The 72,089-nt window shown below is 43.1% G+C and overlaps 3 protein-coding genes across 14 annotated transcripts in view; 1 reads left to right on the top strand and 2 right to left on the bottom strand.

Moving 5' to 3' along the window:
• Positions 1–21,059: 21,059 nt before the first annotated feature.
• ctu1 (cytosolic thiouridylase subunit 1 homolog (S. pombe)) lies at positions 21,060–45,301 on the bottom strand. 8 transcript variants are annotated; one of them, XM_041202456.1, is made up of 5 exons: positions 45,230–45,301; positions 38,167–38,345; positions 35,284–35,685; positions 28,595–29,102; positions 21,060–23,188 (listed from the first exon to the last, which is right to left on the bottom strand). In XM_041202456.1, the coding sequence occupies exons 4-5, from the start codon at positions 29,088–29,090 to the stop codon at positions 22,659–22,661; spliced, it is 1,026 nt and encodes a 341-aa protein (XP_041058390.1). In that variant the 5' UTR covers positions 29,091–29,102; positions 35,284–35,685; positions 38,167–38,345; positions 45,230–45,301; the 3' UTR covers positions 21,060–22,658. The 8 variants fall into 8 exon arrangements, with proteins under 8 accessions (XP_041058390.1, XP_041058391.1, XP_041058389.1 ...); XM_041202457.1 differs by having other exon boundaries at positions 45,218–45,234; XM_041202455.1 differs by lacking the exon at positions 45,230–45,301 and adding an exon at positions 39,094–39,112.
• A 1,863-nt stretch (positions 45,302–47,164) lies between these two features.
• Positions 47,165–58,055, top strand: sirt4 (sirtuin 4). 5 transcript variants are annotated; one of them, XM_041202450.1, is made up of 5 exons: positions 47,923–48,330; positions 48,622–48,822; positions 48,951–49,745; positions 54,986–55,111; positions 57,240–58,055. In XM_041202450.1, exons 2-5 carry the CDS (start codon positions 48,748–48,750, stop codon positions 57,438–57,440), a joined length of 1,197 nt encoding a protein of 398 aa, XP_041058384.1. In that variant the 5' UTR covers positions 47,923–48,330; positions 48,622–48,747; the 3' UTR covers positions 57,441–58,055. The 5 variants fall into 5 exon arrangements, with proteins under 5 accessions (XP_041058387.1, XP_041058384.1, XP_041058386.1 ...); XM_041202454.1 differs by having other exon boundaries at positions 48,010–48,330; positions 54,986–55,181; positions 57,240–57,374; XM_041202451.1 differs by lacking the exon at positions 47,923–48,330 and adding an exon at positions 48,380–48,527.
• Positions 58,056–66,651: 8,596 nt separating this feature from the next.
• The window catches only part of LOC121286238 (mitochondrial fission regulator 1-like), a 20,698-nt gene continuing 15,260 nt past the window's right edge, over positions 66,652–72,089 (bottom strand). Inside the window, exons 5-7 of the mRNA XM_041203264.1 lie at positions 71,964–72,040; positions 69,582–69,698; positions 66,652–68,390 (exon numbers count right to left, since the gene is read on the bottom strand). Of these exons, the coding sequence (XP_041059198.1) occupies positions 68,171–68,390; positions 69,582–69,698; positions 71,964–72,040 (414 nt within the window). The 3' untranslated portion in view covers positions 66,652–68,170. The remainder of the gene's footprint in view (positions 68,391–69,581; positions 69,699–71,963; positions 72,041–72,089) is intronic.

Below are 72,089 nucleotides of genomic sequence, written 5' to 3'. Positions count from 1 at the left end.
GGGTGAAAGAGGAGAGGAGGGAGTGAGATGGGGGCAGGACGGAGGCGAGGGAGCAGGCTTGGGCAATGGAGGGTGGGAGGGAAGGGGAGGTAGGGCAGGAGGAGTGGGAGGAGGATGTGGAAGGGGATCAGGGATTGGGGATCAGAGGTGCTTGGGGAGGGGGATCAGTGGGCAATAGGAAGGGGCGCAGGGGTAAGGTGAGGGGGATCAGATGCAGAGGTGGGTCAGAGGGGGTTGAGGATTGGGATGGGAGCGCTGGAGGGACAAAGGTCACGGGAAAGGAGGGGTCAGCAGGTTGGAGAGCAGGGGGTGGGAGGTGGGGGTAGGGTGCAGGGGAGTGGAGGCAGAGGGCAGTGGGGGCAGGAGGAGAGGGAATGGGGGCACAGCAGGTAAGCAAGGGAGGGCATGCAGGAGGGGATGGTGTCCAGGACGGCGGGGTGGGGGGAGAGGTAGTGGGGAAGGAGGGGAGGGGTAAGGGGCACAGGAGGGGAGGGTTCAGGAGGGCATAAGATGGAAGGAGTGGGGGCAGGAGAGAAGGGGGTATGAATGGTAGGAGGGAGGGAGCGATGGGAGGGGCAAGGGGTGGGAGGGGACAACAGGAGGGAGAGAGGAAGGGGCAGGAGGGGAGGGGAGGGAGGGAGGGGGTGGGAGAATGGAGAGCGAGGTGTGCGGGAGGGCATTGGAGGGGAGAGAGCGATGAGTGGCAGGAGGGGAGAGAGTGAGGGCCAGGAGGGGAGAGAGCAATTGGGGTGGGAGGGGTGAGAGCAATGGGGGTGGGAGGGGAGAGAGCAAGGGAGGGCAGGAGGGGTGGGAACAAGGAGGCAGGATGGGAGGGAGCAAAGGGGGGCTGAGAGGTAAGGGGAGGGTACAGTGCAAGTGGGGTGTGGATGCGGGAGGGAAAAGCACGAGCGGGCGGGATGGGTGGAAGCGCGGGGGGTGGTGGGAGGGGCAGGGGTGAGGGGGCGGGAGAGCTGGGGCAGGAGGGGAGGAGAGGGCGCAAGGCAGGTGGGAGGGAAGGGAGGGGACAGTGTGAGGACGGTGCGCAGCAGGGGGAGGAGGAAGGGGCAGGAGGAGAAATGGGGCAGGAGGGAACAGGTGGCTTGGGAGAGAGGGCCGGGGACCTGGGACGGGAGTGGGGAGGAGCGTGGGAGGGAGAGAGGGAAGGGGCTGGGGTGGGCATGGGGAGGGTTTGGAGTTGGGGGGTGGGGGGCCAGGAAGGGCAGGGCGGGATGGGGCAAGGCGGGGGCCAGAGGGGAGAGGGTGAGGTGGGGCTGGAGGGGAAGGAGCAATGTGGACCAAGAAGGAAGGGAGCGAGGGGGGTGGGAATGGGGGAGGCATGAGGGAAGTGGAGTGATGGGTGGGAGGTGGGAGCAAGGGGGTGTGGGGGGGAGGGAACGATGGGCAAGGCGGAACAGAGAGCAAGGGGGGAGCAGGAGGGGAGGGAGCTAGGGGGGCAGGAGGGGAGGGAGCAAGGGAGGGGAGGGAGCAAGGGTGGGCAGGAAGGGAGGGAGAGAAGAGGAGGGGAAGGGGGTGGGGAGGGGTTGGGAGGGGAGGGGGAGATGGGACAGGATGAGAGTGTGGTGAGGGGGAGGAGGAAAGGGGGTGTGGGATAGGAGGAGGGGGATGTGGGGCAGGAAGGAGACAGGAGGAGGGGGTGAGGGATAGGAGGCAAGGGGAGGAGGTTGGGTAGGATGTTAGGGGAGGGAAAAGAAAGGAAGAGGAGGGGGAAGAGAAAGGAGGGGAGGGGGAAGGAGGCAAGTGGGGAGGGGAGGGGGAAAAGTGGAGAGGAGAAGGGGAAATGGTGGGGAGATGAGGGGGAGGGAAAGGAGGGCAGGAAAAGGAAGGGAGGGGGAGGGAAAACAGGAAAGGAGGGTAGGGAAATGAGAGGAAGGGGAGGATAAGGAAAGGAGGAGAGGGGAGGGAAAGGAGGCGAGGGAGAGGGGAGAAGGATGGGTCAGGATGCTACCAATATTTTCCCTCCATGTTATCAATCTTCTGTGGCGCCATGGACACCCTCCTGTACTTTGGCCCCTCTCCTCTTCCAGCAAAAAACATCAGTATCTGATCACACGGGGTGCAAAGAAATTGGGATTAGTCTGGCATATCCACATGGAGAAAATCACTTGATGGGTTGAATAATCAGTTTCTGTTGGCAACATTTTATGATTCTTTGAATAGGAGCAGAGGAAGAGAAGAACACATTAGAAGTGCCTGTGGTTGGATAGTGAATAGTGATGAGAAGAAAGGAGCTGGCTAAGATTTCCTCTCTTGCCACGAGGTCCCGCAACATTGATAAGGAATCAGATCTTCTAGTTTTCATGATTCAGTTTCATTTTGAGCTGCTGATTTATCAACTAAGCCACACAGCGAGTGTGATCATGCACTGACAATTTGGAACCATCCAGCACTCATACCACAGGGGAGAAAGTACTCTTGGGAACATTTAATACTTCAAGAGATGCAGTGGAAGGCAATACCATGGGAGCACACACCTGAGTAGAAAGATGTGGGAACTCCTAGCAACACACAAGGGAATGTGTACTTTAGGTGCCAGAATGCTCCTTGGACTGGTGTAGGAGGAAACACTTGCAATATTTGCTGATACACACAGCCTAGCAAACTGCAGCAAATGGTATGCTCATTGGGTATCATCTGTATGAGGGAATTGATTCTCAGCAACACACACACACATTCACAGTAATTACATGCAACTCAAGGTACAAGATCCCATGTTAGTGTGTCACTTTGTCATAACCAGGATTAATTTTGTAACCACAAGCCCTCAGCAACAGTTTTTTCCCCTCTATTAGCTTTCCCAGCTACTCTAACTCTTCAGTTCAGGTCTTCCCATAGACATCTCCATGATTTCCATTTTGGGCTTTCATGTACTTTTTTCTGATTTGGACCTGATTCCACCATTTTCTGAAGGCATCAATGTTTATTCATATGGCACATAATGTCTTGTTAACAGCTGATCAAAACTTGGCGGTTGTGTCTCGATGTATAAGAAGTGTCTGGCACCTAAGTTTGATGAAGATTCCATCCGGAGGTATTTCCAGTTAAGTAATCTTAAAGTTAGCTTGGATTGTGATTGTCGGACAATTCTTACGGGTCCTTCCTAAGAAGATGCTGGCATGACCCAGTTATGTCATAAACTATCAGTGAATCTATCTCTCTTGGTGTTTAACATAATTGGGCATGGAGCCGCGGTAGAATGAGTGATGCCTACATAAACAACGAAAGCACCTAGAAGGAGTCAATAGCATAATGGTTCATGGCTGGAGAGACATGGATTGCTCCTGGCAAAACTGTGTGATGACAGAATTTATTTCCAGATTGCAAACAAATCACACTGTAGACCAGTCAACGATTGTCTCCTGCAACTAATACACTTGAGGCATTCACTTCCAGTTAGAGACAGGTAATTATGCATGCCTGCTTGCCACATAAATCCTCAGCTTTCTTCCCACTAGCAGTTCTCTTGTTTATCAACTACAGCCTCTGCTACCCAAACTGGTCACCTGTGAATATTTTTATAGCATTTTTGATATTATTTACACCAACATTATTGCTATGAAAACCTAATTTTAATCATGAAAATTGTACAAGTTGTAGTTGTGTTGCTGGTGTGGTGCTCAGTTATACCACAGGTTGGAATTAATGTTTAACACACAAAGCAAAAAGTGGAAATGACGCTAGCATAATTACCTCGATTTGTAGAGAAAACTAGCACATTACGACCAGCAGTGTAACACTACCAAAAGTGAGAATCCATCCAATGATTTTGATTAAGATTAAACTCGGATGAGACAGGATTCTGTAAGTGGAACCAATCTAATGACAGCAGTAAATCCATTTTTATTGATAAATTGAAGTGTGATGTTTTTATTTTCCATGAACATGGATTAGCTACACATACAAATGTCTTTGGGTAAGGTAATGCCTGTTTACTGAGACCCACTTTATCTAACAATTAAAGAATGAGGGAGAGATTAGCCACAAAAATTAGTGCAAATGCTGCTTCCATTTCTGCTGCTGAACAACCAGCAGATACAGCAACACAGTAGCAAGCACAGCTTAGCCCTTGCATTCAATACACCTCAGAGGGTGACGGGCCTGTCAAAACAAGAACCAAGACTTTTCTGACTGAGGTCTCCAAACTTTCATAACTAAAGCATGGTTTAACTAATTTGATAAAATCCAATGTTAAATGTAAGCATTGTTTAACATAAGGTTGAAGTTGGATACAATGGGCTAAATTTTAACCTAAAAAAGGGACACATTTGGGTCTGGTGTGTTGTTTAAAGACTGAAAAATTTGTTTCCCAGCCCAAACCCAAACCCACCTCCATTCCATGTATTTCCAGCTTTAACTAAGGTTGGAAGTTGGCTAGGCAGCCAAAGGGCGGATTAGAGCACTTAATATGATAATGAGGCTGCAAGCCACATTGCAGTTCAGGTTTTTGACTTTAACTCTTGTCAACCAGGAGAGTCAGGAAAATCAGCAGTTTCATAGAGGTGAGGACCTGATGGATTCAGGAAGTAACTGCCTCCCCACCCACCTCCTGGATCCAAGGCCTGCCTGAGAATCCTCTGCTCTAGTTGGCCATCAGGAGATGCTCAACAGGGCCTCTGACTTTCACTTCCATTTGTGCTTCTTCTTGGTGACCCCTTTCTCCAGCAATATAGCTGAAACTTAAAATTTACCATTTTAAGGAATAACCCACCTTTCTTCTAATCTACAAGGCAGGACACCAAATTTTCAACATGGAGAGATGTTGCCGTTGTGGTAATGTCACTTGTTATGATCCTGGATGTTTGGTAAGATCCAGTTAGGGATCAGTAACTTGTTTTTTAAAGTAGACAAAATTTGATATTCAAGACACTTGCTAACAGAATAAAGCCACAAGATTCCATGGGTTTTGAACAAATAAAAATAAGCTTTACTGTACAAGGTCAAAAAGATAATACATTTTACAATATGTATCTTATTACTCTAACATTCAGGGTTAATATGAGATACAAGTGAATTAACAGACAAACAGTGGTCGAACACCCAACACTGCACAATAAATGGTAAATGTGACCAAGACAGAGTCCAAGGATTTCTCACCAACCTATCCAGGCGCCAGTAACACCGTGAGTCAACCAATCTCAGTGAAACTCTGTCTCTCTCAAGAGGGATTCCAGTCTTCACCTTCAAAGATATTGCCTTGGAATTCTCTCCAAAAGTCACTCCAACTCTGATGGCATCAATGACTATACACCACCCAGAATTTCAATCTTGTGTCCTGAGATCCCCCCTTGCCCTTTGGGACCTCTCCCTGCTCCCTCTCCCATCAGGACTTCTCCTTGCCCCCTCTCTCTGTGCTTTTCCTGGGACCCTTCTCGATTATGGTGTTCTGCTCCTGATCACATGATCGAGGTTCTTGTGCCTGGCCCCGGTCCGCACATGCACAGAAATTCCCAAGGCATGCTGGGGCTTGTAGTTCCCCACCTTCCGATGATGAGCTAAATCTGGATCTCATAACACACTAGATTAGTAATTCAGAGGCCAGGGCTAATGCCCCGGAGACTCATTCAAATCCTACCACAGTAGCTGGTGGAGTTTAAATTCAGTTAATTAATAAATTCAATTAAAAAATATGTAATTGAAAATAAGTCTCAGTAATGGTGTCAAAACCCATCTGGCTCACTAATGCCCTTCAGAGAAGAGATGGACTAGTCAAGCAAAAGCCTGACATAGTCATACTCACAGAGTCATACCTTACAGCCAACACCATCCCTGGACAAAAATAAAAATAAAAATACCTGAAAAAACTCAGCAGATCTGACAGCATTTGCGGAGAGGAACACAGTTAACGTTTCGAGTCCGTATGACTCTTCAACAGAACTAAGGAAATATAGACAAGAGGTGAAATATAAGCTGGTTTAAGGACAGGTGGAACAGGTACAGCTGGATAGAGGGCCAGTGATAGGTGGAGATAGCCAAAAAGATGTTATAGACAAAAGGGCAAAGAGGTGTTGAAGGTGGTGATATTATCTAAGGAATGTGCTAATAGGTGACATTAAGGGTAGAAAGCAGGACGAGCAAGGTACAGATAGCCCTGGTGGGGGTGGGGTGGGGGGAAGGGATCGAAATAGGCTAAAAGATGGAGATAAAACATTTAAAAATAATGGAAATAGATGGGAAAAGAAAAATCTATATAAATTATTGGATATCCCTGGATATGTCCTGTCCATACTGGCAGGACAGATCAACCAGAGGTGGTGTCATAGTGGTATATTGTGGACAGAGAGTTGCCCTGGCAGTCCTCAACATTGAGTCTCATGGCATTAGCTCAAACATGGGCAAGGGAACCTCCCAGTGATTACCACCCACAGCCCCCCTCCGCTTACGAATCAGTAGTCCTCCATGTTGGACACAACATGGAAGAAGCACTAAGGGTGGCAAGGGTGCAGAATGTACTCTGAGTGCGGGACTTCAATGTCCATCACCAAGAGTGGTTGGGTGGTGCTGCAGCTGACTAAGCTGGCCAAGTCCTGAAGGACATATAAGCCAGACTGGGCCTGCAGTAGATGATGATGGAACCAACAAGAGGGAAAACCTATTCGACCTTGTCCTCACCAATCTGCCTGTTACAGATGCATCCATCCATGACGGTATAGGTAGGAATGACAACTGTACAGTCCTTGTGAAGGCAAAGGCCCATCTTCACACAGAGTATACCCATCATTGTGCTGTGTGGCACTACCCATGCTAAATGGGACAGATTCAGAACAGATCCAGCAGTTCAAAATTGGGCATCTATGAGGTGCTGTGTGCCATTAGCAGCAGCAGCAGATTGTATTCAACCATAATCTGTAACCTCAAGGCCTGGCATATCCCTCGTTCTACTATTACCATCAAGCCAAGATATCAACCCTGGTTCAATGAAGAGTGCAAGAGGGCATGCCAGGAGCAGCAACAGGCATACCTAAAAATGAGGTGTCAACCTAGTGAAGCTACAATACAGGATTAGTTGCATGCCAAACAGCATGCGATTGACAGAGCTAAGTGATCCCACATCAAAGCTTTGCAATCCAGTCACATCCAGTAATAAATTGTGGTGGACAACTAAACAAATGGGAGTAGGCAACTCCACAAATATCCCTATCCTCAATGATACAGCAAAACTTGGAGAACATTCAGGTTTGGGCTGATAAGTGACAACTAAATAATATTCATGTCACACAGGTGCTAAGCAATGACCGTCCCCATCAAAAGAAAATCTAACCATCTCCTCTTGACATTCAATGGCATTAACATTTCTGAATCCCCCACTATAAACATCCTGGGGGTTACCATTGACCAGAAACTGAACTGGACAAGCCAAATAAATACTGTGGCCACAAGAATAGGTTTGAGGCTAGGAATTCTGCGGTGAATAACTCACCTTATGACACCCCAAGGCCTGTCCATCACCTACAAAACACAAGTCAGGAGTGTGATGGAATACTCTTCACTTGCCTGGATGAGTGCCGCACCAGCAGCACTCAAGAAGCTCGACACCATTCAGGGCAAAACACCCCGTCCACCAATTTAAAGTGCTAGATTTTACAGGGAACTGTGCTTCTCGTACACCCCCACCCAACAAAAAAGCTGGTTGGGACTTCCCCACAAAAATGCTGGCTGTCACTCAGCCATTTTATGCTTGGAGGAATGGCTCAAGTCAAGACTTCTGTCTCCATCTGGGGAGGACATCCCACCTCACAGAGCTGCCAGGCAATTCGATTGGCTGGCTGCTCTTCAGTCCCTGCAGCACCAGGTTCAAACAATGACTACTGCTGACACTACAGCAATGGGGACCATGGTATTGGCAAGGGCTGGCTTGCAGGCTCCGGTGAAGAGGTGAGGGAAGTGGTTGGACGTGGGGGGTCATGTTTGAGAGGCCATGGGGGAGGATCATAGGGGGCTGTGACCTTGTGGGGAGATATATCTGATGGGCACGGGAGCCCTCCAAAGTAGGTTCCCCACTTTCCTGCCTTGCAAGGACACTTATATCACTGAATCACCCACTATGAACATCCTGGGGGATTACCATTGACCAGAAACTGAACTGGCACACCGATATAAATACTGTGGCTAGAAGAACAGGTAAGAGGCTGGGAATTATGCAGCGATTAACTCCCAAAAGAAAGCCTGTCCACCATCTACAAGACACAAGTCAGGAGTGTGATGGAATACTCTCCACTTGCCCAGTGAAACCTGCCACACTACTCACTTGGCCTGGGTCTCCCCTTGCCATGGGTAAAGTGGAGGTAGGGGGGGAGCGCAGGATGAGACCGGTAAATGGCTACTAATTGGCCACTTAAGGCCCTCAATAGGTTCAAGGGTGATCAGGCTGCCTGATGCCTCCACTGTCCCCTGTAAAATGAGAGACTGGTCGGGGGTGGGTGGGAAGGTAGTGGGAAGTCCATGGAAATGGTGGGCAACTCGATTAGCATATTTGTGGATCCAACCATGAAGATCTGATGGCCAATGGCTTAGTTTCTATTGCAGCATAAGCAGAAATCAGCCAATGTCTGGTGTTGCAACAGAAACTCAGATTTCTGTCATGCAAGGTCAGCTTGCTGTGTACAGGCTCACACTATTATCAACCAAGCGCAGCCTGCTTCCATCATGACAGTGGAAACTAATGTTAAAAGACGCTTGTAGGTTGTCACAACAGTTTGGCAGTCTGTCCCCCAACACATTAGTGGGATTGCTAAGGTGCTGCCCTGAGGGGATGCAACAGTGGTCCTGTGGAGCATGTCCTCCCTCAATGAGACAGCATTTGTCCCTCCACCACTTCCACTCTGCTAGGGTCCTTGGTATTGCCTGTTAGTCAGCCAGCCCACACAGCTGCTGGCAATGCCAAGATGACCCAGAGTTGTCCAAGGTTGTCCACCAATGCCTTTGCCACTTAAGGCATGGCCACCAATGGTGGAGTGATTAAAATCAGGGATTCTCCAGAGGCTAGAGTTGCTGGAGGCAGATATTTTGCAGGATTTTTGGGTCTGGAAGAAATTATGGAGATAAGGAGGAATGAGGCCATGGAAGGATTTGAAAACAAGGATGAGAATTTTAAAACTGAGTTGTTGATTAACTTGGAGCCGCTGATCAACAGTGAGCTCTGGATTGATGGATAAACTGGACTTGGTGCAAGTTAGGATGCTGGTTTAACATTCTGGAGTGATCTCAAGTTTATAGAAGGTAAAATGTGGGAGGCCAGCCAGGACCGCATTGGAATAGTCAAGTCTAGAGGTAAAAAAGGCACAAATGAGGTTGGTACAATGCGCCATAAGTGTTTCAATTCTTGCCCTGTTGTTTAAATTAGCCACTCCCTTTTAAGAACATCATTCTCTCTGCACTTCTCTCAGGTTGTAATAGTGCAATTCATGAATATGACAATAATCCTAGAAGTACTCTCTGGAAGTAGGTCACTCTACACATCAGCAATTACCTTCACATACCTTCTGCTCCTGATTATATTCTTTCATGTTATGGCACAGCCAATGGTAAATGCTGAGTTGTTCAAATCCCAGAGGGAAGCTTAAAACAACTGCCACAACTTGGTTTGAAATTTGTATAAATATAGAAGTGTGTCTTAAATTCAGTAGTAATAAGACCACCAAGTCTTATAGGTTCCTTACCAAATTAAACTTTTATTAATAGAAGAAATGATTTTAAATACATACATAAATCTACAAATTACTGCTATGATAACTTCTAAATCCTCTAATTAATCTAACTCCCAGTTACACTTTTGTTAAGGTAACAGTAAGACACATAGGTTTTAAAAGTCCCAGGCAAAGAAACATGATACCCTGAACAAACCAATTCAAAGTGAGTTTCCTTAACTTCAGTTCTTTGTAGACAGCAACTTGAGGTGTAGATGCTGAAGGCTTTTCACACTTGTTAGATCTTAAAATGCCTGCCTTTACACATAGCCTTCTCTCCTTTATAATATTTTCCCCTTTGAATGAAAATTCCCATTGTTTCATCATGTCTTTGAACTTTCCCTCCCGATCATAAAAATTTATCTTGGAACCAATTTAACCAGTAATCTTTGGGAAAAATAAACACACAGTTTCTGAACTTCACCTGGCTGGGTGACACATTTCACCTCTCCTTTGAAAACAATCTAGTCTGGTTTATTTAAAAATGCAAATATCCTTTTACACTTTATATTCTAAACTTCCCCTATGTTTACCTACTTAACATTTCAAACCTAGCTCATCTTCTAATACATAAAAGCCTTCAGGCCAGCTGCCTTTAATCCAATATAAATATATAATATATATATGACACAGATACCACTATTTTACAATAAATTCCAATGGCATTATATCTTCCTGACATTCAATAAATTTGAATCCAGTCATGTGAGCCAGATAAAAGTTTCCTTTGTCGCATTACCTCCCTGAGCTTAATGAATCATAAGCTAAACTGTCTCAAGACTAGAGATTGGATGTAAAGATGACTAAAGAGCATGCTGTGTCACAGCTCAAATCATTAAGTGATTGCAGAGCACTTGGACTTGATGCACTATTGAATTCTTGTTTGACATGTGCCAGGAAAGAGGTGAAATTTGAAACTTGATTTCATGTTTGGAGAAGCTGCACCAAGAAGAGGTTGTACCTGGCATTACTTAGGCAAGCTGTATGTAAAAAAAAAAAGAGGCATCATTCAATGGATTACAAGATTGGTGAAAATGTGATCTTTATCAAAGACTACCAATACTCATCTATGGAGAGCAGACTAAGACTAAGAAAATCAGCATAGTTTTAAAAGGAATATGTCACCCTCTATAACTCAATGGGAATTCTTTTGAGGGAGTAACTGTATTCATGGTTTAAAAAAAACAAGTAATGGTTATAGTGTGCTTGGCTTCCTGGAAGCCATTGCCCAATGTTTTTCATCAGAGACTTTTAAAGATGATAAAGACATTTAGAATTCATAGAAAATCAAGTGTATTATATTAAAAATTGGTATGCAAAATAGGGAGAAGGTGCAAACATATAGACAAAACTCTGTTGATATGAGTGGTTGGTCCCATTCTCCAGGGGTCTCTTATAGATCACGTTATTCATACCATTCATAATGTAGAGAGTACTTCTAGGATTATTGTCAAATTCATGAATTGCACTGTTAGAGTCTGAGAGAAGTGCAGGGAGAATGAAGTACTTAAAAGGGAATGGCTAATTTAAACAGAAGGGCAAGAATTGAAACACTTATAAGATCAGGTGCATTATACCAGAAACATATTTACATGATAGATGGGAGTCCATTAAAATAGTTGAGAAAGAATCAAGATTTGGGTGCTATTTTCAAACATTCAATAAACATTTCCAGTCAATGCAAAGTCATTGATAGCAAGACTCATCTAGTTCTGGAATGTAACTTCAGGGCATTTAATTACATGTTGAAACGGGCTATTTTAAGCATTTATAACTCCCTGGTGAAGTCGCATTTGGCGTGTTGTGTGCAATTATGGATAAGTTGCCTTCAAACTATATTAATGGATAGGAGATGGTTCAAAGGTCAACAAGACTGATTCTGGGACTGAAAGTAAAGTTACAAAATGAGCTAACAAAATTGAATTTGTTCTCCCTGCAGAAAAAAAATGGAAGTGGGACATGGATCAAATGCTAAAAATTGTCTGTTATGTACAGAGGAACAGGTTACTTAAATTGTGTTTGTAGGACTGCAATATAAGTCCAAAACTGGGAAATCTAAACTGAGACTGGAGACTAGAACTATTCCTCTCCCACAGTGCAGTGTTTGCCTAAATCAGAGCTCAATAATGGTAAATGCTGCTTGTAAAAAAAATAGAATTAGAGATCTCAGCAGAACTGTCGGTGCCAATGTGCCTGTATCGCCTAGAAACTGATATGAGATTGGCCAAAGGCCTTTCATGCAAGACTCCTATAACTAGCAAAGAGAATGTCTTTTGTTTTCAGTTTTCCTTCCATTCCTCTCTCATCCTGAAGATGAGGACATGCAGTGGTTTGATTCACTGGTTGCTGGTGATCTTCTGGTAGCTTGTCAAAATCAATCATTTTTAAATGCGTTATCCTGAAGCAGGCTATTTGACTGATAGTTTTTAACAAGAGCACATGAACAGGAGTAGACCATTTAGCCCCTCAAACCTCTTTCATTATTCAATTAGGTCATTGCTGATTTGCGTTCTAACTCCTGCCTTTGACCCTTTGGCTAACTAAAATTTATCAATCTCAGATTTAAAATTTACATTTGATCTAACATCAACTGTCATTTTCAGAAGAAAACTCTAAACTCCTACTATCGTGTGTGTGTGGAAGTGTTTCCTAATTTCACTCCTGAAAGGTCTGGCTCAAATTTTTAAATAGACTATGCCCCCAGTCCTAGACTCCCCAACCAGTGCAAATAGTTTATCTTTATTTACCCTTACTGATCTTCTTAATGTCTTGAAAACTTCAATCCAATCACTCCTTAACCTTCTAAATTCCATGGAATAGAAGCTAGTTTGTATATCTTTCCTTATAATTTAAACCTTGGAGTCCAAGTATCATTCTGATAAACCTATTCTCCACATCCTCCAAGGCTAATATATCCTTCCTAAGGCGTGGCCCCAGAATGGCACATGGTATTCCAGGTGTGATCTAACCAATGCTTTTTGTAACTGAAGCATGACTTGCACCCCCTTGTATTTTAGTCCTCGAAACATAAAGGTTAGCATTCCGTTAGCCGTTTTGATCATTTTCTGTACATGTTCATTGCATTTTAATGATCCATGTACCTGGAACCCCCAAGTCTCTTTGGACCTCCACTGTTGCAAGATTTTCACCATGTAGAAAATATCCTGTTCTATCCTTTATGGTTTCAAAGCAGATGACTTCACGTTTGCATACATTGAAATCCATTTGCCAGTTTTGCCCATTCACTTAATCAGTCAATATCACGTCATAATTTTATGCTTCCATTTACACTGCTTACAATGTTGCCTACTATGCTGCGTCATCAGCAAATTTAGAATGTGGTTTTCTATTGCAACATTCTAAGTCATTGTGAATAGTTCAGGCGACAACACAGATTATTGCAGACACCACTCATCGCATCCTGCTAATTAGAGTACCAGCCCATTGTCTCTGAGCCAATTTCCTAACTAGGTCAATTCCACAAGCTTCAACTTTAGCCAACAGCCCCTTCTGAGAGATCTTATCAAATGGCTTCTGGAATTCCATTCAAATAACATCCATAGACATTCCCTCTCCACTACTCTAGTCACCTTTTCAAAAAGGTTCAATCAGGTTCATCAGGCATGACCTATCATTGACAATCCATGCTTAACCAAAATTAATTAACAGAAACATATAGGCCTTATTTGGTAAAATTCAGAAATAGAAACCCAGTCTAACCTTCCCCGTCCCGAGTCCAGAGACACTGTTGTCAATTATAGACCTCTCACTGCTGCATTGGCTAACTAACAGCTCTGACCAAGGGTTGAACTAGGGACCATCCTTATGGCTCAATGGGGCACTTACCCATTCAAGTGATTGGGGAACCATGGAAACGCCATTTAAAAAAAACAATGAATGTAGCATGAACACTTATAACCGACAGCTATTGTAATGTGAACTGATATGACTGAAGAGGGGCTTTGTACATTGCCAGTGATGAATAGTCAGAATGTCGAGGATTTGATATACTGATATAATCTGACACTGAACCCCTGAGGGCATCTAGGATAATTTCTGAAAGTCATCATCAGCCACTACAAGTGCAACTCACCATGAATTGAGGTTGCTGTCTGTTTTTGCGCCAGCCTCGGCCCTCTCCATTAAGCAATCATGAATATAAGTTTCTACACTGGAAAAGTGGCTGCACTGAGCCGACTTTGCCTTGAACAATTATTCTATTGGCTGTCAACAGCGAGTGATTTTGTGGCTTTTGCAGTAACTTTACAGTCCATGAAAGTTTTGCTATGCAAATCTCAAATCGCTTAACAATAAATTATGTGCAATTCTTGATGTCCTTCATTTACTGAGGGTGCTTTTACACTTGCGCTATGGGTCTAAGATTTCAGGTTCTGGTTGGGTTCACATTATGTAGCTGCTATCTGGCTTTACCTATAACAATTAAGTCTAAGACAGTGTTGTGCACCTGGTTGGATACTGGGGTAGGCTTCGCTCTCCGCCGCGAGCTTAACACACAAAGGTTTAGAAAATTTTAAAGATTCATTAAGTGCCAAGGGAGCCAAATGTATTTGCTGTCACACTGGATAAATAAAGCATGTGAAGTAATGTGAGATTACCTGCTCCAGAGTTGCCATGATCTTTATTCCAAAGTCAGCTCAGGCCCTGTTTACTAATATCAGTGAGAATCTGAAATTGCATTGTCATATTGTAAATAACCCTTTAAACATTGTCCTGAGGCAGTTTATTTCCTCATCAAAAAGCTGGGATGATATTGGTGCATCGAATGCTATCTCCTGTCCCAGGGCTCCCAGACTTTGATCCAATTATTAGCCAAAATGTTCCCTCTTGGCCTCTGTGTTGTCTGCAACTTAAAAGACAATGAGATATTGAGAGAGTGGAATGGCAACTTTTTGGGAGAGGTATAATTAACAAATATAAATGCTGCCTTTTTCATAGCTACTCATTATTCAGTTTATTAGCACTCAAGAACTTTGTGACCATGCACAGCCAACTGAGGGAGGATTAATCCAGGTGGCAGGTGAGAAGGTTGTCCTTGAGCAATATCTAGCATGTATCAAAAATGCAGAGTGCGTTACAACATTCCATTTCAAAATGGAGTCAGTGCTGAACATTAGAGATATACACAGGCAGTCAAACTGCTCTTTGGGACAAAAGAAATTCTCAAAACTATGTTACAAACCTCACCAATTGGTTTTCAGATTTGTTGAGCACTACATTGCCATCTGGTAACATAGGTAACACAACAGAAGGATGCAGGATGACCATTCAGTTATAACCTGATCCCACCTCTGTATGGAGGGCAGCTAACTGCAAGTCAATTGTTTTGATGGTTAAATGTATTCTCTTAGGCTTCTCCTTCCTAGACTACCTCAGAGGGGAGTATAAACATTCAGCTGCTCTGTAGATAGAAGCAAAGGGGAAAATACATTGGCCAGGTCAGGCACAGCAATGAGGCTGAACGAGCCAGCAGCTTTCTGCCCTTATGGCAGGGGAATAAAATTGAGTCCACCACAAATTAACATATATAAAACAAGTCTGATGAAGAGTCATTCGGACTCAAAACATTGGCTGTGTCCCTCTCTGCAGGTGCTGTCAGACCTGCTGAGTTTTTCCAGGTATTTTTGTTCTTGTTCTAGATTTCCAGCATCCACAATATTTTGCTTTTAACATATGTAAAGACTGACTGAGGCCAGCACTGATCTGAAGACTGCCACCAACAGCAAGCAGTGACGTTGCACAAAGAGCAGAGGCACCTTCTTCCTTCACTCTGATAACTCGAATGTGGTGGTTGTGGTATCTGAATACAACAGCAGTACCAAAGATCAGACAGAAATCTGGCATCTACTCTGATTGCCCTGAAACTGTTAATAATTAGTATAGAACAACAGACATGAACACAGTGTGACTATCACACTGCCTGAAGTGCTAATTGCAGTGACAGTATGAGTTTGCAAACATCAGTGGTTATTTTTGTACATTTTCCAGTAGGCTCATTGAAAGTGACTTTACAAAGACTAGACCACACAAAAGAATCAAGTACATCTGCATGCACTAAATGCATTGCGCCAGTTTAATTGTTTTAAGAAGCTTAGTATATGTCTACAAAACATGTATCTAATTATATATTAACTATTAACATTGAAACATCAGTGACACTTATCTCTGGCAAGTTTAATGGTATCCGTTGAGGTATGGACTAAGTGCACTGATAAAGGAAGCGGAGGAGATGTTAAAGTATCACATAAGAGGCTTGTTGGTAAAATTAAGGCAGATCGAAGATGAAATTAATTTGCAGTGGGGATGGAGATTGGGTGGTAACTGATCGGCCACCCATTGTACACCTTGCCTGATCTTCTTTCTCAATGCAGTCAAATGGAAATAAAAATCAGGTGGAACTTATAAAACACAACTAATCTGCTACGGCCCATTTTGTGCCCTGAGAAAACATAACTATTTCTCCCATAATATTACAGATGGTGTGGTAGTATAAGTAGACCAAGCCTTTTACATGATGGTAAAATTCCAGTTCCTTAGTCATAAGGTGAAGGGTTTGAGACCCACTCCAGACAGCTCAGGTGAATGAAGACTAGATTATGGATTCTAAATACTAGGTTCATATCCTGCAGCTGGACAGAGACCATAGGCACAGGGGCAGTGTTGCTGCATCTGAGTTAGAAGAGTTGGGTTCAGGTCCCACTACAAACAGCCCCAGTGGGCTCTGATACTGACTACTGGATTGATTGCCCACCAGTTCCTTTCTATCTGATGATTCTGGGTGACCTTCCTTTCATCCCAGAGGGTAGGTCAGTGCTCTTTAGACTCAGGATATAAACCACAATGAAGGCAATGGGAAGCCACTTCAACTATTCTTCCCTACTATTTAGTTCAACAATCTCATGTGCACCTTGAGTTAGAATCTGGCCTAGGACAATGGATGGTAGCATGAATACTAAAGAATGGGGATCAAATGTAGGAGCTTCTTGATCATATACATTAGCCCATAGGGGAGATAGTGGAATAGTGGTAATGAATCCAGAGGCCCAGGCTAATGCTCTGGGGACATGGCTTCAAATCCCACCTCAACAGTTGGTGGAATTTGAATTCAATTAATAAATCTGGAATTGAAAGCTAGTCTCAGTAATGGTGACTATAAAACTATCATCGATTGTTGTAAAAACCCATCTGGCTCACTAATGCCCTTTAGGGAAGGAGATCTGCTTTCCTTACCTGGTCTGACCTACACATGACTCCAGATCCACAGTGGTTAACTCTTAACTACCCTCTGAAATGGCCTAGCAAGCCACTCAGTTCAAGGAAATTTAGGGATGGGGAACAAATGCTGGCCTTGCTGGTGACACCCACATCCCAAGAATAAATCAAGAAAATAAAATGCCACTCTGGACAATGCAATTATCAACAGAGCCATCAGGAGAGCTGGAAATGTCACTTGGAATATTGTTCATAACGAAGACTATTAAATAGCTCAATAGGGGATAAATTAGCAAATGATTACTGAAATAACCTTTGGAAGCTACAGCAGTGTTTACCTCCTGCTGCGGAGCTATGAGTCAGACAATGTAATCAGCCAAGGTCCTGTGTCCTGCTTTGCATATGTCGACTTAAAATTCAAGGGCAATCTTTACTGCATCATTTCCTTACTAAAGTGCAAAGCATCAATGAAATATATTAAACACACCAAAGGAATAGCTGTGGCTTCAATACAATCCTAACTTTATTGCATTAACAAACCATTTATGATGAATTGTCCTATTCCTTTTAGCACAGTAATATGTATTGGGTTCTTACATTGAAGCTGCTGGGCGTTACTCAGCACATTGTGATTGGAAGTAGAATCCTTGAGCTCCCCAATTATTCCCTTAGCCTTAAAAGCCCCTCCCATCTCCACAGCTGTCATATGATTTGCTGAACAATCATACAAACACTGGTCTATTTCTCTACTTTGCAATTAGGCAATTCACAAAGTAAAGGCAGGAATTCGGCTGGGTTTTCCTGTGGGAGATAATGGGAGTCCTCTGTGCAAAGGGAGTTTGGTCAGGATCTACTTTGCAACCCCAGTTGCCCAGCCCTCCAGGGGAACTGTACCGTCGGGAAGCCTCCAAAAGTTATCAGCTGGTCAAGAACAGCTTGCAAAATGTGGAGGAAGCAGGTGGGTGAATGGAAAATGAGAATGCACTTTCATTGCAAGCTGCTTGGAGAATATATTGTGCTACTTGCAGACAGGAAAAAGTTGTTGAAAATAAATTTTGGGTACATTTGTGATTGAAAATATTTTGGTAATTAATAAATGTTATTTTAATGGCATATAACAAGGTGAGTGAGGAACTATCATGCAGCCGAGGCCTGTTGCTTGGAATTCCTGCACCATGTGGTAACTTCAGTTCACTTCATGTGTCTTGGATGACCACATGTATAGGGTCTCCAGATGCTTTAGCTGAAGTTGAGGATTCCCGAGCTGGAGGGGCAGCGGGTGTCACTGTACAGAATCGGGGAGGCTGGGGGTTTCTTGGATGGCATGTTCCAGGGAGTGGGCACTCCACAGGCAGAGAGAGTTCAGTATAGTAGATGGGTAGCCATCTGGAAGAGCAAGAAGAGGCAGGAAGTGTTGGGGACTTCAGGGTGTGTGCCACACTCAAACTAATATTCAGCACTGGAGACTGCTGGGAGTGTCAACACTTTGAAGGAATGCAGTTGACATGATGGCAGTACGCAGGGTATGATCAGCAAAGAGAATTGCAGCGATTCTAAAAGATTTCACTTTTAAGGGGACAGACAGGCATTTCTGCAACTGTCATCATGAGCCCCGCAAGTTGTTTTGTCTCCCTGGTGTCAGGCTAAAGGTAATCAGGGAGAGGGTACAGAATATTCTGTAGAGGGAAGGGAGCAAACCAGAAGCTGTGGTACACATCAGCGTCAATGAAATAGAGGGGACAATATTGAGGTCCTACACTCAGACTTTAGGGAGCTAGGGAAGAAATTGAAAAGATCTCAAAGATAGTAATCCTTGGATTACTCCCAGTACCACATGCCAACAAAAGTAGAAATAGGAAGATCAATGTGTGGCTTGAGGCATGAAGCAACAGGGAGGGCTTCAGGTTGTTGGGGCATTAAAACCAGTTCTGTGGCAGGAAGCACCTATTCAAATGGGACATGGGACGGCTTTCACCTCAGCAGGAGTGGAATCAATGCCCTCGTGGTTGGGCGGGGGGGGGGGGTAGGAGAGCATGGTTGCAGAGCATTTAAACTAAATTAGCAAAGGGTGTGCTCCCTTAGCCCTGCAAGCTTATTTCGATCATCCTTTTGAAACCATTGATTGTCTCAGTTTTCACCACCCTCCACTTTTTTTTTTCTCATCTCCCTGCATCCCTTGCCCAAAGCCACCATCAGCTTTTCTCTCTCTATCATGCTTAAGCCTGTCATAATCTGTACACCTCTCTCAGATCCCCTCTCATCTTCGTTTGCTGCAAGGAGAACAACCCCAGCTTCTCCAACCTAACCTTGTAGCTAAATTCCCTCATCTCTGGAAACATTCTGGTAAATCTCCTCTGCATTCTCTCAAGAATCTTCACATCTTTCCTGAGTGTTTTTTTTTGTTCATGGGATGTGGGTCAACATTTATTGCCCAAAGAGTCACATGGCAGATTTCCTTCCCTAAAGGACATTAGTGAACCAGATGATCTTTCACAGTCTTCATGATTGAATTCAAATTTTACCATCTGCCTTGGTCGGATTTGAACCCAGGTCCCTAGAGCAATACCGTGGGTTTCTGGATTACTAGTCTAGTGACAATATCACTATGCCACCACCTCCACATGGCTATTCTCCATATCCAGGAAAATGGGAGCCGAGGGAAATGTTAACTGAGGCAGGTCTTACGGGGATGTAATTGCACTCATCTGCAAACCTTTATGCTACCTTTACAGGATTACCACCAATTTTCTTCTCTAAGACATATGATAATCCCTGCAGTTATGGTTGCCACTTTCCACTAGTTGAAGTGCACTTATATTGGGTTCCCCCTTAATCTGAGGAGGAGGTCAGATAATGACCATGTCTAACTTGCTAACATGCACAAGGCTACAAATTGAACACTGATGCGGATGGAGTTATCAAAATTATTCAACATCAAGAACATTAGCACAATAATATCTAGTTCTGCCTAGGTAAACATCAATTTCAAATGTTGGCTAGGAGCTGTGCTTTCTTTTATACATTTGTTTTCTGACACACATACCCAAATTTTGCAGTGCTACATCAGGAGCTTTCAACTTTGATGTTGAACTGTAACTTGAGCTCATTGCTCCAGATGACGCTATCTCCTCAGTTTTGTCAAGGGAACTGAATGCATTTTACAGGACTTGTGTGCTTCACCCATCTGCTGTCTTTCCACTCCAGTTAACATAACCATATAGCTGAACAATATGAGTGGGCCTCTGAAGCCAAATTTCCTTTGTCTTTCCTTGGATACAAAACTATTCATCAACAGGAGGCACAAAGTACTTTACACAAATATAGTTTAAATAGAAATGGCTTTCTATATCATATGATGATTCTAAAGGCAGAAAGTATCTAAATGTTACAAGCGAATATTTCTCAAGTCTTCAGAAAACATTTCTAAATTTTTCAGAATCATGTGAGCATTTTTGGTGCTTTTTCTCTTCTGCTGCAGTAAAAACCACAAACCAAAAGGAATGAAAGAACTGAAGCTGTTGCAAGGATGACTCTGATATTATCCATAAAAAATGATGGGAGATTCTTGAGGTTGCTCACTAAGGATAGTAAGATGTAAGGTTTCAATACAAACTTCTATTTTAAAGGCAAACACTAACATATCAGGCCCAGAAAACAAGTTTTCAAAGAAGGGTTGACTTTGGCAAGGTTTTCCCTCCCTTGTAACACAGAAGCTGCTACAATTGAGTAGAGGTTTATTTTATTTTTTTACCTGAGTTTTGAAGGCAACGAATGTCAGTACTGAGGAATAGAACATAAATGACCAGATGACCAGCGCCAGCATTCCCAGGTTAGTACAGCCTAGGCAGGTGAAGAGAAGACATCCCTCTTGACTGCCCCAAGCTCAGAAGAGGAGCCAATTGACTGACATTTTTCTATTTCCTACCAAATCAAGCATTTGGCCTCAGTTAAATTACCAATTTTATGCCAAAGCAGTGAAAAACAAGGCGAAAACTCTGAGATGGTTGATCTTTACCTACCAGGAACAGCATTCGTTTTGCTGAAACTTTCAATAGGAGGTTATAATAAGTTGGTTACTGGCTAGGTTTGGTTCAATGCTCTTATTACAGATAGGATCTATACAAAATAAATGATTAAACAATCATAATTGTTTTATTTTTAAAAAATCCAGAAATTGATGACAATAATATAAAACTAAATGGATAGATTTTGTACCATCTGCAGCCTAGTTAACACAGGCATTTCATTTACAGTCACGTGGGCTGTATAATCAGGACAGTGTTTAGTGCAGGCATCATTGCAAATTATTCCTCCAAAGATCACTGAAATCCCCTCCACATACTCTTCTGGAACTCAGAGCTAAACCATTAAAATCAGTTATTTCTAAACAGATAGAGAAAAAAAAACTGTAAAATTGGTAAAAGATCTGTTCATAAACAGCTAAATGGGGTCCATGGTCATGAATCCAATTTGTCATAGTTTCAGCCAGAGTCGCTACCTCTGTGGTAGCAACTCTGAATTTTGCAGTGGTCTGGTGTGGTATCCAGTGAAAAGGCTGTGAATAAGTGGTGGGGGGAGTCCAGAATGAACACAGTATCTGCAAAAGCAAAAACACTCAGTTCTTACTGCTTCTTTGGAATCATATTTCCTAAGTTCCACCCACTGTGTAACAGGGATGACAGCCAGTCAAGCTGGCCCCAGACAACTACTAGGCCAAGTGTCAAATTGACCTGGGCTGTCTCACTTTGATTTATCCTCCTTCACACCCATTCCCCGATTCAGCTCAATTCATGATTTGGATCTAGTGAGTAGAGGATGTCCCACACAGAACTCATTCTATCAAGTGGAACCCATTTGCCAAATTTTTAAAATCAGTAATTATTTGCATCAAACTCTCCCAGATTGCACGAGGGACAGCACAGCTAGCACAGGATGACACTCCCTTACTCTGCCTAAAACGTACACCCTAATCCTTCCTTCCTCTTCTCCTCCAACACCTCCAATGCATTACTACAACATTTGCCACTTCCTAGTGAATTTGACAAATGTTATGCTACTTCAGATTCAAAACAATGGAGATTAGTGCTCTGGGCTTACATAAAATAGGGACTGAGTTAAGATTAACTCAATTTCTTTCAGACAGTGGACCCTTCTAAGTAGAAGAAAGGGGAGATTTTCATCTCATCAATCTATATGCAAGTTATTTTTTATTCAATGATCAAAAAGCTGGTATACCAATCTTCCTTAAATATAGATTCCCATTACCTGGGGGTGCAAATTCTAAATCACATTTTACTGATCAGCTATTGCATGTGGATTTTATCAAATATGTCATAAGAATTTCTATGATTTCTAAGAGAATTAGAAATTAGTTTTAGCTGAATTTGCAGAAAGCGTGTAGAATGATGTTGTCTTTTTATCATTAGGTTCCATATTCCCCCAAATATTAATCTATATGCTACAGTGCTGGCAGCCAAAGTGTTTAAAAATTAAAATTTCACTTTAGAGTATTCACAAAGTGGCACATATTAAGTGGCACATGATTGAGGTGTGAAATATTTGCTGGTTAAAGGTAGTCAATAACAGTAGTTCTATCCAGTGCACGTTATGATAGAGATTAGATACAGTTTCCACCTTGATCGTAAACACATTAGTCACTGACTAGTTAACATTTGAAGACTGACCTCAGCCAGATAATTGGCAGAGTTTAAAAATGAACTCATGCATTCAGAAATTAATTGCTCCCAGTTTCTTCTTTTCTTCCTCAGTGAGCGGCTCCTTGTTCAGCAGTCGATTGTGCAATTTGTGGTGCTTGCCAATACCAAGTTTAGGCAGCCCTCGGTTCAGCCCCTCCAGCAGAGCACACGCCTTACAGAGCTTCTGGCTGGAAATGTAACCACAGCGGGTGCAGGTACCCTGTGTGGGCATCTTCACGTCCTCCTTTATAGACAGATTCTCACCGGAGTGAATTACATCCATGATAGCACTGGCCCGGATAGACTCCAGATCTTTCAGAAAAGCACGAGCATAGCCCCTGTATGCATTAGGGGAATACACACATTCTGTAGAGAAGTAGTCCAGTTTCTTGAAGTAAGCATACAGCACAATCTCCTTCTCATAAGCGTATTTGAGTGGCTTGCAGCGAGGAATGGCTCCCTCGCTGCCTGTGATGATTGAGGTGCAGCGGCGGAGTCTAGCAATGTCTCCACGTAAGAAATTCATCAGGACAGTTTCAGCAACGTCATCAGCATTGTGACCTGGTAGAAGAGGGAGAAAGGAGGATCTCATTAACCTTTAGACCAACAGATGCACTCACTTGTTACTGGTCAGTAACTGTACATCAGCATGACAGGAGCCGACATCACCAGCTGGGCTCCAAATCGAGGCCATCCAGATAACTCAACAACTATTATTGCACTTTCAAACTGAATTTGAGGTGTTTTGCTAATGTGTTATATAAAGGAGGGATCATGTAACAAGCAGGGCAAGTTCAACTAACCAAGTATTGTGTACTCACATTGCTTTCTGAAAGTTAAGTAACCATCCTTGACCAGCTCCAAAGCCCCAGTGAATTAATTTCAACATCTACACAGATGGATTTGAAAAGAAGGGTGGCCTTATTCTTCCTATTTTGGAACTTTTTTTACTAGCCACTCATCCCAGTCCAAAGCCCTCCATTGCTCTGACTCCAGATTACTGCTTTTCCTTGTCCTTCCACACCACCCTCAGAGCTGAACTTTCAGCCATTCCAGAAATTGCTTCCATTGGCAGGAAAAGCCAGGGGCAGATGAGGAGAAATATGTTTATGCTCAAGAATACACTGCTGAGAAGGATGGCAGAAGCAGATGGCATGAAGATATAATAATATTCATAATGTTACTGTAATTTATTGTAAAAGTGGGTAATAGTGGAGTTTGGATTAGTTTCTCTGTGTGTATATGGGACTTAATTGAATTGGAGACAGCTGGTCTGGAGGCTTTGAGTTATCAACAAGAAACTAGGTTTGAAATGCTAAATACGTAAACATGGCTGAAGTTTTAGAATGTGAGGTGTTAAGGGACATTTGCATTTTTAGATAAATTAGGTTAGTTTGAATTTCAAAGATATGGCAAGATGTTACACCTAGCCATAAGAAGCTAAGCAAAACAGTGTATTTATTTTTCCCAAAGGTTACTGATAAAATTAGTACAATGAAAGATTTATATTATGAGAAAAGTAAAGTTGCAAAAACATATGGGAACAATGGAATTCGCATTAAAAGGAAGAAACATGTATAAAGGAGATGAGGCCATGTCTAAGAAGAAAAGGCATTCTAAGATCTAACACAAATGTGAAAAGCCTCCAGTCTCTGTGCATCAAATTACTGTCTACAGGAACCAAAGGTGAGAAAACTCATGGTTCAGGTTATCAAGTTGCTTTGCCTGGGACTGTTTAAATCTATATGTTTTTACTGTTGCCTTAACAGAGGTGTAACTGGAAGTTAGATTAATTAGGGGTTTTAGGAGTTATTTTAGTAGTAATTTGTAGACCTTTGCATCTGCATGGAATCTTTTCTTCTGTTAATAAATGTTTAATTTAGTTTTCTAAAAACCTCCAAGTCGTGATAGTCTTGTTACTTCTGAATTCAGGGCATGCATCTTAAAATAAATATAAATCGCAAAACAGTTGTGGCTGCGTGATCAAGTTTCCCTCATGGATTTGATCCGCCTGGCACACATCATTTGCCGCATCATAAGGATTAAATTGTAATTTTCGAAAGGGAATTGGATAAATGCTTCAAAAGGAAAGACTTTCAGAGTTATGGGGAAAAAGCAGAGGAATGGGGCTAATTTAATAGTTCTTTTAAAGAGACAACACAGACTAAATGGCCCCCTTCTGTGCTGCCTCATCCTATAACAATAGGTCTAGTAGATATGCTTGTTCTTGAGATCGTCTCAAGGAAAACAACCTTGCCTTGGTACTTATCTTCCCATCATTAAAGTATCCTTAAGCTTTTGTCTCATGATGGCTTTTGGTCCCTTTCCCCACTTCTTCCCAAATTTCTTCACTTCCTGGCCATCTCTTTCCATTATCAAGTGGTCAACCAAAATCACACAGTGCAGGAGGCCCTTCGGCCCATTGAGTCTGCACCAACACGTGAGGAACACCTGCCCAACTACCTAATCCCATTTATCAGCACTTGGCCCATAGCCTTGAATGATATGACGTGCCAAGTGCTCATCCAGGTACTTTTTAAAGGATGTGAGGCAACCCGCCTCCACCACCCTCCCAGGCAGTGCAATCCAGACCATCACCACCCTGTGGGTAAAAAAGTTTTTCCTCACATCCCCCCCTAAACCTCCTGCCCCTCACCTTGAACTTATGCCCTCTCGTGACTGACCCTTCAACTATGGGGAACAGTTGCTCCCTATCCACCCTGTCCATGCCCCTCATAATCTCGTACACCTCGATCAGGCCCCCCCTCAGTCTTCTCTGCTCCAACGAAAACAACCCAAGTCTACCCAACCTCTCTTCATAACTTAAATGTTTCATACCAGGCAACATCCTGGTGAATCTCCTCTGCACCTCTCCAGTGCAATCACATCTTTCCAATAATGTGGTGACCAGAACTGCACACATTACTCCAGCTGTGGCCTCACCAAGGTTCTATACATGACCTCCCTACTTTTGTAATCTATGCCTCGATTGATAAAGGCAAGTGTCCCATATGCCTTTTTCACAACCCCACTAACATGCCCCTCTGCCTTCAGGGTTCTATGGACACACACGCCAAGGACCCTTTGTTCCTCAGAACTTCCTAGTGTCATGCCGTTCATTGAATACTTTGTCAAATTACGCCTTCCAAAGTGTATCACCTCACACTTTTCAGGGTTAAATTCCATCTGCCACTTATCTGCCCATTTGACCATCCCGTCTATATCTTCCTCCACCTTATCAAATTACCCTGTATCCCATGTGCATTTGCCTTCTTTATAAGTCTCCCATGTGGGACCTTGTCAAAGGCTTTGCTGAAATCCATATAAACTACATCAACTGCACTACCCTCATCTACACACCTGGTCACCTCCTCAAAAAATTCAATCAAATTTGTTAGGCATGACCTCCCTCTGACAAAGCCATGCTGACTATCCCTGATCAAACCTTGCCTCTCCAAGTGGAGATAGATATTCTCCTTCAGAATATCTCCAATAGTTTCCCTACCACTGACATGAGACTCACTGGCCTGTAGTTCTCTGAATTATCTCTACAACCCTCCTTAAATAGCAGAACCACATTAGCTGTTCTCCAGTCCTCTGGCACCTCCCCCCGTGGCCAGAGAGGAATTAAAAATTTGGGTCAGAGCCCCTGCGATCTCCTCCTAGCCTCCCTCAGCAGTCTGGGACACAAATCATTCGGACCTGGAGATTTGTCCACTTTTAAACCTGCCAACACCTCCAATACCTTGTCACTCCCTATATCAATTTGCTCAAGAATCTCGCAGTCTCTCTCCCAGAGTTCCATACCTTCATCCTCATTCTCTTGTGTGAAGAATGAATTCCCCAGCCGAACAAAGGCAAGTTATTACACGGATCCTTTTGCCTCTCACTTGTGCCTCAATACTGGAGTCTTTATAACACTGGCCTACTACCTCCTTTTCGCCCAATACTGTCTCTTCTAGCCAATTGTACCCATCAAGATATTCATTAGACTTATTCTATTATGTCTCCATGACACTAATAATGCTCTATCAGGCCCTGCAAGGTTTTTCAGGTAATGCAACTTATTAATCTGATTGCACTGATGCAAGCAGAGCTCCAATTTAAAAAAAAATCCCTTTTATTCTATTCATTTTTTATTTCATTTTATCTCTTAGTATTGGAATTAACTCGTGGTCAACTATCCTTTAGGGAAGGAAATCTGCCGTCCTTACCTGGTCTGGCTACATGTGACTCCAGATTCACAGTAATGTGGTTGCCTCTTAAATGCCCTCTGAACTAGGGCAATTAGGGATGGGTAATAAATGCTGGCCTGGCCAGTGATGCCCACATCCCATGAATGAATAATTAAAAAACTGAGCATTCACAGCTCTCTGAGGTAACGAACTCCAAAGATTCACAACTCTTTGAGTGAAGACATTTTTCAACTCAAATCTAAATGGTCTAACCCTTACCCTAAGGCTATGCTCTCTAGTTTTAGACTTTCTAAGCAGGGAGACAGTCTCTCAGCATCTACCTTCTAAGTCCTCTCAGAATCTTATATATTTCAATGGGATCACCTTTCATTCTTTGGAACTCAAGAGAGTCTAGGTCTGTTCCTCAGGGTCAACTGTCTCATGCCAGAAATCAATCTAGTAAACTTTTGTTGCAGTCCCTTTATGCAAATAGATCTTCTCTTTAAGTACAAAGGCCAAAACGGCATACAGTACCCCAGGTGTGGTCTCAACAAAGCCCTGTACGATCACAGCAAGACTTCCTTACTATTGTATTTCAACTGCCAACATTTCAAGGCCAACATACTATTTACCATTGCAAATTCTTTGTGCCTTCCTCACAGATTACTTTCTTAACTTTGCATTATTAACAAACTTGGATACATTATACACAATCCCTTCATTTAAGGCACTAACGTAGATTGTAAATAGCTGAGGCCCCAGCAGTAATCCTTGCAGTACCCCACTAGTGATAGGCTGTCAAACTGAAAACGCCTGTTATTCCTATTTTCTTGTTTTTTAATCAATCCTCCATCTATATTACTTCCAATCCCATGAGCCCTTATCTTATGCAACAACTTCTCATGTGGTATCTGATGGAATGCTTTTTTAAAACCCAAGTATACTACACCCACTGGTTCCCCATTATCTACCTACTAGTTACAGCCTCAAAAAACTCTAAAATCTAAGTTTGTCAAACACTGCTTCCATCTCATAAAACCATGTTCACTCTGCCCAATCATAAGGTTTTTTAAGTGCCCCCTTATCACTTCTCTAGTAATAGATTCCAGCATTTTCCTGACAGGTGATGTCAGGCTATCTGGCCTGTAATTCCTCATTTTCTCTCGCTGTCTTTTTTTGAATTGCATTTACTAATTTCCAATCCAGTGGGATCATTCCAGATTCCAGCGAAGCTGAAAAACCACAATACCACGACAAAACGTTCCCAAAGTCAAAGGTGTGACGTTAAGTGCAGGCTGTTGTGAAAAATTGTGGACCTGAGTAGTACAATATGGATGCATAGCAATGATTCTCCAATTGGTCAGTTTTCCCACTATCATGGGGAGCCAAGAAGCAAAGGTTTGAGGGGTGAGGTGAAAGGGGGTGGTGTTATATCAAGCCATTGTACACAGTTCCAAGTAGCTAACACAACATGATACATATAGAAACCTGGGAACAGATCACCTTAGAAAGGTCTCAGATTAACCAAGATCAAAAAAATCACAATGGATTAAAAACAAAGGGAGGAAATAATAGCTTTGGTAATACGTGGTGTGAGAACCATCCTGAGATACAGAAACCTAAACATACAGAGAAGAATCTCTTTTGTAATGGAGAGGAGATGGGCTCTCAGGGAGCAACATCAATCCTTTATTGGAACTGAACTAGTCCCAGTGGATATTTAAAGTCATTGTGCCATGCGTATAACCTTCTGTGAGTGAGCCCAGATGAGTGGGAAGTTAATGCGTGTTACCTGTGCAGACCTTGTCTACCTTCAGCATCATGGCCCCTCGGTCAAGAGCTTGCCGTCTGAAGACTCCACAGAACGTGCAGTTATTTTTCAACCCAACTTTCTTCACAATCTGGTCCATTGTCCAACCATACAGCTCTTCATAGGAAACAATCTTGAGAGGCAGGTCGTACTGTTGTTGGTTTCTCTTTACCGTCTCTAAGGAGTCATCACGATAACCAGTGATGCCTTCATCCACAGAAAGCAGCATCAGATTTAACCCGTAATTATACCGTTCATTTAAGACTTTTAGAACATGAGCTAGAACGGTTGAGTCCTTTCCGCCAGAAGCACCAATTCCAACAGTCTCTCCCTTCTGGAAAAGCTTAGCACACAGGATTGTCTGATGAACCTCCTCTTCAAAGGCCCAGAAAAAGCACTCTTTACAAAGGGAGTGGCCTGTTTTGGGCCGCCTGAGGACTGCTGCCTTTTTGTCACAGCTGCTGCAGGGAACTGGCATGTTGGAGCGACTCTGAAAGGGCAAACAAAATAAAATGATTGGGCATATCTGAGGCGCATCCAACAAAAATTATTACAATTAGACCTGAACATTTGTATAGTTTTACTGTAAAATCTTTTTCAGTACTAAGACCATCCCAAATTGTTTTATAGCACACTGTGCTATAGCAGGAATACAACAAATCTAGACTGTGATATTCCATCATATCTAAAACCTCAGATTAGGGAAAGGCATGACAAAGCAAAATAATTTATCCATTCCTAGATACTGATCCACAGGACTGAACAGAATATAACAACATGAGATAGGAGCAGGAGTAGACCATATAGCCCGTTGAGCCTGCTTCGCTATTCAATACGATCAAGGCTGATCTTGGGCTTCAACTTCACTTTCCCACTCACTTCCCATATCCCTTGATTCCAAGACTAAAGATCTGACTACCTCAGCCTCAGATATATTCAATGATGACATATCTACAACCCTATGGGATAGAGTGCCCGAAGATTCACAACCTGTTGAGTGAAGCAATTTTTCCTCATCTCTGTCCTAAATGATCAGTCCCTTATCCTGAAACTGTGCCCCCTTGTTCCAGATTTCAGTGTCTAACCTTTCAAGGCCCTTTAGTTAACACAAACCCAATTCACTCAGCTTCTCATCATAGGGCAACCCTTTCATCCCATCAAACAATCTAGTGAACTTTTGCTTGTACTGTCTCCACTGCAAGCATATTGTCCCTTAAATATAGAGACCAAATTGGCTCCATTATTCAGGCACTTCAATTATTTGACTCAATGTTTTAGACAATCTTAATTTAATCTTCTACCCGAAAAAGAGTACCTGAGAAAAAGTACTCCATTCGTATTGCTTTGGAGTGTCAGCCTAGATTCTGCACTCAAGTCCTAGAGTGAGCTTGAAGCAATAAGTTTCTGACACTTCAGTGACAAGTGTTAAAGTAACTATGCTCTCTTTCCACTGCTCTTGTATGGTATGGCAGTAACATGCATTTCAGCAGTGACACATTTACATGATTGGCTTAGTGATTTTTTTCAGAACTCTTTGGATATCCAACATGCCACAAGGCAACCAACCTTCATGCTTTGTATTCCTTCCACACTTTTCAATGAAAATGGTTGGGGTAATAAAAGTCTCCAGCACTCACTTGTACACTGCATGTTCATGCACAATTATTTTGGAAACCAGAGGCCAACTGCATAGCAAAGACAGGAGTCATTTAATGGTCATTAATTCATGGACCTCTTCATGATTTCAGGAAAAAAATCTTACAGCAGGAAGGGAAGGGATTAAAAGCTGGTAAAGCCACACTCAACAAGAAGCTTCAAAGCTTTATGGTGGGTTAAACCTGAAAACCAAGTTGCACCACTTTTCTCAGCGCTCTGGAGGGAGAAAGACAAATGCAAAAGCATCATCTGGAATCTAAAAATCCATTAGTGCAATTTCCTCTGCGCCCAAATGAATGCCAGTCAGGTGTGTGCTCAATAGAAAAACTTAGCAGGTATGCTAAGGTATGCTTAGCAGGTATTTCTCTCTGGTGAAATGTATTACAAGGATTAACTTGCAAGTTGCAAAATTGCTGCTTCTCACTGAATTTTTCTAGGTATGGCGAAGGAGTTTGTAGCATTTCAAAATGAAAGGTATGTGAGAGGTTTAATAGAATCGGGCCAAAAAAAAGGGTAAAGGGAAATTTAAAAAAAAAACCAGAAACCCATCCTTTATGTTTAGCAGATTGCAGACCTCTCATCCATTAACCTCTGTTTTGTGAGTGTCGTAACTTATCTTGTTGATTTCCTCCACCCTCTTGTCTGATTTCTATTCTATTATAAGCAATGTGAATGGAAATGTAAAATTACAGAAATATTGTTAGAGTAAGTGAATGGGCAAAACTGTGGCAAATGGATTTCAACATCGGCAAATGGGAGGACATCCACTTTTGGCCTAAAAAGGATGGAACAGGGTACTTCCTAAATGGTATAAAATTAAAAATACAGTGTTTGGGGGTCCAGGGATATAGATCATTAAAATGCCATGAAGAGGTACAATATAATAAAAAAGGCTAATGAAATGCAGGCCTTTATATCTAGAGGACAAAATACAAGATGCTAGAAGTCAAGCTTCAGCTATACAAAGCCCTAGTCAGACCACACCTAGAGTACTATAGGCAGTTCTGGGCACCCCACATGCAGAAAGATATATTAGACTTGGAGGGAGTGCAGCATTGATTTACCAGAATGATATCTGGGCTCCAAGGATTAAATACAAAATGAGATTACACAAACTGGTGTTGTATTTCCTGAAATTTAGAAGATGAAGGGGTGATTTGATCAACATTTTCAAGATATTAATGGGAACAGAAGGTTACTTTGGCAGCCTTCCGTCTTGAGACGATAGTTTGCGCCTTGGTGGTCAACTGTGTTAAACATAGCTAGTTGTGGCTCAAGAACACCACTCTGGCATGGGAGTCTCTGCCGTATTTGCTGCAGAGGAAGCCAGTGGGCTGAGAAGGCACAGGATTTGCTGGCCTCTGGAGTATCTTCTCAGATAGCTGAGCTTTCCGTTGCTGCTTGTCTTTTCCAATGTCTCTCTAGTCAGTTTCCAGAGGTCGTGGTCAATAGCAATCATATAGGGAGGAGATGCGTAGTGGTATTGTCGATGGACTAGTAATCCAGAGACCCGGGTTCAAATCCTGCCACAGCAGATGGTGGAAGTTGAATTCAATAAAAATTTGGAATCAGAAGTCCAATGATGACCATGAAACCATTGTCGATTGTTGTAAAAACCCATTTGGTTCACTAATATCTTTTAGGGAAGGAAATCATTCATCCTTACCTGGTCTGGCCTATAGGTGACTCCAGACCCACAGCAATGTGGTTGACTCTTAAATGCCCTCTGAAATGGCCTAGCAAGCCACTCAGTTGTAACAAAATGCTACAAAGACACAAAAAAGGAATGAAACCGAATGGACCGGAAACGACAATGGCAATCACAGGCTTGTCAACCCTGCAAAGTCCTCCTTACTAACATCTGGGGGCTAGTGCCAAAATTGGGAGAGCTATCTCACAGACTAGTCAAGCAACAGCCTGACAGACATCCTCAAAAGGAATCATACCTTAGGGATAACATCCTAGACTCCACCATCACCATCCCTGGGTATGTCCTGTCCCACTGGCAGGACAGGCCCAACAGAGGTGGCAGCACAGCGGTATACAGTCGGGAGGGAGTTGCCCTGGGAGTCCTCAACATTGACTCTGAACCCAATGAAGTCTAATGGCATCAGGTCAAACATGGGCAAGGAAACTTCCTGCTGATTACCATGTACCGCCCTCCCTCAGCTGATGAATCAGTGCTCCTCCATGTTGAACATCACTTGGAGAAAGCACTGAGGGTGGCAAGGGCGCAGAATGTACTCTGGGTGGGGGACTTCAATGTCCATCACCAAGAATGGCTTGGTGGCACCACTACTGACCGAGCTGGCCGAATCCTAAATGACATAGCTGCTAGACTGGGTCAGTGGCAGGTGGTGAGGGAACCAACAAGAGGGAAAAGCATACTTGACCTCATCCTCACCAACATGCTTGCTACAGATGCGTCTGTCCATGACAGTATCAATAGGAGTGACCACCGCAGAGTCCTTGTGGAGATGAAGTCCCGCGTTCACATTGAGGATATCCCCCATCATGTTGTGTGGTACTACCACTGCGCTAAATGGGATAGATTTTGAACAGATCTAGCAACTCAAGACTGGGCATCCATGAGATGCTGTGGGCCATCAGCAGCAGCACTATTGTACTCGAACACAATCTGTAACCTCATGGCCCAGCATATCCCCCGCTCTACCATTATCATCAAGCCAGGGGATCAACCCTGGTTCAATGAAGAGTGCAGGAAGGCATACCTAAAAATGAGGTGTCAACCTGGTGAAGCTATAAAACAGGACTACTTGCGTGCCAAACATCATGAGCAGCAAGTGGTAGACAGAGCTAAACGATCCCACAACCAACGGATCAGGTCTAAGCTCTGTAGCTCATCCAGCCATGAATGGTGGTGAACAAACAACTCATTGGAGGAGGTGACTCCACAAATATCCTCATCCTCAATGATGGAGGAGCCCAGCACAGTAATGCAAAGGATAAGACTGAAGCATTCGCAACAATCTTCAGTCAGAAGTGCCGAGTGGATGATCCATCTCGGCCCCCTCCGGAGGTCCCCAGCATCACAGATACCAGTCTTCAGCCAATTCGATTTGCTCCACGTGATATCAAGAAGCGGCAGAAGGCACTGGATACTGCAAAGGTTGTGGGCCCTGACAATGCTCTGGCAATAGTACTGAAGACTTGGGCTCCAGGACTTGCTGTGCCCCTAGCTAAGCTGTTCCAGTACAGCTACAACACTGGCATCTACTCAGCTATGTGGAAAATTGCCCAGGTATGTCCTGTACAGAAAACGCAGGACAAATCCAACCCGGCCAATTACCGCCCCATCAGTCTACTCTCCATCATCAGTAAAGTAATGGAAGGGGTCATTGACAGTGTTATCAAGGGGGACTTGCTTAGCAATAACCTGCTCACTGATGCCCAATTTGGGTTCTGCCAGGGCCACTCAGTCTGACCTCATTACAGCTTTGGTTCAAACATGGACAAAAGGGCTGAGCTCTGGAGGTGAGGTGAGAGTGGCTGCCCTTGACATCAAGGCTGCATTTGACCGAGTATGGATGAAGGAACCTTAGCAAAACTAGAGTCAATGGGAATCAGGGGAAAACTCTTCGCTGTTTGGAGTTATACCCAGCACACAGGAAGATGGTTGTGGTGATTGGACATCAGTCATCTCAGCTCCAGGACAGAATTGCAGGAGTTCCTCAGGGTAGTGTCCTAGGCCGAACCATTTTCAGCTGCTTCATCAGTGACCTTCCTTCCATCATAAAGTCAGAAGTAGGGATGTTTGCTGATGATTGCACAATGTTCAGCACCATTCAGCAACTCCTCAGATATTGAAGCAGCCCATGTCCAAATGCAGCAAGACCTGGACAATATCCAGGCTTGGGCTGACAAGTGGCAAGTAACATTCGCGCCACACCAGTGCCAGGCAATGGCCATCTCAAACAAGAGAAAATCCAACCATCACCCCTTGATGTTCAATGGCATTACCATCACTGGAACCCCCACTACCAACATCTGGGGGGGGTTACCATTGACCAGAAACTGAACTGGACTAGCCATATAAATACTGAGCAGGTTAGGAATCGTGCAACGAGTAACTCACCTCCTTACTCTGCAAAGCCTGTCCACCATCTACAAGGCACAAGTCAGGAATGTGATGGAATACTCCCCACTTGCCTGGATGAGTGCAACTCCTACAACACTTTAGAAGCTGGACACCATCCAGGACAAAGTAGTCCACTTGATTGGCACCCCATCCACAAACATTCAATCCCTTCACCACTGACACACATTAGCAGTAGTGTGTACCATCTACAAGATGCGCTGCAGGAATTCACCAAGGCTCCATGGACAGCACCTTCCAAACCCAAAAACACTACCACCTAGAAGGGCATGGGCAGCAGATAGATGGGAACATCACAATCTGGAAGTTCCCCTCCAAGTCACTCACCATCCTGACTTGGAAATATATCACCGTTCCTTCACTGTTGCTGGGTCAAAATCCTGGAACTCCCTTCCCAGCAGCATTGTGGATGTGCCTACACCACATGGACTGCAGCGGTTCAAGAAGGCAGCTCACCACCACCTTCTCAAGGGCAAATAGGGATGGGCAATAAATGCTGGCCCAGCCAGCGAAGCCCACATCCTGTGAATGAATTAAAAAAATCTCCCAGTTGTGTCTGACAACATCCCCCATCTTTATATCTCACTTGCAGGTGTCCCTGTAGCAAAGCTTTGGATGTCTAACAAGGCATGACCCAATGGCCAGTTCGCTGTACAGAAGATCTTTGGGTATATCATCCAATTGTTGAATGTGGCTGTTCTAGCACATGCCTTGCTGGCTTATACAAGTGTATGCTGATGGAATTAACACGCTCCTGGACCTCCAAATTGGTAACCCTGTCCTGGTGTGTCTGAAACAGTGAAGGTGGAAACCATTCCACCCTTTCTCCTGTTTAGCATATGTTGTCCACGGTGCACTAATGCAGCATGCATCGAGGATATCGGCTAGACAGACTTACAGTTTGGTGTTCCCAGTCAGGTTGTTGTTGTTCCACACACTTACTCAGCTTGAAGTTTTTGTTTGCATGTGTTGATTTCAGTTTAAAGTGACAGATTGTTGGTGATCATGAAGCTATCAACAACCTCCTGCATCACACCATTAATGCTGATCGATGGCAGTATGGCAATGTCCCGGACAATGACATTTGTCTTTCTGATGCTGATTGTCAAACCAAATCTGAATAGATATGAGAGTCTGTCCATTTGCCACTGAAGGTGTTCCTTTGCATGGACTGCTGATGTGACAGCTTTAGCACAGAGAAACCCTGATGATGACTTTCCACCCTTTTGTCTTTGAACTCAGGTGGACAAGACTCAACTCCATTGGTTCGGGTATGTAAGTAGAATCACCTGGAGATAACCTGAAAGAATATGACAGCAAAGAGAATATGTCAAAGAGTGTCGGCGCAAGAACACAACCCAGTGTGACCCCACTGCAGTCTCAAAGGGTTCTTATGTCACCTGTCATAGTTGACCTTACCCAACATGTTGTCATAAAGTGCAGATTATATTGAGCAGCTTCGGCTGGCAGCCGATTTCCTTCAGCAGTTTAAATACACTGCATCTGATCACATGGTCAAATGCCTTGGTGAGGTTGATGAAGGCAATATTTCATGGCCTCCTCTGTTCATGGCATTTCTCTTGCAGCTGCTGGACTGAGATCACGTTAATTGTGGATTTTCCAGTTCTGAAACCATACTGGGTTTTGGGATAGATGTATTTAGCCAAGATCTGCAGTCTGACAAGGACAACATGGCAGATATGTTTCCCATGATGCTCATCAGGGAGCTGCCTTGATAGCTGTTGCAATCACTGCTGTTGCCCTTGTTGGTGTTGGAATCATATCCCTCAAGACTGAATTTTTCTTTTGCAAAAAAACACATGGCATGATCTGTACATTTGGATGCTAACCTGGGATTTTTTTTAAAAAACCTTCACCTTGGAATTGTCAACAAGTAGGTCGCTTCCAAGAAATCACCTGACCTTTAGGGTACTTGAGGAAGATCTGGTTGTTTGTTTTGAACAGCAATCACTTTAATTGATGGGGGAAAAAAACTGAAAAGGTACAGGTTGGTAGCTTGCTGGAAATCATATGAAAGAGAGAAAAAAAACTTCAGTTGTGAACCTGCTGGTTTTGAAGGCAGTCTTGTTGGGGAATAAGCCAAGGAAGGCTACCTTAACTGGCTCTCTCTCTCCCCCTTGCCTGCAACTGTGTGAGACTATCAACCTGTAGCCAGAGAGCCCTCATCTGAGTGTAAACGGCCTGCATTTGGACCTGCAAAGCTGCGTCCAGTCAGTGAGAAGTGCCAGACATCCACTGGGACCTGGTGTCTTTACATTGCCACAGAAGGCTGTGGAGGCCAGGTCACTGAGTGTATTTAAGACCGAGATAGATAGGTTCTTGATTGGTAAGGGGATCAAAGGTTACGGGGAGAAGGCAGGAGAATGGGGTTGAGAATCTTATCAGCCATGATTGAATGGCGGAGCAGACTCGATGGGCCGAATGGCCTAATTTCTGCTCCTATGTCTTATGGCTACACGAGGGAACTCCAGGTTGACAGTGTCGAGACCCTGTGGTCTTTATCCTTTATTTTATAATAACTATCCTCTAAAGACGGTCCCTGCAGAGAGACTCTACCTGTGTGTTTGTGTGTGTTGGGGGGAATTCTTTGGGAAGAGATGGATAAATAGCTAGCCATGCTTCCAGATTACAACTGTGTGTTAACCAGTACTTGCAACTTGTTAAAAAGAAGTTTTGTTTTATAATAAACAATCGTTCTGAGTTTATTGAAAGAAGCCTGGTTGAAGACGCTTTCATTCTGGGCACCAGTAAGGGAAATAGGCAATTGGCTATTTTGGTGAGAAAATTAAAATTTTAAATTAATGGTATGGCCTGTGGAGTAGTGGGGCTAGATTATATGCACACTCCTCTGATCCTGGTCAGAACAAAGGTCACAATACTTGCATCTTGCATATCCTGGAGCATAGCCCCTTCCTTCCAGCAGTCAGGGGAGTTCACGTAGATGCTGGAGTCCCAGCTTTCTGTGCTTAATGCATTCAGGCAGTATTGCATCAACACCTGGAGCTTTGCCAATGCCAAGGAAGCAAACTGTGGGTTTGGTACAGCTCTTCCATAACAGGCAGGCTCTCAATGGTGTCCAAGGTTTCCTACTTAATGTGTCAAGCATACACTGAGGCTAAAAGCCACAATTTTCTGATTTTTGGGATAATGCTGTCAATCCAGCTCACTAAGATTTAGGAGTCTTAGCAGAACTGAATAATAGTGGTTCTGAATAAAGCTGGCAGTGTGGGCCTCAGGATTACTAGTCTAGTTAAAAACACATGGTATATGAAAGCAGTTACATCTTCAATTTTTTTTTCCTCATCTGTGAGGAGTTAGCTCTTCAGTGGTGGGATAGATCCCCATTGACTCACGGGAGTCCCTGGCTTATGAAAGACCAAAATGGTGAAAATGAATTTGGGAAGGCACCAAACACAGACAGACTGTCGGGAACAAGCTGAGGTGAAGTAGAGGCATCGAAGAGTGCACAAACTTCCAAACAACTCAACTACACAACCATCCAAGCGCCACCTGCCCCACATGTGCCAGAGTCTGTGGATCACACACTGGACTTACCAACCATCTCAGAACCCATTGAACCAGAATGGAAGCAAACCATCCTCAATCCCAAGGGACTTCTTAAGGAAGGTAGGGAGAATAGATACTAGAATCACCGCTAAAATATCAGAATACAAAACATCTAACTATAATAAAAAGTCAGCATGGATATAATGGGCAAGATTCTATGGTCAGTGGTGAAGCAAAACCTCTTGTTACTGACCTCGAAGAAAGGATCTCAAAGATTTCTAGCGGTGTTTGTGGAGTGAACTTTAGTTCTCTCAATGTGCATTTGAGTGTTGTTGGATTCCCAGTGCTGAGCTGCAGTGATGTCATCAAGCTGTCCAAGCAATCAATCACATTAAAGAATTCTCAGATAGTCAACCAGTGATAATCAAAAACCTTTAACACAGAACAAAATAAAGTTTTGGTGAAGGCATTGGCTGAAAGGCCATGAAAATCCTAAAGGAAAACTTTTTTCAAAATTCTAGTCATTGGAGACATTTCACCTTTTTCAGTCAGATCAATTTTCAGCAGGAATTATTACTCAGATTGCTGTTACAAACGCAATCACATATTAAACAAGATAACTTTTTATGGGGTTTTAAACAGTGAAACGTGAGCAGAAAAAGTAATGTACTCGCCAGATCAACTGAGTTTGCTCGTTGTTGAGTCAATAAAGTGGCAGGGCACTCCAAAGAGCAGCCTTTAGTGCAGCAGTGAATGACATACTGACATGGAAAATGCAACCTGTGCTTTGTGCTAAATCCTGAAGTTGTGGTTGGATTTGCATAGGCTGACACTTCACTATCAAAAGCTCCACAAATTCCAGGCCGATGTACACGGAATTTCAGAAGGCCTTCAATAAGGTATCATCACAAAAGAGATTCGGGAGAAAGGTCAGGGCATGATAACAAAATTTATTGAAAGACAGTTACAAAACAAAAAGAAGTCAAGATTGCTTGGTGTACTGATAAGTAGGAACTGGTATCTTACAGGAATCAGTGCTGGGAGGGGATTGGCAGGATATGGGGACAAAGTAAGAAGTGGCAATTACATTGTAGGAGGCTTGCGCAAAGTTGAAATGCTGACATAGCTTATACTTATACAATAATAATTATTTACAGCAAAAATCATAGAAGGAACTTACAGCACAAGTGGTAATTTGACCTGTTCTACCTGCTGGTTCAACCTCATTTCTTGTCTATAACCATATAAGGTTAGAGGGAGGCATCGATGTAGTGGTAATGTCACTGGATTCGTAATCCAGAGGACCAGGCTACTGCTTTGGGGATAAAAGCAAAATACTGCGGATGCTGGAAATCTCCAAGCATGATGCTACCACCAAACACATCTTCCCCTCAGCCCCCCTGTCAGCAGTCCATAAGGATTGTTCCCTCTGGGACACCCTGGTTCACTCCTCCATCACCTTCCCATGGCACCTTCCCATGCAATCGCAGAAGGTGCAACACCTGCCACTTTACCTCCTCCCTCCTCACCGTCCAAGGCCCCAAACACTCCTTTCAGGTGAAGCAGCACTTCACCTGCACCTCCTTTAATTTGGTCTACTGCATTCGCTGCTCCCAATGCAGTCTCCTCTACATTGGGGAGACTAAACGCAGAATGGGTGACCGCTTTGTGGAATACCTTCGGTCTGTCCGCAAGCTTCCTGTCACTTGCCATTTCAACACCCCATTCTGCTCTCATGCCCACATGTCCATCCTTGGCCTGCTGCAATGTTCCAGTGAAGCCCAATGCAAATTGGAGGAACAGCAACTAATCTTCTGATTAGGCACTCTACAACCTTCTGGACTTAACATGGAGTTAAACAACTTCAGACCATGAACTTTCTCCTTCCCCTTGATTCCTTTTAAAAATCCAATTTTTATTTATTTACTATAAAAATATATTTAATGATTTGTTCATTTTTTTGTCCTTTTCCCCAAACCGCCATACCCCCAGAGGGCCATCTGTCACTTGTTTTTATGTTTTGCTTTCACCAGTGCTGACCCTTGTTCTGCTATTAACACCTTCAGCTACCTTCCCTTTGTGCCACTCTCAGCACCTTCTTTACTCTTCACCATTACCATTAACACTCCCTTTGTTTTGTGTCCATGACACCTTTGTCAATCTCTCCTTAGCTGTCACCTATCCCTGACCTTCTATCTCATTCCACCTGCTCCACCCCCTCAAACAGTATAAAATCCTTCATATTTCTACCTCTTTTAGCTTTGAAGAAGCCATCATGGCTCGAAACGTTAACTCTGTTTCTCTCTCCACAGATGCTGCCAGACCTAAGTTTTACCAGCATATTCTGTTTTTATTATCATTAATGCTCTGGGGATATGGGTTCGAATCCCACCATGGCAGCTGGTGGAATTTAAATTCAGTTAATAAATCTGGTCAGTTAATAAAGCTAGTCTCATCGATTGCCATAAAAATCCATCTAGTTCACTAATGTTCTTTAGGGAAGGAAATCTGCCTTCCTTACTTTGTCTGGCCTACATGTGACTCCAGACCCACAGCAATGTGGTTGACTTTTAACTGTCCTCTGAAATGGCCTAGCAAGCCACTCAGTTAAAAGGCAATTAGGGATGAGCAACAAATGCTGGCCTCACCAGTGACATCCACATCCCATGGAAGAATAAAGAAATATGGCACACATTATTATGTACCAGTGGTAGAGAGAGTGAATGTTTAGAAAAGAAAAACAAACTAGTCTTGGTAATAGTGACTATGAAACCTTTGATTGTTGATTGTTGTAAAAACCCATCTGGATCACTAATGTCCTTAAGGGAAGGAAATCTGCCGACCTTACCACTGGCCTACATGTGACTCCACACCCAAAGCAATGTGGTTGGCTCTTAAATGCCCTCCGAAATGGCCTAGCAAGCCACTCAGTTGTATCAATCTGCTAAAATGTCTACAAAAAGGAATGGAACTGAACGGGTCGCCGGAAATGGCAAACCCGGCCTGTCGTCTCTGCAAAGCCCTCCTTACTAACATCTGGGGGCTTGTGCCAAAATTGGCTGTCCCATAGACTAGTCAAGCATCAGCCTGACATTGTCTGAAAGGTATGATTCCATGAGTATGACTATGTCCCAGACACCAACTGGGTATATCTTGTCCCACCGACAGGACAGACCCACCAGAGGTGGGGGCACAGTGATATACAGTAGGGAGGTAGTTGCCCTGGAAGTTCTCAACATCGACTCTGAAGTCTCCTGGCATCAGGTCAAGCAAGGGCAAGAAAACCTCCTGCTGATTATCATGTACCGCCCTCCCTCAGGTGATGAATTAGTACTCCTCCATGCTAAACACCAGTTGGAGAAAGCACTGAGGGTGATAAGGATGCAGAATATACTCTGGGTAGGGGACTTCAATGTCCATCACCAGTAGTGGCTCAGTAGCACCACTACTGACTGAGCTGGCCAAGTCCTAAAGGACGTAGCTGCTAGACTGGGTCTGTGGCAGGTGGTGAGGGAAGAGGGGGAGAAACATACTTGGCCTCGTCCTCACTAATCTACCTATCGCAGATGCATCTGACCATGGCACCATTGATAGGAGTGACCACGGCACAGTCCTTGAGAAGATGAAGTCCCTTCTTCACATTGAGGATACCCTCCATCGTGCTGTGTGGCACTACTGTCATGCTAAATGGGGTAGATTTCAAAGATCTCAATTTAAAACTGGGCATCCATGAGGTGCTGTGGGCCATCAGAGCAGAATTGCATACAACCACAATCTGTAACCTCATAGCCTGGCATATCCCCCATTCTACTATTACTATCAAACCAGGGGATCAACCCTGTTTCAATGAAGGGACCAAGAGCAGCACCAGGCATACCTAAAAATGAAGTATCAACTTGGTGAAGTTACAATGCAGGACTATTTACATGTCAAGCCACAAAAGCATGTGATAGACAGAGCTAAGCGATTCCACAACCAAAGGGTCAGATCTAAGCCCTGCAGTTCTACCACATCCAGTCATGAATGGTGGTAGACAGTTAAACAACTCACTGGGGGAGGCAGCTCCACAAATATCCCCAACCTCAATGATGGGGTAGCCCAGCACATCAGTGCAAAAGACAATGATGAAGCATTTACAACAATCCTCAGCCAGAAGTGCTGAATGGATGATTCACCTCGGCCTCCTCCAAAGATCCCCAGCATCATGGATGCCACTTGTCAGTCAATTCGATTCTCTCCACATGATATCAAGAAACTGTTGAAGGCACTGGATACTGCAAAGGCTATGGGCCCTGACAACATTCCAGCAATAGTACTGAAGACTTGAGCTCCACAACTAGTTGCACCCTTAGCCAAGCTATTCAAGTACAGCTACAACACTGGCATCTACCCAGCCATGTGGAAAATTGCCCAGGTATACCCTGTTCACAAAGAGCAGGACTCAGACAACCCAGCCAATTACTGTTCCATTAGTCTACACCAAATCATCAAAGTGATGGAAGGGGTCATCGACAGTGCTATTAAGCAGCACTTAGAAATAACTTATTCACAGATACTCAGCTTGGGTTCCACCAGGGCCACTCAGTTCCTGACCTCATTGCAGCCTTAGTTCAAACATAGGCAAAGAGCTGAACTCAAGAGGTGAGGCAAGTGTGACTACTCTTGCCATCAAGGCAGCATTTCACCAAGTGTGGCATCAAGGAGCCCTCAGAAACCTGGAGTTAATGAGAATCAGGGAGAAGACTCTCCACTGGTTGGAGTCATGCCTAGCACAAAGGAAGATGATTGTGGCTGTTGGAGATCAATCATCTCAGTCCCAGGACATCACTACAGGAGTTCCACAGGGTAATGTCCCAGACCCAATCATCTTCAGCTGCTTCATTGCTGACCTTCCTTCCATCATAAGGTCAGAAGTGGGGATGTTCACTGATGACTGCACAAAGTTCAGCACCATTCGTGACTCCTCACATACTGAAGCAATCCGTACACCTATGCAGCAAGACCTGGACAACGTTCAGGCTTGGGCTGATAAGTGGCAAGTATTCACCCCACACAAGTGCCAGGCAATGACCATCTCCAACAAGAGCGAATCGACCCTTCTCACCTAAATCCGTGATTCCTCTGACACGCTACATCATATCAACAATTTCCAGTTCCCTGGCCCCAACTGCCTCCTCTTTACCATGGACGTCCAATCCCTCGACACTTCCATGCCCCACCGGGATGGCATGACGGCTCTCCGCTTCTTCCTCAAACAGAGGCCCAAACAATCCGCATCCACCACTACTCTCCTCCGTCTAGCTGAACTTGTTCTCACACTGAACAATTTCTCCTTTAACTCCTCACTTCCTCCAAATAAAAGGTGTGGCTATTCCTTGTTCCAGTCCTACTCCAGCCCCCCTCCCACAACTCTTTCTCTGGTATATCGATGATTGCTTCGGTGCTCTTGTCTGGACCTGGAAAAAATTACTAATTTTGCTTCCAATTTCCACCCCTCCATCATTTTCACATGGTCCATCTCTGACACTTCCCTTCCTTGACCCCTCTGTCGCAATTTCTGGTGATAGACTGTCCACCAATATCCATTACAAGCCTACTGACTCCCGCAGCTACCTCGACCGCAGCTCCTCACACCCTGCTTTCTGTAAGGACTCCATCCCATTCTCTCAGTTCCTTCGCCTCCGTCGCATCTATTCTGATGCCACTTTCAAAAACATGTCTTCCTTCTTCCTTAACTGAGGTTTTCCACGCACGGTGGTTGACAGGGCCCTCAACTGTGTCCAGCCCATCTCCCGCACATCAGCCCTCACACCTTCCTCTCCCTCCCAGAAACATGATAAGGTCCCTTGTCCCCACCAGCCTCCGCAATCAAAGGATCATCCTCCGCCATTTCCAGCATGATGCCACCACCAAACACATCTTCCCTTCACCACCCTGGCAGTATTCCACAGGGATCGTTCCATCCGGGATAACCTGGTCCACTCCTCCATCATCCCCCACAACTCAACCCCCTCCCACGGCACCTTCTCATGCAACCGCAGAAGGTGCAACACCTGCCCCTTTACTTCCCCTCTCCTCACTATCCAAGGGCCCAAACACTCCTTTCAAGTGAAGCAGCATTTCACTTGCACTTCCCTCAATTTAGTCTACTGCATTCATTGCTCCCAATGCGGTTTCCTCTACATTGGAGAGACCAAACGCAGACCGGGTGACCGCTTTGCAGAACACCTTCGGTCTGTCCACAAGCATTACCCAGACCTCCCTGTCGCTTGCCATTTCAACACTCCAACCTGCTCTCATGCCCATATGTCCGTGCTTGGCCTGCTGCATTGTTCCAGTGAAACCTCATCTTCCGACTAGGCACTTTACAGCCTTCCGGACTGAATATTGAGTTCAACAATTTCAGATCATGAACTCTCTCCTCCATCCCCACCCACTTTCCAATCCCCCCCTTTTTTTCCCAATAATTTATATAGATTTTTCTTTTCCCACCTATTTCCATTATTTTTAAATGTATTTCCATCCATTGTCTTATCTCTACCTTTTAGACTTTCTCGATTCCTTCACCCACCCCAGCCCCACTAGGGCTATCTGTACCTTGCTTGTCCTGCTTTCTACCCTTCATTAGCACATTCCTTAGATAATATCACCACCTTCAACGCCTCTTTGTCCTTTTGTCTGTGATATCTTCTGGGTATCTCCACCTATCACTGGCCCTCTATCCAGCTCTACTCCCCCCCTTCCCCCTTAAACCAGCTTAGATTTCACCTCTCTTCTATTTTTACTTAGTTCTGTTGAAGAGTCATACGGACTCGAAACGTTAACTGTATTCCTCTCCGCAGATGCTGCCAGACCTGAGTTTTTCCAGGTATTTTTCTTTTTCTTTTGAATTTCCAGCGTCCGCAGTTTTTTGCTTTTACCTTGAGGTCTAACCAATGATTTATAACGTTCTAACATGATCTCTGAGCTTTCATTTGGGCCGGTTAGCCTGTTTCCCTGAAGCAAATCAATGCAATATCTGCATACAACACCACGCGGCGGAGAAAAGACCTTCAATGTACAGGCTAACAGAAGGGAGTTCATAAGAGTTTATCAGGCAGCAGAGGCCGAACACCCTCTGGTCTCTCCAGCTACATTTCATGCACAGGCTACCCTGCCCGGGTAACCAGGCCGCAGCACCCATCAGCGGACAGGCTCTGCCGTTTCCTCCAAGTGCAGCACCGCCGGCCGTGGAGCCGACCCCATGGGAACCTCGGCCTGCCCAACGTACATGTCAATCTTACTCGCCGGTTGCCGGCTCTTACCCGCCTCCCTACCTCAGGTGTCCCCGGACCATGCCCGCCGCCGCCGCCGCCGCCTACAGCAAACAGGCTCCGCCTCGGGCCTTGCGACTGGTCAGTGTGATGCCGCGTGGCCTCCACAGATCACGTGATCACACGGGGTGACCAATGGCAGCGGCTCACAGCCTCTCGAGTGCATGTTGGGATTTGTAGTGTTTCCATGGCAGCGTCAGTCTAAGGATAGGCCCCGAACCCAACTCCAGAGAAAGGATCCAAAATGAGGGAGCGTGGAGTTGGCGAGAATTATTTTACTCAGTTGTCGGGATTTCGATCGCTGTAACTGAAAGGGCACAAAATAAAATAGTGCGGACGCCATAAATCTCAAGAAAAAGTGTTTGGAAATACTCAGCAGGTTTGCCTAGCAGCATCTGTGGAGGGGAATAAACAGACCTTTCATCTGTAAAACGTTACAGATGCAACAGGTTTAAAGCAAGTGCAGAGTCAGGGAGGGGGAAGAAAGAAAAAAGGGAAGGTCTGTGATACAGCAGAAAACAGGAAAGATTAAATGACAAAAGGAAAACTTATGTAAAGGGTGAAGGTAATAGGTCAAGTAAAGAAACAAAAGATGGGTAGCAATGAGGTGTAAATGTTAGCAGAATCATTGCCAACAACTGTTGTTGGAAAAAAAGTAGGGGCAGAGGTTAATAATCTGAAGTTGGAGGTAGCAAGAATGGTGGATGCTTGGTGGTTTGGAAGGTGAGGACAAGGGGAACCAATAACATGGTGTTGGGAGCATGGGCAAGGGGTGAGAGAAGAATGGAATAGGCACAGTCAAGGGCCCTATTGGCCATGGGAGAAGAGAATCATTAGTTGTCTTTCCTCAGTTGAAGAAGAGGGAAGACAAATGATGATTCTGCCTCTCTGCCATTTCCTCCATCTCTAGCTTGATGCTCCCATCAAACACATTATCTTCTTTGCTTTTTGGCATTATGATTATAGTTTTCTCCACAACAACTGTGATCCACTCTTTAATTATCAACAGTGCCTCTCCTTCCTATGACACATGTCCTTTTAGCTACTTCCTTCCAACCCTCTAGTGCCCCAAACACCCCTTTCTGGTGATACAGCAATTTACTTGTACTTCTTTCAATTTAGTAAACTGTTTTCTCTGTTGATTATGCGGCTTCCTTTACACTGGGGAGACCAGACACAAATTGAAGGACACTTCAGTCCAGTCTGCAAGTGTGACCCCAAGCTACCTGTCACCTGTCTTTTTAGTTTTCTGCCCCATTACCACTTTGACCTCAGCCTCCTACATTGTTCCAATAAAACTGAATGCAATTTCAAAGAAAAGCACCTCATCCTTCAACTAAACCATAGAACCACAGAAAAGTTGCAGCACTGAAAGAGGCCATTCAGCCCATTGTGTCTGTGCTGGCTGAAAAATAAAATTGAAAAAAAAAACTAGCTGCCCATTTTAATCCCACCTTTCAGCACCAAGTCCCTAGCCTTGCAGGTTACAGCACTTAAGGTGCAGATCCAGGTGCCTTTTAAATGAGATGAGGGCTTCTGCCTCTATCACCAAACAAGGCAGTGAATTCCAAACACCCACCACCGTCTGGGTGAAGATGTTTTTCCTAGTGTCCCCTCTAATCCTTCTACTTAAATCTACCTTAAATCTGAGCCCCCTGGCAATTGACCTCTGTGCTACAGGAAACAGGGCATCCCTGCCTATTCTCTCTAGGCCCCTCATTATCTTATAAACCTCAATCAGGTCACCCCTCAGCCTCCTCAGTTCCAAGGAAAACAACCCCAGCCTATCCGATCTTTTCTCATAGCCACAATTTTCAAGCCCTGGCAACATTCTTATAAATCTCCTCTGCACTTTCTCCAGAGCAATTATGTCCTTCCTGTGATGTGGTGACCAGAACTGTACACAAAAGTCCAGCTGTGGCCAAACCAGTGTTTTATACAGTTCCAACATTACATCCCTACTTTTGCATTCTAAACCTCATCCAATAAAAGAAAGTATTTCATATGCTTTCTTTACCACCTGTCCTGCCACCTTCAGGGATCTGTGGACATGCACACCAAGGTCTCTCACTTCCTCTACCCCTCTCAATTATCCTCCTCCCATTTATTATGTATTTCCTAGTTTTGTTTGCCCTCCCCAAATGCACTTCTCTGGATTGAATTCCATCTGCCACGTTTCTGCCCACTCAACCAAACTATTGATATCATTCTGGAGACAACAGCTACCCTTTTTACTACCAACTACATGGCCAATGTTTACATTTTACAGCCTTCTGGACCTAACATTAAATTCAACAATTTCAGATCATCACTTCTGCAGCCATTATTTTCAGATGTCAGCGATGATTCTGCTATTCCCACTTAAACCTCCTCTAGATCCATCTTTTGTTTCCTGTTGCATTACCAACTCCTTTTGCTTTGCAACATCAGCCTTTTTGTTATTTAGTCTCTCCTGCCTTCCAGCCCATCACAGACATTCCCTTCACTGTTCCAGTTCTGTCGAAGGGTCATGAGAACTCGAAACGTCAACTCTTTTCTTCTCCGCCGATGCTGCCAGACCTGCTGAGTTTTTCCAGGTATTTCTGTTTTTGTTTTGGATTTCCAGCATCCGTAGTTTTTTGTTTTTATTCCCTTCACTGCTTCATTTCTTGCTTTAGACTTGTTCCATCGTTCACGTTTCCAATTCTGAAGAAAGGTCATTGACCTGAAACAGAAATTGTTTCTCTCTCTCCCCAAATGCTATCAACAAGTGGGGCAGTAATTACATAAATGATTTAAAATGGGATTTTTCAGGTACTTGGGGATCAGGAGCTCTCGGGGTTACGGGAAAAAAAGCATGAATGTCGCACTATGCACAACTGCTCTTTAAAAGAACCAAGAAAGGCAGGAATGGTCTCTTTCTGTGCTCTAAATTGCTCAGATTCCTCTGATCAGACCCAGGAGGAGGGTTCTGCCGAGGTCTGGTTACGTTTAATCAGATTACTTAATCGGAACAATTTGACCAATGGCAGCCCTTCATATCCGCTCGTGAGGCATTGCTTATGTAACACTTGTTTTCATGGTAGTGCCAGTCTGCTGTCAGGCGTGGAATCCGGCTCGATAAGGTAAATTACGGGCGCGCGGGGGGGAACTTTGCTTAAGTATTGCTGCGGCGGCGACAACGGCAACGGCAACGGCAATCTTTGCCCAAGTATTGCGGGGTCGGCCCCAAACTGCACCTCGGACATACTGGAGAGTAACTGTCATCCGCCCTCACCCTGAATATGTCCCTACAGCAAAGAGATTTTGGAAGATTTTTAAAGTCAGTGCTAAATCAAACCTGGCATTTTTCTGGAATGTATGGCTCTGAAGACACTGACGTGATACTTTCTTTCATTATGTATGTATATTCACAGAATCACACAGTGCAGGAGAGGCCCTTCGGCCCATCGAGTCTGCGCCGACACGTGAGAAACACAATATTGTATAAAGTGATCTTCACCCTCCCAGATCACACGGGGTTAAAGGATTGGAATTTCTGAATGTCACTCATGAACTGGCTAAGACATATAGTTTGTGTGGATCACCTCTGCAGAGAACAGTCTACCATTATAGGGGTACAGGCTATATATACAGGCAGTCTTTACTTTGTCAATTTTTGTAGGAGCTGTTTCTAAGCTGTTTTCCTAACATATGGTTTTTGATCATGTTATAGGTTCTAACACTCAATTATGTTTATTCCCAGATGCGACTGCTGTCTGCATTTGTAGTTGCTGAGAAATGCCTGTTTTTGAAGTGGACCGGCAGGAACTACAGTTCAGTCACTGCTTCCGATTTGGCATTTGTTCCTTCGAGCCGTCCATTGGACTCCATCGAGTTGGAGGAACTTCAGGATTTTGTGCTTCGGTCCAAGAAGCTTTTTGTGCTGACTGGAGCAGGGGTGTCAACAGAGTCTGGTATTCCGGATTATCGATCTGAGGGTGTGGGGCTCTACGCTCGGACAGCGAGGCGGCCCATTCAGCACTCTGAGTTCATCCGCAGTGCCAAGGGCAGGCAGATGTACTGGGCACGGAATTATGTTGGCTGGCCACAATTTTGCTGTCACCAGCCAAATGTGGCGCACGATGTTTTGAGTAAATGGGAGACCCTGGGGAAGCTCCACTGGCTGGTGACTCAAAATGTGGATGCTTTGCACTCAAAGGCAGGAAGTCGACGCCTGACAGAGCTTCACGGCTGTTCTCACAGGGTGCTCTGTCTTGGGTGTGGAGATGTAACACCTAGGAGCCATCTCCAAGAAAAATTCACAGCTCTGAATCCTGGCTGGACTGAAGAAGCACACGGAATAGCTCCAGATGGAGACGTTTTCCTGACCGATGAACAGGTTAAAAATTTTAACGTTCCCTCGTGTGAGAGTTGTGGCGGTATCCTGAAACCTGATGTCACCTTTTTTGGAGACACGGTGAGCAAGAAGAAAGTGGATTTTGTCTATGAGCGTGTGGCTGAGTCGGATGCAGTTCTGGTGGCAGGTTCTTCGCTGCAGGTGAGTGGGTGAGATTATCAAAAGACTTTACATTAGAGATGTCCAACCTATAGCAACTTTACCATGACAGTCCAGGTTTTACAGTCCAGCCTGGGAACCAAGATAGCTGTCATATTTGTGATTATATTCTTTGGTTTGTCCTGTTTGAATTTCACGGGCCTCAAAGAGTTGCCTCCTTGGTGAATAAATCCCAAATCAGAACACCTTAATATGTTAGCATGACAACTTCAGGTATATGCAGATTGATGAGAACATAGGCTTAAAATTTTTGGATAAAAACAAAAAACTGCGGATGCTGGAAATCCAAAACAAAAACAGAATTACCTGGAAAAACTCAGCAGGTCTGGCAGCATCGGCGAAGAAGAAAAGAGTTGACGTTTCGAGTCCTCATGACCCTTCAACAGAACTGATTGAATGTTTAGAAGAGGGGTGAAATATAAGCTGGTTTAAGGTGGGGGGGCAGGGGTGGGGGAGAAGTCAGGGGTGGTGTGGTTTTAGGGACAAGCAAGCAGTGATAGGAGCAGATAATCAAAAGATGTCACAGACAATGGAACAAAGAAGTGTTGAAGGTAGTGATATTATCTAAACGGATGTGCTAATTAAGAATGGATGGCAGGGCACTCAAGGTACAACTCTAGTGGGGGTGGGGTGGAAAGACTAGCCCGGCATACAACTTGTAAAAATAATGGAAATAGGTGGGAAAAGAAAAATTTATATAAATTATTGGAAAAAACAAAAGGAAGGGGGAAGAAATGGAAAGGGGGTGGGGATGGAGGAGGGAGTTCAAGATCTAAAGTTGTTGAATTCAATATTCAGTCCGGAAGGCTGTAAAGTGCCTAGACGGAAGATGAGGTGCTGTTCCTCCAGTTTGCGCTGGGCTTCACTGGAACAATGCAGCAGGCCAAGCACGAACATATGGGCATGAGAGCAGGGTGGAGTGTTAAAATGCAGGTGTTCTGCAAAGCGGTCACCCAGTTTACGTTTGGTCTCTCCAATGTAGAGGAGACCGCATTGGGAGCAATGAATGCAGTAGACTAAGTTGGGGGAAATGCAAGTGAAATGCTGCTTCACTTGAAAGGAGTGTTTGGGAGTTCACTTTCCACTAGTGATATCAGCATAATCTGGTTGGATTGGTCAAACTAGCGCAAAAGGTTGAAGAAATTTAAATTGAAGCATGTTACACGCAAAGTCACATATACTTATGTTCTCCTAGATATTTTATGTTGGTTCAAGAATCATTTTTCCCAGGTTAGTTACTGAAACTATAACTTCATATTTACCCATTTTATATTGTTTAACTTCAGCTGTTCTGTAATCCAACAACTGACTTGAGCTGCTGACTGACTGACCTGTTTATGCCATAGTCAGTGTGGTTTTAGTTGCAGGACTATTGAATGAAACAAAACAAAACTTCTCATAATTTACTCAAATCTATGAAATGCTTCCACTTAGCATCCACAAATATCAAATTTAGAGTTGCTCAGAAAGATAAAACATGTAACCCCCATGCAGCAGCAACAAAGGCATTATGTACCTTTTTTTAACCAGTTTGCAGAAGATATTTCAAAGCTTTAACCTACCCCATCCAGAAATACCAAATTGGTCTGCTGACCTGTATTCATTCACATCATTACATACATTACATGAAATGTTTGCATGAATATCATTCAATGGAAACCAAATACTGTAAAATCCTATTTTTGGGGGATTTACCATCAATTAAGCACTTCCTTAAATTCTGCAAACGCGCACACAACCCAATTCCTGCTGTTGTTGATGAAAGCAACTGTGCACCCCTAGCAGTGCTTCCCAAACTATTTTCCAATGTGTCCCAATTTGAACGCTTGAAAACTAATGTGACCCTCAGCAGCAAAAACAAAACAGCAAAGTAACATTCAGTATATAATTATTAAAATTAGCATATTATGGACCAACATATCTTAATACAGCATATAAATATGATTTGTGTTTTTAAGCGCTATTTTGTAAAAAAAAAGTTAATATCTATGTACTGATGTTGGTTTCAGCCAAGCTCTCCATATTCCTCGGTGACAGAAGACTCAGTGAAGCTCCTCTCCCCCTTCACCCCTCCGACACACACAGTAATCAGCCCCTCTCCCGACCCACAGTAATCAGCTCCTCTCCCCCTCCCCACCCACAATAATCAGTTGCTCTCTCTGTCCACCCACAGTAATCAACCCCTCTCCCCATCCCCACCCCCTCCTCCCATCCGACCATTTGATCTAGTTGTCAGTGCCTGCAAAGCAGAGTTGCCAGGTGGGGTAAGAACAGGAGCAGAAACACAGTAAATTTTGAAGCTGCCACTGACCTCTCGTCTCAGCTGCATGACCTCCTGCTTTTTTCCCTGCACGCAGTCAGTCACTGAGTTACACTTGCCTGCACCATGCCAGCGCACTCACCGCTAAATGTTTTCTAAGATCAAAGAACATTTTGGGCTCACCATCCACCCCTTATTTGGCAGCAGACAGCTAGTGAGTCGAGGGCTGTCCTGCCAAAGTCACCATTGTTGCCTCCAAGGAGGGGGAGCCCGTGACTCTGAACTCTATCTCTGTGACCCATCACAACCCACAGTTTGGGAACCCCTGTCCTGGAGAACACTGCAATGCCAGCCTGCAACGAAGATTTGTACAAAATGAATATTTGCCTCAAACACTGTGCTGTGCTGGTACGAACAGCCTTGCTTGTAAACACTATTAAACTTTTCCTATAAAGTAATATAATTGTTATGCTAGACCATTATAAATCACTGCTTAGGCCTCAGCTGGAGTATTGTGTGAAATTCTGGGCACCATATTTTGAGAAGGATGTCAAGACTTTGCAGAGGGTGCCAAGGACATTTACTAGAAGGTAACCAAGAATGAGGGACTTATAGATTTAAGGTTGTTGGCCAACAGAACCAAAGCAAAGATGAGCACATTTTAAAAAAAGCACAGTGGGTTGTTATGATCTGGAATGCATGGTCGGAAAGGGTGGTGGAAGCAGATACAATAATAACTTTCAAAGGAGAACTGGATAAATATTTGAAACACAATTTTGCTGGGCTATGGGAAAGAACATGGGAGTGAGACTAGTTAGATAATTTTTTCAAAAAGGTTGAATGGTTTCTTGTGCTGCATCATTCTATAGTAAAGGGTCTAGGAGATAAGTTTGTTTGAGACATTATAAACTCGTTCCAACGTTTCAAGCTGGGACATCTCAAGTCATTTTTTGTTAACATTTCAGAAATTCTAAACATTCTGATGTAACTTGTTTTAAAAAGAAAACTTAGTGCAAATCTGTGATGATTCTGCCCAAAGTGCGGTATTTACCCACCAGCCGTGATGGTGGGTTTTCACACCGTATCGTCCCAAACCCGCTGCGTACTTGTGTATTCCAGGGAAACACACCATTTCCATGGCAGGCAGGCTCTCATTCGCCCACCATGCCTTCACCTCATCGCTTCATCATGCCGGGTGCCATATTTAAATTCCAGCCGTGCAAACACATCTCAGTGCTTCCAGCCCACAACTATTGCAGGGAAGGTGTCCACAAAAGGCAAAAAGACTGCAGGCCCAGGTTTAATGACGCATCACTGCAATGCCATTTGGACACTGTGAAGGCCCGTCGTGATGTTCTTTACCTCCACTCTGGCCGCAGGATGAGCAGCGGCATCACCAATCCAGCATGGCAGGCAGAGGCAGCAATGGTCAGTGCCAATGCTGCACAGAAGAGGTTGGCCATTCAATGCAGATAGAGGATGAATGATCTCATCCGTGCAGCCAGGGTACGGTAACCACCTTATCACTCTAAACTCACAAACTCAAGCCCATTTCACACTGCCAGCTCAAGGGACATCACCACGCATTCTCACACACATACCCTCACATGTCCATCTGGCCTCATCTCCTCTGAAGACAGCCCTTACCATCTTGAGGCCACTTGCACACATCAACACGTGCCTCACACACACCCTGGGATATCCTCCTTTCCCAGTACAGCTCTCGTCCTGCAGCCTCTTCCCTTGCCTGAGGCCACTTCTCCCCTTCCCCAAGCAAGACCTTGCCCTGTGGCCATTGAAAAGCCACCTATATATGGCTGATCTGATAAGTAGAGACCTACCCGTGAGGCCCCCTAAAAATGACATGGTACTGTCTGTGAAGCCTGGCACTGATGACACATGTGCTGACCGAAACAAAGCAGGCAAACAAACCTTGAAGTCCTGAATGAAATGCAGCCCACCAGGTGCACATCGCTTATGTGCTGTTGTGAAACACATCGACGTGTTTTCCCACTGACGCGGGCAGATGATCCAGCAGGGGTGGGTAAGTCCATTGGGCTGGCCTTTTAATGAGATGCTGCCGTATTACAATGAGGTTCCCAACGTGCAATGGCGGGAAACGCGGTCCACCATAGGCAGGCTGAGCGGACAATTACAAACTGGTTTCACGCCTTTGTGAAACCAATCACACCGTATTGTCTGCTCACGCCACCAAACACACCCGACACCAGCGGGCACGGAAAATCCCAACCTTTATTTCATGCCTTTCACAACCCAAGGACATCAGAGCTTTTTTTAATATAAACATATGTATTTTTGAAGTGTTATCAGTATTGTAATGTAGGAAACTGGGCAGCCAATTTGCAGATAGCAAGGTCCCACAATGAGAAATGAGATATTTAGCAGATAGATTTTTTTTAGGTTTTGGTTAAGAGATAAGTGTTGGGCCAGGACACCAGGGAGAACTCCCCTGTTAAAAGTATCTTACATTTATATAGTGCCTTTCACAACTTCAGGACATTGCTAATCACTTCACAACCAGTTGACACGTACACACTGTTATATACACTCCTGAGAGGGCGGCTGCATCCTTGTTTAATGTGTCATCTGAAAGATCTGACAGTGCAACACTGGAGCATCGGCCTAGGTCCCTGGCGTTGTACCTTTAAACTGCACGGGTGCATGGCTGCGCAGGCCTTTTTCTGGAGAAATGTCTGGGCGGCTGTGTGAAAGAATTTAAAGGGACTACAAATTGAGAAAAACAGGCTGCACAGGGATGCTGATATTAACTAAATGTTCCTGGTTTCTGAACCAGGTTTGCTCCTGCTGAGCCACAGCCGATGTCAGGGATTTACTTATATCGTGTAGGAATAGATTTCAACCCCTGCCTTTGGGTTGGGTTCAAATCTGCCTTTTGGTTTATAAACCAATATTGCTGATTCTTTTTGTTCTCCATAAATAGGTGTATTCTGGATACAGGTTCATCATTGCAGCCTATGAGAAGAAGATACCAATTGCACTACTGAACATTGGGGATACCAGAGCAGATAGAGAGGCTACTCTGAAAATCAATGCTCGATGTGGAGAGGTGCTGTCCAGTATTCTTCAACTTTGAGGTTCTAGAGTTGCAAACTGGAAAATTCCCCAATACAGTACTGGTAATATTTAAAAAAGGTTTTATTGTGAAGAACAGGTTATCTGTTTATCTGTCAGAATGTGCTCTATAGTTCCTCTTCCAGGGGCTGTTAGGGCCGTTCCTTAAAATAGGGAAGCAAAAGGTGGGGATGGTGGAAATGAGAGGAGGATTCAATGGTATAATAAAAAATATAAATCAGAAATAGGACTCTGTTCAGAATGAGCTTAATGAGTCAAATAGTCTTTCTTTCTTAGACTGTACGTATTTACTTACAAGCAAGCTTAAATGGGAAGCTCATCTTAATATTCACCCATTTCTAACTTAGCATGTAAATATTCTTGTAATTAGCAATGAAATAAGTATGGTCTAACAACTGTTCCAATTTAAAATAGAGCAACCTGAGGCACTGAATTATTCCATACACTTGAAAGATCTACCTCTGGTGAAATATGATAGTTATAACAAATTAAAATACCACAGAATGAAATCACAGGACATACACTGGGCACTAGGTGGAATGTATTAACTTATCTGAGCAACAGCTTTGAAGAAACAAGCCACATTAAACACCATATCTGAACATCACAAATGACCCAAATGAATATTTAAAAACAAACTTACGTGCAATATACAGGACACGATTAGTAGTTGAAGGTATGCAGAAAACACCATAGCATTTCTGGTGCTAAAAGGATCTGTGGGATTTTATCCACAACTTCTCACACACTGGTATCTTTTCTATACACCTAGGATGTATCCAGTATTTATAAAGATCTGAAATGCTTTCCTGAGCAATGGAGTGCAATCACTATTAACCTATTCGACGTTTCCTATTAAGTATATGGGAAGAAAAGATATGTGGCCCATAGTCTATTTTTCAAAGAAATCACAAATGATTCACATTGCCATGCATGGCCTCCAACTTATTTAACTACATAAAGGAGTTCAGTAGTCATAAGCACTGTCTTAAAGATAAAAATCTAAGGGCAGAATCTTCTGGTCAGCGTGCAGGAGTGGGCACCGCACACCAATGTATAAAATGTCGCGCGGTGACGTCGGGCATGCATCCTGATGTCACCGCATGTTATTCTGATCTTCAGTTTGGCGGGCGCGCACCGGAGTCAGCTGTGTGCCCGCCGAACTGTCAAAAGCCTGTTAAGGCCATTAATAACCATCTTAAAGTCATTGTCAGGGCTGCTCGTCCAACCTTAAGGTTGGCGGGCAGGCGAAGAGCCCAGGCACTTTTCATGGAACCTCATCCACGCGGCGATCAGCTGCGCGCCCACTCCCACCCAACCTGCCCGATGAGGAGAAAATTGTCCTCTAAGAATTTTTACTGGCCCCTAAAGGCAATCCAGCATCAACAGCTTGTTCAACCATCACCAGTTACATTTTATACATAATAGCCCTACTATCTCTCCAAACATGAGACAGGAATGTTAATGTTGTGAAAAGTGTTTGATCAACTGTGGTTATAACATTTATATTGGCCAGGATACCTGTGAAAGTATTTTATGGAAATTAATATTCATTTTATTTATAAATGAAATAAGCCTATTAAAAATATCTCAGATGCTTCTTGCTCCAGTTTTTATTTGGTACTTTAACACAGCAACAAAATACAGAGAAGTCGTGTAGCCTGACATTGTACATGATCTGTGTCCAACGTAACTTCATTGATTCAGCAAAGCAACAGGGACTTAGAATTAGTTTTGCAAGAATCATTGACTAAGCTGTAGTGTCAGGAGCTGAGCCATACACTTACTGTAGGGTCACGCAATGGAAATCCTAGCTAATTTCCCAGCCTCACTTGGAAGGACAAAGGCAAATTCCAGCCCTCTAACTTTTTTCAAGGGTTAAATTGCTTAACTCTGCACAGTCCAGGAATCCTTATATGGACTCTTGTAATAAATATTTGATCATTGAACAAACATATGCATCTGCTCAAATGTTTTGTAACCTATGAATACTGAAATTAATTTCCAAATCTGAATGTCAAAATGCTGTGCTGTCGCATTACTTGAACTGCTTTCTGCTATTCGTCTGATCTCACTGTTAATCAGGGAACTCTTGTTTACAGGGAAGCTGGGTCTTCGAGGGCAGCATGTCTACATTTCCACATTGTCGTTTACCCATAGCACAAGAATCCCTTGGAGATCCATCTAAAAGCAGTTTGGCTTCTCACATTTACTCAATCCAGAATCTGAAGAGAACAGGGATTGGAATGGGATTAATTCCGATTTATTTTGTCTATGTCCTCTCTGCAAATCTTCCCTCCTAATTTCTTCCCACCTACATTTCTGATCTTCAAATATTTGTGTTCAAGTTGATTATTTCCCAGGGACTCGGCGCTTACTGGAATCAGGAATCTTCAAATATACATGCCCGTAGATAACTAAAATTGCATGTGACAATGTAAGTGTTAAGGTTGTGCTCTTTTGTTTATGATTAGCTGTTTTTTTTAAAAAAAAACTTGTATTCTAAACTTTATCTGAAGCTTGTTCCTGCTTATTACAATTGTTAGAAATCACCCATAAATTTTAAGCCAAAAGTGTACAGACTATTCTGGCAACCTTGCTGTTATTGTAAAGTCCACAAAGTAGGTTGCCTACTTTTTGCTCATTTTTTTCAAAATATTTTTGTTCCAAAATTAATGGGGTACTGATACCTCTGTATTTTATTTGATGGAGAAAGCTGCATGATGCACAAATAGCATTCAATTCAATTCAATACACTTTATTGGGCTTATATGGAAATTCACAGTGAGGACAATTCCTTAAGCATAACCAGCAAGAAGAAAGAAAGAATTACATAGCAATATAACAACCTATGTTGGTACAGTGCAGTGCCAACATTGCAGCCAAAGAAAATAAAAAAGATAAAGATAGAAAAAAAAGTCTTGGGTCTTCATGCACACACACATTCAATAATTACTTCTAAATTGATGATATGACTGTGTCCCCAAGACCAAGCTTTTGTACCAAGCATTGATGGTACTCAAGCATTGAGAATTTGTTCTGCTGCTTTTATTTCTTCTCCAATAGCTCTACAGGTGGAGAATGGAGAAATGCTTCAAGAATTGAGGAGAAGGTGGATGGATTTGAATTATTGGATGAACTTGGTAGGGCAGAAAGACAACCATTTAACCAAACATGTCCTTCAAGATAGTTGGGTGCACGTATTGCAAATAAGGGGGATTTTTTGGGGGGGAAAGAGTAAATGATTTAGTGGAAGAGTTGGGTCTGCAAATTTTTGACATAAGCATGCATGCATGCTGGTCAGTTGTTCCACCCTGGTACTTTCAATATCCAGAGATTGATTTTACAATACTGGACAAACTTAAAGGAAATAGTATAAATTTTAATTTGTCTAGTTTTGTAAAATAATATATAGATTATAATTGGTTTGCTTATATTCAACTTTATACTTATGGTTCTAAGGATCCTGGGACTGGAAGGACAGATTCAGCAATTTTTATTCCTGAATTTAATGTTAAGATTGCAAAAAGGTTATCTGATAGTTTATCGGTATTTTCAATTGAGTTGATGGCAATTATGTTGGTGTTAGAATAGGTAGTGGAGGTAAAGCCATTTTCTTTTAATGGTTTCTGGCAAATTCACACCTCTTTGGTGTATTACTGCCACCTACTGTATAGGAGGAAGAATTGCAATGCAATAAAGGAAAACCTAAATTCTATGTGCTGCTAATCCTGTGAAATACAAAAAAGACAACACAACTTTATAGATATTCCAATACCCAAATCTAACTGATAAAATACTATCATTTGTTCAGATTCATCATCAGCATTGCTCTCTATCCAATCCTGTTTTTCTGAATCCAGACAGGATTTTATTTTTGAAATATTTCACTTGTTGCTTAACATATAACAGTTGGGTATTGTGGTTTTTTTTATGGATGCAAGCACATAAAACTGTGGTAGGAAATGAGGCAGCAGATTCATTGGCGAAAAGTCCTATAAATCACTTGATTCCAGATGTTGAGATTTCATTAGGGAAGACGGAAATTAAATCAAGTATTGAGGATAAGCATTATGGCAACAAAAGTGGGATATGGATGAGAAAAAAAGACGTTTATAGCAGATTCAAAACAATGTGAAGTTATCTAGTAAATTCATTAGGAAGTGTAGAAGGGATGAAGTAATTAGGAGCAGGATTAGGATTGGGTAGTATAGGTTAAATAAGTCTCTGTATTTAATAGGGAAAAATGTTGATGGTTTGTGATTGAAGTGTGGGGAAGGATTCCTGCAATCGGTGCAGCATGTTTTATTACACTGTACTAAGTTTGCAGCTGAAAGGGGAACTGTGCAGGCTAATTTACATCAGAAGGATATATAGTGTGATACAGTGGCTAGTATTTTATCAGTTAGATTTGGGTATTGGAATATCTATAAAGTTGTGTTGTCTTTTTTGTATTTCACAGGATTAGCAGCACATAGAATTTAGGTTTTCCTTTATTGCATTGCAATTCTTCCTCCTATACAGTAGGTGGCAGTAATACACCAAAGAGGTGTGAATTTGCCAGAAACCATTAAAAGAAAGCATTGATGGTATATTGAGGGGAAATGAAAATGAGGTAAATAGAGAGTTTTAGGAAGCTCTTCCATCCTGGGAGTCACATTCCATCAGTAGACACTCGGCCATCCTTAATATCCTGATATCTCTCCACTAATGAAAAGCTCCAGGCCAAGGAGACTGCTCGCTTTTGCTGGCCGAACCTGCTCCTGTACAGAGGTGTTCTGGCCCAGAAATGTCCTGCTGAGGGGCAACAGCTCCAACGCAGCAACTCATCTCCTATGCAGAGAAGGATCACCAGAACGATACTAAGATAATGGCAAAATATGCAGATGCTGGAAATTTGAAACAAAAACAAAAAATGCTGGAAAAACTCAGCAGGTCTGACAGCATCTGTAAAGAGAAAGAGTTAATGGTATGACTCTTCTCTAGAGTTAAAGGGAAGTAGAAATGTGGTGAAATATATACTGGAGCATGGAACAGGTGAAGCTGGATAGAAAGCCAGCATTAGGTGGAGGCAAAGGAGAGATTGCGAAAGATGCCATGAACAAAAAGGTCAAATGGTTGTTAGTAGTGGTGGTACTGGCTAAAGCAGGTGCTAATAGTGACATTAAGAGTGAAAAGCAGAATGTGATAATGGCCAGACCAGGGTAAGCGCTCTGGAAAGTGACAGATGGTCCTGGTTGGGGGTGGAGTGGGGGGAGGGGACAGTGGTGGGAAAAAAGATTGAAAAGGCTAAAAGCTGGGGATAAAACGATGAATAAAAATGGAGATACATTTTTAAAATAATGAAAATAAGTGGGGGGAATTAAATAAATATTAAAAAAGTAAAAATGAATAAAAAAATAAAAATGAATAAGAAAAAAGGGGATCAAAAAGGGGGGTGGGGATGGAGGAGGGAGCTCATGGTCTAAAGTTGCTCAACTCAATATTAAATCTGGAAGGCTGCAAAGTGCCTAATCGGAAGATGAGGTGCTGTTCCTCCAGTTTGTGTTGGGCTTCACTGGAACATTGCAGCAGGTCAAGGACGGACAAGTGGGCATGAGAGCAGGGTGGTGTGTTGAAATGGCAAGAGACAGAAAAGTCTGGGTCATATTTGCTGACAGACCAAATGTGTTCCCGCAAAGTGGTCACCCAGTCTGCGTTTGGTTTCTCTAATGACTACGAGACCGCATTGGGAGCAGCGAATGCAGTAGAACAAATTGAAGGAGGTGCAAGTGAAGCACTGCTTAACCTGAAAGGGGTGTTCGGGCCCTTGGATGGTGAGGAGGGGGGAAGTAAAGGGGTAGGTGTTGCACCTTCTGCGATTACATGGGAAGGTGGTGGGGGGGATGGAGGAGTGGACCAGAGTGTCCTGGAGGGAATGCTCCCTACGGAATGCCGACAGGGGGGCTGAAGGGAAGATGTGTTTGGTGGTGGCATCATGCTGGGGTTGGCAGAAATGGCGTAGGATGATCCTTTGAATGTGCAGGCTGGTGGGGTGAGGACAGGGGGACCCTATCATGGTTCAGGGAGGGAGAGGAAGGTGTGAGGACAGAGGCACGGGAGATGGATTGGATACAGTTGAGGGCCCTGTCAACCACCTTGGTTGAGGAAGATGGAAGACATGTCAGAAGCACTGTTCTGGAAAGTGGCATCATCAGAACAGATGCGACGGAGGTGAAGGAACTAAGAGAATGGGTTGGAGTTCCCACATGAAGCAGGGTGTGAGGAGCTGTAGTTGAGGTAACTGTGGGAGTCGGTGGGCTTGTAATGAGTATTAGTGGACAGCCTATCACCAGAAATTGAGACACACAGGTCAAGGAAGGGAAGGGAAGTGCCGGAGATGGGCTACGTGAAAGTGATAGAGGGGTGGAAATTGGAAGCAAAATTGATAAATTTTTCCAGGTCCAGACGAGAGCATGAAGCGGCACTGAAACAGTCATTCTCCGAAATAAAATTTTAAGTAATTTTATGTTAGGCGTTATATCAAGTATTTCTTATCAGAGTACCACCAGCCTGCAAATAAATTGAGATACATGTTTGAGTAAGTGTGGGAACATTTAGAGCCGGAGTTTTGGAAAAGTGCATTAGGAGCAATGGAAAGAAAGGTCATACTAAGGAATCAATTTTATGTTCGGGTTCCAGTTTTTTTCAAAATCTCCCAATAGCAACCTTTTGAAACATATAAGCCTGGAATCTCAAAGAATGCACCTGCCATTCTTCCCTCTAGGTTAGAATCAGCATGCTTTGTGAAGGGAGAAAAGCATATCAAGAAAATGAAAGGCAAAATACTGCAGATACACAGATGTAAGTGGTTTTAAGGAGAGAAGCAGGGAAGGTGGGTAGGGAAGGAAAGAACAAAAGGAAAGTGATGGGAGGCAGAGGTAATTTAAATGTTAAAGGGTTGATAATGCAAGGCAAAAGAGGGTGATAATGGGACAAGTGAAAAAATATCTTTCTAGAAGAGCTGTAAATGGCAACCAAGTAACATTTATGCCACACAAGTGCCAGGCAATGACCATCTGCAACAAGAGGGAATCTACCCATCTTCCATAGACATTCAACAACATTACTATCACTGAATCCCTCACTATCAACATCCTGGGTGTTACCATTGACTACAAACTGAACTTGACCAGTCATATAAATACAGTGGCCACAAACGCAGGCCAGAGAATAGGAATTCTGTGGTGAGTAACTCACTTCCCAACTCCACAAAGCCCGTCCACCAATAAAGCACAAGTCAGGAATGTGATGGAATGCTCTCCACTTGCCTACATAAAGGTGGCTCCAACAACTTTCAAGGATAGTTGTTTGGTAGCACAGACCTTGAGCATTGCTGACGTCAAAATTTTTCATCTTGCACTCATCAGAACACTTCGTAAGAATACCAAAATAAGGGGAAAACAACAATTTGTACTGTGAGAAGAGCATGCTGATTGGCAAGTGGACCCTGATTACTAGAGGCATTGCCATGGAGAATGCACTAATTGACAGTGACTGGCAGTTAACTGCCAAACATTGTTTCAAATTTAAACCAGGGAGCTTGACCCTGATTGGTCAAAACATTGCCATGAGGAATGAATCAGCAAATGGCTGTCACTTATGTTGTTTGGCTGAAACAGGCGCAATGTGTGTACATATTCTTTCTGTCTGCAAAGAACAGGGCCATATGTATTAATATATATATTATATTTATCCAGTTTAAGCTAAAGTGCCACACTGCGAGCCTGACTGACAGCATAATTCTTAGCACACTGAGGATTAGCTAGCAAATATTGTCCAATCGCACATTCACATCTAATGTTGGACATTGTGTTTTGAGTTTTGCAAGCACGGGCTGGTAGGATACAGTCTGTACCTTGCCCCTTGCGAATAGCGGCTGGGACATTTTGTTTGATACCAACCTGTCAGTCTTTGGGAGGTATGGCCTTCATACCTAGCATCACTGACACTGAAATTCATATACCACATTACTCATTGTGTAAAGGTAGAATGTGGTTTTGGCTTGACACAGCATCCTGTTAGTGGTGAATACCACTTATGTTGCTACTGCATAGTAACAGCATGAAACAGCTAGCTTCACCTGTTGCTCAAATTTTTGAGATACCTTGTCCTTCCAGGGTAATCTGAGGTAGACTGAACATTTTTCAGGGCCAAAAGTGATGGTGTTAGGTGAGCAAATGGTTTGGGCCCTACTTACAAGGTTGCAGATAAAACCAATCTTATAGAATGTGGAACTACAAGAATCCCAACACGTATATTGACCAGTGAAGTTAGGCTTGCAGTAGACCATGCTCTAGTGACTCCCCTGGCAGATTTCTCAACCAGTACGTCAAGGAAGGGGAGTTGATTTGACTGCTCCATTTCAAAGGTGAATTTGAGCGCAGGATGGAGCCCATTAAAACATGTAAGGAAATTATTACATGCAGCTCCGGATTTAAATATAACGAACGTATCATCCATATATTGGAAATAAGCAAGGGGTAGGAGGTTAGGTGTCATTCCAACTAAGACACATTTCTCATGGAACCCAACAAAGACATTAGCGAGGGGTGGGCCTAGAGGGGATTCCATGGCAACACCATCTATTTTGGCATACATAGTGTCATTAAGATTGAACTCAACTGCGAGGTGCTGAGCTCATAAGCTTAATGAATACTGATTCACACAATGGTGGCAAGTCTAGATTGCCATGATACAGTGCTGCAGCATAAATATTTATGGCTTCCTTAAGTGGAACATTGGTGAATAGGCTAGCAATGTCAAACAAGCACATGGACACAGCATTGCTATCGATGTGCAAGTCCTGTATGGCCTTCACAAATGTGAAGGAGTCCTTCAGCGTGTATGTGGAAAACTTGGTCAAAACTGGTTGTAACAATTCACCCAACCATTTGGCCAATTCTTGTTGTGCAGAACCCATCATAGATAAGATAGGGCGTAAAGGGACATCGCTTTTGTATCTCTTGAACAGCCATGGATGCAGTGAGCCAGGAGAATGAACCCGGTTATATATATCATGTGGCAGCTCCTCGCTCTTGCACAAGTCCAGCAAGCATTTTTTTTTAGTTTTTTCGAGCAAGGCTGTCTTGGTTATGTGGAGCGGCAGGTCCACTAGTTATGAATTTGGACCCGTCATTAAGAATGGCATGCATTTTGTTGATATAGTCACACTTGTTAAGGATGACTATTTCTGTCCCTTCGTCAGGTTTACTGATGTGTATGTCTGGGTTGATCTTAAGACCTCGCAATGCTGTAAAACATTCATGTTGCATGTGAAAGTCAGACAGGTCATTCGGAATCCCACAACATGTGCGTGCCAGATCAGCTAGATGCACTTTCAAGGATTCAGCATCTTCAGTGGACACTGGTTTGTGATGGGATAGTTGGGAGTAGAGGAGTTTGAACTCAGCAAGTACCTCTTCCTGTTTGATTTGGGATGAGGGCACACCAAAATTGAAACCATGGACAAGAACAAATTCCTCGCTTTCTGAGAGTACATGGTCAGAGAGAATTATTACATGTTTAGTAGGGTTGTTAACTGCATTGCTAAACTGCTTCTGCTTAAGTGACTTTATGGTGCGGATGTATTTCAAACAGGTACTGTTTATGGTGCGGTTATCTATTGAAGCAATATAGCAGCGTTAACAGATCAAATCAAAAAATTAAAGAAATTTGTATACCTCAGACCAAGCACAGTGTAGGACATGGCATAAATTAGTAACCCAATTACCAATCTGTTCAATTTCATCTTGCATAAACACTCACTCGATCATAGGACTGTGTCCCACTTTAGCATTATTGATGTTTGGAAATGAAAACTGGCACAACCTTGGGTTTAATATACTCTTGGAGAAATTCAATAGATTCAAGAAGCTCCACACGATCCAGGCCAAAACAGCCTGGTTAAACCATCTACCACCTTAAACATTCACTTCTTCCACCACCAGTGCACGCTATATACAAGATGCAGTGCAGCAACTCACCTGACATCCTTCGACAACACCATCCAGACCCATGACTTCCACCACCTAGAAATACAAAGGAGCAGACGAATGGGAACATGATCACCTTGCAAGTTCCCCTCCAAGTCACATGCTATCCTGATGTGGAACTATATCACCAATCCTTCACTGTGTCTGGGTCAAAATCCTAGAACTCTCTTTGTAACACCATTATAGGTTTACCTACACCAGATGGACCACAGAAGTTCAAGCCAGCAGCTCACCACCAATACTGTAGGAGGCCAAAATTGCAGAAGTGAGGGTGGGATGGAGAATTAAAATGGCAAGCAACCAGGAGAGTTGTTTTCACCTTCTGTCTAACCTGATAGGATTCTGCTCTGCCTTGTGGTCTGAGGGAACCTCCACCTCCCCGCCTCATCTGATTGGCACTAAATGCACTTGGCAGATCACCATTCCCTGGGATGCTGGGCTAACAAACATTGAGATTAAAGATCAAGATGTAGAACATGAGATATTAAAAATGATCAAAATGGTCAAGGTATCCCACCATCTTTTCCCTTAGCATTTTTAGTGTTAAGCTTGAAAACGGTTTTCACATATGAATAAAAAAAGAAACAGAAAGGCAGAAAATGATAAACAACCAGGTCAAGGAAAGGCTAAGGGACTAATTACCAAGTCATCAAATGCCACAGCAAAAGAAAGATTGACCCATGCACTTCCAGTACAATAAACAGTTTGTAGAACTAGAGGCTGAAAAGATTGGAAGTAGGGTAAACACCCAAATGCATAGCCTCAGCAAATGTCCTTCAATGTTGTACGTAGGTACAGCCCAAAATATCCGTTAGAATAAGAATAGAATTTGTGCACTCTAAGAGCAGAGTGTTGGGAGCCACATGGGTAGCCTGGAGAGGAATTGGTTATGTAGAGTGTGTTGTTTCTTGGTGGGCAGTGGTTGTGTGGGGTGGGGTTCAGGGTGCTCTCTGGGTCAGTCAGAAGCCCACGGTAACACAGGCAGCCTGGAAAGCCGAAGCAATAACTCCTGGAAAGGCTAAGGGACTAGCTCATTGAATCTTGATGGACATGGGGAAAAAACAATTCTTTAGTACAGAAGCCTGTGACCAAAATAGGTGACCAGTCAATACAGTGATAGTTAGAGTTATCATATGTATATTACCTGAGAATGCTGCTCTGAGCTAACTACAAAGAAACAAACATAAGTAGGATAGGGACAGCTTTCTTTCTCTCCTCTCCTTCACCCCCACCGTTTGGCAGCTGGTCTCTGCTCAGCAACTTTGTGATAGCTCGGATTAGGAACTTGTAATAGAGGAATCAAACCTGCATCCTGTCACCCTGCAACACAGAACCACATATAATGTTGCAGTTTAAAAAAAACTGAGCAATGCTCATTGAATCTTGATGGACATGGGGAAAAAACAATTCTTTAGTACAGAAGCCTGTGACCAAAATAGGTGACCACTCAATACTGTGATAGTCAGAGTTATCATATGTATATTAAAATTGTACATTCATGTACAGAAGTCTCACAAATACAAGTATACATAGCATTGCTGTTAAAATGAAGATTTTTGATAGCTGATTAAATGAGGCAGATATAATATACCAAAATGCAGGATTGCTGAATATAAAACAATTTCATTCATTCATTTAAAATAAACACTTTGGCATACCCCTCCCCCTGCCAGATAAAATTAGATTTTGATTCAATAAGTACACTTATTCAAGATTGCTTAGAAAGTTCTCAGGAATCCTCTTAAAAGTATTTACATTTATCCCTGATTTTGATTTGTTGCTTAATACTACAGACAATTACATAAATAAAGGTTCTTTTCAGTAGCTGTCTCAAATAAAATGGTTTCCAAACTGAGATGTACAGACCCTTTGGAAATTTGAGACTAAGAGTTTTGCATGGGAAGCATGAAGGAAGACGGCATCTGTGAAGCATCTTTGAGATTATATCAAGAAAGGAGTAAAAAAGGGTGGTCTGCTGGCCAAGGGATAGACCATAAAGCTGATAATTAATTTCAAGAACAATGCTTTTCTGTTCAAGTAGCATACTGTCCTTCAACAATTATCCACAGCTCAGGTCCTGGGAGAACGCCTTTGGTTTCTCATAGTAGGTGTTTCCCTGCTGATCAATACCCCTCCCTTTGTGATGCACCCATCAAACCCAATACAGTAACATGAACTCCAGATGACAGATAAATATATAATTAGATATGGATTAGCCCTTTTCGTTTGGAAAGCTGTGAACAGAAAAATTGCACTTTTGGTATCTTCATCATTGGCATTATACAAGTTCCATTTCGGCTTTTTACATAACCATAGGAAAAGTGCTGTTAAAATTAGTCACTCAGCAATTTTAGCACTTCTGTGGATATATAACAGTAGGAAAATATAAATTACATTACCAAGGAGCATATGTTCTATCACATCCTCCAGGACTGAATACTAGTTAGAGCTCTTCACATTGCAAAACGGCTGCTTTTAAGGTTCTTAGAGGAGATCAATGCTATTTAAGATGCAACTACATGGCAATTGACTTTGCAAAATACATTTAGAAGTATACTCTATATACACAATTAAAAACCAAAACACTTTCTCACATCTGGTACATTTCTGAATCAAATAAACATAGGAAGTCACAGCTGATACTTTCATTCAAACTGGTTCTCCAAAAAGATAGAAGTCGGTCAAGGGTTGCAAGCTAATAGCATTGAATTATATAATGCACAATAATGTTTAAAAAAAAAAAGTCCCAAATCCTTAAGTTTTGCAAAGGGGATTTTTAAAAAAATGGAATAAGCAGATGGCACAGTAGGAACAAATGGATGAAATTACTTTTGCTGTCTGTTTTGAAAGTAAGGATATTTTCCTGAAAGGTGCTTCCATTACGTTGGCTCACATCATCTTATGTCAATGTTTGACTAAGGACAGAGGTTTATAGGTTGAAAATCCTTTTTTGGATGAGGGACAGAACCAGAGGTTTCAGTCACTTCTGGGTGATGAAGTTACAGAGGATTGCTCTCTCTCGGGCTCCCTGGAGGGGTGGCAAATCCAGAGCTCTCACTGTCGCTGGTAGATGGTGATCGTGGAGCATTCTCACTTGGGCTCTTTGTATTGCGAAATTTATTCAGCAACGTTGTATTGAAGGCAGATGCAGGGGAGCTCACTTCCCCCTCCTGTGCTTGCTGGCTCTTAGGGATTTTGGACGGCGTTCCACCTGGAGATCTACAAGAGGAGCAGGCAGGAGATTGTTCTTTAGAACAAACAGCAGAATTTTGACATCTAATTAGTACAAAAAAAGATACTTAAGTGTTATCATGAGATGAATAGTACATAGGCAGAGTAAACTGGTGTTTAGTGGAATTTAATGCGTTTACTTTCCTAAACATAAACTGATGTTATTGCTAAAGTATTTCATTTTAGAAATTAACTGCAGAACTTTGGTAACAGTATATTGTTGGTGTGATGCAGTAGGAATTGAAGCAGTTCAAGGTGATTAATTCAGAGTATCACAGATGGAGAGTACTCCACATTAAAGCACACTAAGACCACTGTTAAGCAATCCTCACAGTTACTTAAAAATAGAATTAACTGAAAATTGATTTAAGATTGTCTCAAAGCCACATGCTCATACAATTAACCAAAAGCTGTTTCTCATTTTTGTCAAGAATAACCAATGATCACAATGCAAGTGGAAAGTATTAATATCTAGTTTTGCTAACAGGAAACCACTCTGAAGACATGGAATCATCCAGAAACTGTGTGTGTGGTGCATATCTCTGTTTAGTTAGGTAAAAAGTTATTTTATGTTACGCAACTGCGATGATCTTTGGCTTAAATGAACCATTTTTGACTTTCCCGATCAATTCTGCTTTATTTGTATCTCCCCTAATCACAGAATCGTTCCAGCGCAGGAGGTGGTCCTTTGGCCCATCATGCTTGCACCGGCTCTCTGAATGAGCATTTCACCTAGTGCCATTCTCTTGCCTTCTCCCTGTAATCCTGCACTTTGTTTCTTTTCAAATAATCATCTAATTCCCTCTTTAATGCCTCGATTGAACCTGCCTTCACCACAATCATTGCAGCCTCCCACTTCCAAATGAACTCTAGTCCATTTCACAAACTAAGAAAAATCTAACAGCTAGCTGGAAGAAGGAGACAGACAGCATGAAGATCTGTAATGAGCTCAGTCCCTTTTACATAGAAACACAAATGGAAGTATAAGAATCAAGTATTAGGACATTGGGAATACTCAGGCTTGCTCCATATAAAACCTCCAGGGCTTTGTGTATCCTGAGAAACCATTTTTTAAGCTACCTGCTTTAAGCTACCAAATAAAAAGACATGGAATAACTGAGTAGGAATTGTCAGATCACTTCTGCAGGTAGACATTTAAACAGAAAGTTTTTTACATACCGATGGATGCCTGTCGAACGCAGCCTCTTAAAATGGTTTGCAGCCAGGAGTTCAGAGTGGATACTTTGGATAGGTTGAATGTTGTGGTCACTTTCAGGAACTCTCAGATCTCCAATACTAGAAGCACATCATTTAGAAGCAAATCCATAAAGTGACTAAAAGCGCACAATGGTCAACTAAATGAGTATGATTATTTCATATTCAAAGTTTTGCAATAGAATGGAACCTTTCCCATTTTAGGCAACCAGTCTCAGCAAAAAGAATTTCCAGCTTAGCTGGACACTGGTTAAAGCTTTTTTTAGCAACGTGTCAGCCCCAACCTCAGCACAGCAGCCCCTCTACACCGATGTGACAATTTTCATTTTCCATTGAAACTAACCTGTGGTGTCACTGTGAGAGGTGTGTGTCAGAGTCGGGACAATTTGATGCTTCAGGCTCACGCCCACTTAGAAGTGGATTAAAAATGTCAATATCCCTTAATAGAAATGATGATCCCTCTCAAAAGGAGAATTAAAAAGGAAGCAGTAGTACTTCAAGCTGGATTGAACAGGGCTGTAGTTCGTTGAATTGAAAAGGAAACAAAATATGATCAAGCCTGTCTTCCAAGTACCCTGAGGATTATGGGGAAAAAGATGCGGACAGAAGCTTGTATAACAAATTACATCCCACTCTAGGATGATGAGATTGAATTTTCTAGACCCCTAGCATATACTAGGAAGGTTCTGTGGTGATCTTCTAGGGATCCCTATTTGTAAAGATGAGAAAGGCATTGGTATCACTATATAACAATGTTTACCAATTGCAATTAATGGCTTCATGTAGCTTCTCTGATGATCTGGGGCATACAAGGCGCTGAACAGTGTAAATTAGAAGGTCCCAGTTCTAGATAACTGCTCAATAGAAGTTCACAATCTGGCAGACTGCAAATCTGTCAACAATTAGTAGCCAGTAAAGCCTCCCTAAAAGGCATAATCAAGAATCCTGAAAATCCCAATCTTATTCACTCTACAAGAGCTTCAGAGTATTTGAGTTTCAAGTTTGAGGAGTTGACTTTGACATGAAATATAGAGGATCCAATTTCATTAGATTGTACACAGCAGTTACATCCATGAACATTTGAACTAAGAACCCAATGCTGAGTGTTTTTCTGCAATATTTCTTGCTGCTGATTCAACTATGACTAGTTGCCTATTTAGCAACAATATTATCAGGCACATTCCACAGTGAATACCATCCTTAATGGAGATGTTAATTTCTGTATGATATATTGCAATGATGGTCTCACCTACATCTTCCCTGGTTTGTCCACCTGAAATATTTCTACAAATTGATCTCAGTAAAACTGAAAATGAATGCTGTACATTTTGTAATGCATATCCTTGCTACTAATGATCTTACATCCAGTACTTCGACAATCTGCTCAGTCAAGGTGATCACATTATTCCTCACCATGTGAACACCTCACGTACGGGAATGAGAATTTCGGTCATTCTGTATAGCAGAATGCATTGTGAAGATCTCCTCCATTCAGTATATATGAGCAATTTGAAAATAATTTTTTTATGACCTCACTAAAAAAACCAAGAGCAGATTTATAAAACCTTCAGATACAGCAAAGAGTTCATATCTCCTGGTGGCCTAAGGGTCCAACTTTGAGTAATAATGGAGTAATACCTATAATATATAGTGAATAGTGGTAGACATTTTTTGGCAAGCACAGTACATTGTTTTTGTACACTAGAAATCTCACTTTTCCTTTGTTTTCTTTTTTTAAAAAAACTAGGACACATGATCTCAATGGTTGGCATGCCTTTATAGTACACCTACCCACAGGTAACTAAGCTCACAGAAATTTTCTCCGAGGAGTTTTGCCCTTTCCTTTCAGAGGAATATTTATTCAGAGTGTCTGTATTACTTAACACAATGAAGAATTTTTAAAATTACAGAGCAAAAAGAGAATACAAATCTAAATTTTTGCTCTAACCTTTGGTAAAGCCTTTCCCTAACACACAACCACATTTACTGATGGATGAACTTGAAATCAGAGCGCCAAGATTTCCTATTATTGACAACTTGTGATATCTGAAAAATGCAGACACCTTAATTTCTACACATTGTCCTCAAAGCTGTATGAAACACACCCATAGAGCTCATAAGCAAAAACAGCTGGAATACCTTGTTGCCACACCCAGCTGGTATCACTGGGCAGCCAGAGTGGAGCTTTCAGTCATGAGTGCTGGGTGTCCTCATCTACAATACAACAAACTAATACATCTTACCACCAGGCAGACAGAAAAGGATTGAGAGAAATGCTAGCAAAATACAGGATTAAATTCCAAATTTTAATAAGCGTGCTTCAAATTAAATGCACCATCCCCTCACCTTTTACAACGTCGGTTCAATCTGGCCAGTCCATAACTGTCCAGCAGATCTGGGGTTGCCAAGACCATTGCTTCTCTCTGCAAGACAGGGAATATGTCTCAAATTTGCTGTGCTCAAATCAGCTGC

This window comes from Carcharodon carcharias, chromosome 13 (genome assembly GCF_017639515.1).
Source record: "Carcharodon carcharias isolate sCarCar2 chromosome 13, sCarCar2.pri, whole genome shotgun sequence".
NCBI lineage: Eukaryota > Metazoa > Chordata > Chondrichthyes > Lamniformes > Lamnidae > Carcharodon > Carcharodon carcharias.
This window is presented reverse-complemented; position numbering and strand designations above follow the sequence as displayed.

Coding starts and splice junctions, on each gene's coding strand:
- ctu1 (XM_041202456.1), bottom strand. CDS start 29,090: ATGCCAGTTCCCTGCAGCAGCTGTGACAAAAAGGCAGCAGTCCTCAGG. Junction 23,189..28,594: donor GGTAGACAAGGTCTGCACAG/GTAACACGCATT, acceptor CTCTTCTACCAG/GTCACAATGCTGATGACGTT.
- sirt4 (XM_041202450.1), top strand. CDS start 48,748: ATGTCACTCATGAACTGGCTAAGACATATAGTTTGTGTGGATCACCTC. Junction 48,823..48,950: donor AACAGTCTACCATTATAGGG/GTACAGGCTATA, acceptor GTTTATTCCCAG/ATGCGACTGCTGTCTGCATT. Junction 49,746..54,985: donor TGGCAGGTTCTTCGCTGCAG/GTGAGTGGGTGA, acceptor CTCCATAAATAG/GTGTATTCTGGATACAGGTT.